The sequence below is a fragment of the Betta splendens genome, chromosome 16 (genome assembly GCF_900634795.4).
Source record: "Betta splendens chromosome 16, fBetSpl5.4, whole genome shotgun sequence".
Classification (NCBI taxonomy): Eukaryota; Metazoa; Chordata; class Actinopteri; order Anabantiformes; family Osphronemidae; genus Betta; species Betta splendens.
In genome coordinates this window covers 10,657,173-10,724,627 of record NC_040896.2, presented here as the reverse complement: position 1 = coordinate 10,724,627, position 67,455 = coordinate 10,657,173, and the positions used below count along the sequence as shown (strand labels likewise).

The 67,455-nt window shown below is 47.9% G+C and overlaps 3 protein-coding genes across 5 annotated transcripts in view; 1 reads left to right on the top strand and 2 right to left on the bottom strand.

Moving 5' to 3' along the window:
- Nucleotides 1-13,483: 13,483 nt before the first annotated feature.
- On the bottom strand, nt 13,484-50,418 carry bcam (basal cell adhesion molecule (Lutheran blood group)). 2 transcript variants are annotated; one of them, XM_029129148.3, is made up of 17 exons: nt 50,154-50,418; nt 24,934-25,061; nt 24,632-24,845; nt 22,860-22,933; nt 22,559-22,655; nt 22,279-22,461; nt 21,881-22,002; nt 21,663-21,804; nt 21,115-21,230; nt 20,003-20,144; nt 19,797-19,918; nt 18,983-19,121; nt 18,735-18,758; nt 18,039-18,071; nt 16,712-16,862; nt 16,195-16,249; nt 13,484-15,205 (listed from the first exon to the last, which is right to left on the bottom strand). In XM_029129148.3, the coding sequence occupies exons 1-17, from the start codon at nt 50,215-50,217 to the stop codon at nt 15,200-15,202; spliced, it is 1,812 nt and encodes a 603-aa protein (XP_028984981.1). In that variant the 5' UTR covers nt 50,218-50,418; the 3' UTR covers nt 13,484-15,199. The 2 variants fall into 2 exon arrangements, with proteins under 2 accessions (XP_028984981.1, XP_028984982.1); XM_029129149.3 differs by lacking the exon at nt 18,039-18,071 and having other exon boundaries at nt 50,154-50,417.
- A 13,013-nt stretch (nt 50,419-63,431) lies between these two features.
- Nucleotides 63,432-67,455, bottom strand: part of rps19 (ribosomal protein S19) — a 4,342-nt gene continuing 318 nt past the window's right edge. Inside the window, exons 2-6 of the mRNA XM_029130250.3 lie at nt 66,875-66,945; nt 66,580-66,680; nt 65,618-65,801; nt 65,093-65,147; nt 63,432-63,486 (exon numbers count right to left, since the gene is read on the bottom strand). Of these exons, the coding sequence (XP_028986083.1) occupies nt 63,457-63,486; nt 65,093-65,147; nt 65,618-65,801; nt 66,580-66,680; nt 66,875-66,945 (441 nt within the window). The 3' untranslated portion in view covers nt 63,432-63,456. The remainder of the gene's footprint in view (nt 63,487-65,092; nt 65,148-65,617; nt 65,802-66,579; nt 66,681-66,874; nt 66,946-67,455) is intronic.
- The window catches only part of LOC114843573 (adenosine receptor A1-like), a 5,583-nt gene continuing 4,808 nt past the window's right edge, over nt 66,681-67,455 (top strand). The window contains exon 1 of one of the 2 annotated variants that reach the window (XM_055503346.1): nt 66,681-66,976. The gene's annotated coding sequence lies outside the window, so the exon portion shown is untranslated. The remainder of the gene's footprint in view (nt 66,977-67,455) is intronic. The other variant, XM_029130248.3, reaches the window with a different exon arrangement.

Below are 67,455 nucleotides of genomic sequence, written 5' to 3'. Positions count from 1 at the left end.
GTAGTATTTCTGGAATCATTACATTTAATCCTGCTCTTTCTACTCACACATACTCACAGTTTTCACACTGGGCCACGAGCCGGCTCCTGCTCCTGCTGCGCTGATGGCACTATTCAAATTAGATTAATCAGAGAAGATTGCATTTTGTATCTCATATCAGAATCTGTCTCAAATGTTTTTTTTCCCTCAAATGACAACTGTGATCAAATTAGGCTTGACGCTAATTTAATTTAGCCCATTAGCACATGGCCGCGCTGCAAAACACCGAATCAAAGGCAAATTCTTTCAGAGAGGGGCGGAAAACACACGGCGGCCTCGACATCCAACACGTGTGAATGAATGGTTTCAGTCTCAGTTTGGACCTTTTAGGTGAAAGTAGTGATGTATAAATAATATATTATTTAAATTAAAATGTCGAATTTGACTTGTTTGTTACAATAAATAGAGCAATGATACCAAATAAGACTGAGAGAGCAGTCAGCAGCAGCATGTTAAATTCAGGCGTCTCCTTCAACATGTTGACCTTCATTCTTTATCTTATTTATTTTAATGACTTGTTTAATTAGGCCACGCTGTGACACAGCATTTACAAAACAATAGGTTAACTTCACCTGTTAATTGAAAGTGACTCTACACAAAACAAAGAGCTGGTTACAAACTGATAGCGCCGTTAACTCTACCTGCAAATATTTAAAATCACCAACATACCATCAACATCCTGGCACCTTGAAGTGGCAGAAAGTATTATTTCTAACCTGGGATTGTTTCAGAAAAGCCCTTCAAATGTGAAATATGAACTTGTTATAATTTCCCCGTTATGATTTCATCTGGTGATGCTGCAGTAGCTTTGTTCTATGTCAGTTAGCACAGACGAATGGGTTTAACATTTCCCACTAAACAAAAAAGTCTGAGCTCAGCAGATCTTTGCTGATCTTCAATCTGTAAAAAAGATGGAAGCTTCAACCACATGCACATGCACACAGGCTTAAATAATAAGAATCTAGTGCGCAACAGCGTCATAAATAACCTTCTTCTGTTTTCTCAGCAATAAAACAGAAGCAGGTAACAAGGTGTGTCCTTTGTCGGACATATTTTTACCGTAGGTGAGTTGAAAAATTGCATGATAACGTAACTACGCACTTTATGGCTGCGGGATGGTAATAAATGGCTCGGTTCCCCCCACTGTTCTCGCAGGTATAAAGAACAAAGACAAACATTTATCATCAGCTTTGGGACCTGCAGAAAATACAACCACACGATGGAGCTTCTGCTCCACCTGCTTTGGGGTTCACGCGTACGATGCTGCGTACGCTGCTGAGGTTGAACCAGCGGGGGTTCCGTGGGTCCGGCTTCATCCCTGTAACAGAACCACCAACACTTCACTGAAGCTTCAGTTGAAAGCATCACCAATAAAGGTTGATTTGATTTGATTCCGGGAAAACCAGCCGGAGGCCCTGAGGGTGAATTCAGGTTTATTAGGATTCAAGCATGCATTATGCAAATCCAGCATTTCCAACTTTAATTCAACAGCTGCAGCCTTTTAAGTGTGACCTTCAGTCCTCGGCTCGTCTCAGGAACGATTGAAAAACCAGAATGTGAGTGTAGTTTTTGTTTCCCCGCTACCTACGGTGGTTCACGCAGCTGTGCCAGCGCCTCGTAATATATTTGATTAAAAAGGTCACGTGAATAAGTGATTCTAATCTCTGTCGTGTCAGCAAACTGTGGTGAATCGCTGCGGATCACTCTGAAAGTGCTGCTACGTTGTCAGATTCTGAAAGACTTAACGCTGTCGGGCACAGTCTCTGCAAATTACACTTCTGTTCCTACTTAATTAAACCACCTTCATTAACTCGCTGTTTATGCCTGATTGGGGCGCTCTGTCTCTGAGTGGTGAGTCTGTATCCGCCCGAGGCCTGTGACTGAATAATTCAGCCTCCCTCCTCCAGCGCCGCCGCCTCGCTCCGAGACCGTGATGTGACGTGGAGGAGGGAACCAGCATTCAACCAGTGCGACCAGTCCATCACTGGCCAGTGGCCCAGTTAGTGGCTGTCCCCAGCCTGAGCTCCGCTCCGTCAGCGGCCTCTAATCGATGTCAGCTCATTTAAGGGCGCTGCTGTGGGTTTAACACCTCATTAACCTGTCATTACCTGAACTGGCTCTCAGATATGAAAAACTGTGAATCCCAAGAGCCTGAATTAAGTATTATACCTGAATGACATCCAAATACTGTTTAAACCGACAAAAAGGTTTGCATTGGTGCAGCCAGGGCCCCTCCTTAGCTTAGCTTAGCATGGGTTCATGAGCGCCTGCCGATATATTTTCACTGTGATACTTGGAAAGACTGATCAGCAGGTGGCCGTGCACCAGCCAACAGCGCTCATCAGCATTCTGCTCAGCGCCGCTCTAACAAGGCATGTGCGTTCTGTTTTAATGACCACTAAAAATGTCTTTCTTTAATCAGAGGACTTTATAATTGCCTGTCTAAATTCCCAGTCAGTGGGCAAGACTAATTAAAAGGAGGAGACCTTGAAAATAGTATTTACTCAAGGTTTAGACCTTGTGTTCCAGTGCAGGAAGTGGCGACGCATGAAAATGGGAAGTGTCCGTAGACGTGCTGACGGAAGAGACGGAGGATGGAATTCATCAGCAGTGTAACATGTGGAGCATTTAGCTTGAACCAAGCCACTTTCTGAACGGACGAGCCTGAAGTGCATCACTGTGCCTGTTGTGGAAGATGGGACACGAAACACGTTCCCTGACTTCCTGTTCTGGATTCCCACCGAGGAAACGCAGACGACTGCTCAGCGAGAACAGAGGCAGCGTGACGTGTGTGATGAGCAGCTGCAGGGTGTGCATGGGTACAAAAATGTCACCCACCATCCACACCAAGCAGTGCAAGCACAACGACTGGGTCAATGATGTGGTGGACGCCATGGAGTCATCTACAACCAACGGACCATCTACAACCATCTACAGCCATCTACAACCATCTACAACCATCTACAACCATCTACAACCATCTACAACCATCTACAGCCATCTACAACCATCTACAACCATCTACAACCATCTACAACCATCTACAACTATCTACAGCCATCTACAACCATCTACAACCATCTACAACCATCTACAGCCATCTACAACCATCTACAACCATCTACAACCATCTACAACCATCTACAACCATCTACAGCAGGAAGGATGACATTAAGCAGCAGAAACACATTTTCCTCCACATGCTGAACTAATCAACCACCACATCTAGTGCAAACAGCCGGACAACCTGAAACCGATATAAAATGTAAAATACCAAGACCCAAAGTCCAAACTATTACATTTGTGTAACAGATGATTGACATATCACAAATGATGCTTATTAAATGGTTATTACAGATTCTGAAATGTCTAACACTAAAACTAAATGAAGTGAAGTACAATGAGCCCAGTAATGAGCTGTAATTGCAGTTTAGCTTAATGCAAATTGAGACAACAGGACAAAGAATGTGCAGCAATAGTGTGAAGCACCACTAGATGGAAGTAAAACACCTACAGTAAGCGAGCGATGAGAGAGAGAGAGAGAGACACACACACACACACACACACAAACACAGAAAGAGAGAGAGAGAGCGAGCGAGAAACACACAGAGAGCGAGACGGAGTATATTTTGAAAGAATTTGTGAGAACTCAAATCTATGATCCAAGCTGAGCTATAACATCAGTGTCTCTGTGTCTCTGTGTTATATCAATGACATGGATTTAGTGTAATACACACCAAGTAGACATGAACACACAACATCAAATATGCACACACACACAAACACACACACACCTACATGTGAAGTGACAGGCAGCTGTGTCCATAATCACCCAGGCAGTTGAACACAGGGGCCACTCTGCCATCTGTTCCCAGCATTTCTGCCCTGCTCTTAACCCCCTCATGCCCCCAGTCAGCAAACTGTGAGTGTGTGTGTGTGTGGGGGGGGGGGCGCTTTGGAGAACAGTGTGATATTAATGAGTGCAGATATTCAGTTTGCTGTTTGTCCGGTTTGGGCAGCCATTGTTTGGGATTCTGGGGGATTTGACTGTAATGGTGGGCTTTTCGTAACAGGTCTAATAGATACTCTGCTTCTGCCCTGAGGCAGGACACCAAATACTAGCAGGCTGGAATCCTGTGAGAAAGTATTTTGGGGGAAATCCCAGACTTTGAATGATGAACATTCTCCACTTCTCTTCACCTGGTGCAGGTCCAGCTCGTCGGAGGAAGGATTTAAAAGTGAGATGGCATCAAAAGGTGACACGTCAGTGGATCCTCCGGACATTCGAGCCAAACGTCCACCAACAACTGCCCCGATCGTCCGCTAAAACTACAAATCAGTCACACGTTGCCACGATCAGGAGGCTTCGCTGCCCCGAGGCCGTAAACGTCTGCTCAGAACCTCATCACGAAACGCAGCGCAGCCATAAAACGCTGCGTCTCTTCCTCCACAACAAAGACGCGGCTGTGTCTGCGTGGGCCGGACGCCTGCACCTGAGCACCCGCTCATAAGTCACAGAGATAAGATGACCTTGGTGGTCAAGCTGCTCTCATCCCTCCCGCTTCAGACCAACACACACATGGACACTAATGGTTCTTCGTTCCTCCTTCCTTCCTTTTTCACTGTGTCCAGCGTACAGTAAATTATTATAATTTCTAAAGTCCTCCTCCTCTTCATCCTCATTCTCTTGATCGTAATGGCTCAGACGTGCATGCTCGACCCACATTAAGCGTAAATATAATCCTAAATTGCCCAAACATCGCCCCGCAAACTGATTAACGAGGGAATTAAAATGAACGATGCTCCACAGGGAGACATCTTTTTCCTGGGGTGTGACAGCGCTTATCAGTGGTCGGTACAATATCAGTAGCGTCAACGTGAGGCATCTCCCTCCCTCCGTCTCCCTGCATCGCTCTGTTTCCCTGGCAAACTGTCGCCATCGCTCATCGCCGGCTCACATTCCCAGCATTCCCCTGTGGCACCTGGCTCACAGGAGAGGAAAAGTGATGAACACGCTCTCGCAAAGCAGCCGGCGCACACACACACACACACACACACACACACACACACACACACACACACACGGGCCTCCACCGCCGGGCACGCCTCACCCTCCTGTGGATGACAGGTATTCACAAATATGCAAATGAGCACGGAGGCTTCCTGACTTGCATTAGCGCGAGTCATGTGTGTTTCTGTTGACTGGGCTAATGGCATATGGAGAGAAACCGAGGCCAAGTCAATCATGCTGGATCTCTCCCTCTACTCCCATCGAGACTTGTAGCTCATCAGGGGAGATAATTAGTCTGAAGAGCTTTAATGATACTAGTCTAATAGCTGAGAGCTCACAGAGGGGCAGCAGCGAGTGCATGCATGTGTGGGATGTGAGGCTGTAGGTAAAGAACAGGAGATTGGAACCGTGTTTGGTTAATAAACGCCCAAAGGCGAGTGATGACTTACAGGATGACGCACAAAGACAATGTTTGCTCGTCTGCTGCTGTGACGCCACCATCGAACCCCAGACCGGGCTCTGACCTCCACCTGCTTCTCCTCGGACCTCCTGAGTGGCGCTGGCTCAAATGCAACGGCAGAGACGAGGCCACTGTTCGTTTGTATTAGAAATTTAAATGAGCGTGTGCACGTCGCTGGGCTCAAGCTTTTTAGCGAATGCAGCGACAAAGTGCTTCGCAGTGTCATGAGTGCACGCACGCAGGGTGGGGACGCACTCACAGGGCCAGCGCCTGCCACCTATTAGTCAAATGTGGAGCCTATTAGCAGCAGCGCTTAAAATGAACAGCACCACCCGGAAAAGTGGTGAATTCAGAAGGAGGAATAAAACCTCCTCATCTATTACATCCATCCTGCAAACAGCTAATCACTTAGTAAATGTACACAGAATGTGAACGCGATCAGACTCGCAGGGATCTGGTTGTGCAACACTACTCTGGAAAAACCTCAGTGCACACTCAGATGTTGTCTTAGCAAAATGTGAGGGAAATGGAGCCGGACCGGGTCGCGCCACAAAGCAAACAACACAAAAAACAGGCATGGATCAGATGTGGAAGGTGGAGATCACACACACTCGCTCTGATGATGCATTAGCATCGATCAAACCATGTCGAGAAAGATCTCACACACACACACACACACACACACACACACACACACACACACACACACACTTTCAATAATGGTTTTCTCAAAAAAGGGGCCACTGCTACAAAGAGGTAATTCCCATAGGGAATCCATTTGCCTTCCCGTGCAATCATCATGCACTTCTCCTAAAAACACCATGGACTGAAACTGTTGCCATGGATACGCACCACTTTATCCCTCCCTCTTACTCTGTCATTTTATTTTTTGTTTTTCTGGAAGACCTGTAATCCCAGAGGACTGGTGCAGACTTCTGCTACATACCAGAACATGTTGTTTCGTGCATGTCTTTAAAATGTGTGTGTGTGTGTGTGTGTGTGTGTGTGTGTGTGTGTGTGTGTGTGTGTGTGTGTGTGTGTGTGTGTGTGTGTGTTTGAGAAGAATGCAGTAATAAAGCCGTACCTCAGGGCACACCTTACTTCAGAGAGACAGAGAAATAACAGGCACTGACGGCAGACAAACAGATACGCGGTGCGTGATGCTGCAACCAGCTGCTCGCTGCAGTGAACCATGTATGTGGAATGTACAGTCTATTAGCTCCTAAAACAACAGTAACCGAAGCAGAGAGGCGTCCCATCGCTAACACCAGGTAAGTCCAACAAACTCCCCCGGGCCGAGCTGAAGCCCACTGATAAATAAATCCATCAGACAGCAAAGAGAAGTGAACTCATATATCACTGCAAACCTAGAAACTCGCTGCCTGCGGGAAAAAAATGTCTTGTAGACGCAGTGAAAAGGCCACGAACAGTGTTGTTTTCTGAAAATATAAAGTCCAGTAGATCATTGTTTACTTCCTCCCACTGGTCCTGTTTGCGTTGTCAGGTCCCTTCACACACGGAGCTCATTACTGACTTCCTAACAGCATTTGATGGATTGAGAATTTTACTTCTTTTGCTCGTTTCTTACAAAGACAAACAGAATTTGCAATAACGCAGAGAGAGCGAACACATGAAACAAGCCTCATCATGTGAGGATGACCGGCTGATGTATTTATATTTCATGGGATCCAACTGGAGGTCAGTCCAAATGCTTTGGCAGTTATGACACAAAAAAAAAACAGTTTCCAGACGCTTAAAAACACAAGGTCTGTCTACTTTCATATCCTGTTGCTTAGAAGCGAAAGGTCAGGATCACGTCTAATAGACTGTAAGTGGCTGAAATACTGTAGTGACACAATCGTCTGTGGAGACAAAACTAGAGGGAACTAATCAGGTTTGCTTTTCAGCATCTTCCTGTATTTTACCCGAGCTCCTCGTCTGTGCGTGAGCTTTAATCTCCAAGTCTGAATGTGTTCTGACCTTTCAGTTGCTTTTCAGTGTGTCTGAGCTGCTTCAGGGCGACGTTCACGTCAACTCTTCCTGTTGGTTTCATACATTATCCGATGCTCTGTAAATCTTTGCGTAGCTACAACCACGCGGCCTCTTTGTTGCTGCCTCCACGTCTCTTTCCCGTTTATTATGAAGCCAATTGTTGTTGCGTCTCACGCCTCGGGAATAAAATGCATCATTTTGTGTGCATCAGCGTCTCTTTGTCAAAATGCTGCGTCCCCCGAGGCCTGAAACAACAAACGCAAGCTTGTTTATGAGTTCGACGTGGAACGAGTTCACACATCGTTCGCCAATAGCGCGAAAGGAGCCAAACTCTCACGAGCCCGCTAGGTTAGAATCACAGACCGTCCGAGGTCTTTTTCTCACACTTGAACAAAGCACCTTGAAATAGAGTCACCGCTGGACAAATGCCCGCCCGTGTGACCTTTGACCCCATCGTTTTTGTACTGTAGCAACAGCATCTAGCCTTTGAAACGTGAAACCTCACCCCTGGCACTGACCCTGTAGCAAAGGTCAGCTGCACAAAGGCATGTCGTGGTGGCAGTTTTCCAAACCACTCTGCACCATGTACCGACCCCCCCCCCACACACACACACACACACACTGGGGGAAGACGACACGGAGAACACATACAATTACTAAGGAATGTCAGAGCCTCTAACCCCACCCGTGTCGCCCCCTAACCCTGTGACATGGGGCTCAGAAAAGCAGCGCACCCTGCTTCACTAAACTCTCATTTCGCCCTTTGTTTTGGTCTGGTTCTGATAAGAAGACGTGTGTATTGCAGTTCTATGAAAGTTAGAAGAGCATCATCATCGGTCAGTGTCTATAGAAACATACTGACACACACACACACACACACACAGACACACAGACACAGACACACACACACACACACACACACACACACACACACACACACACACACACACACACACACACACGGTAGCTGAGCATCTGTGAAGCATGGCACTGTTCTGTGTGAGTATGAGGTGTCAGTGGATCCAGCATCACATGAAGTGGACAGGTCTGACGAGCTGATCAGCTGATCAGCAGGCAGCGGTGAGGAGCAGCAGAGCAGCAGGGCTCCTGTCTTCATCACACAAAGGGCCGACGCAGGTAGACACGCAGTCGCAGCCTGGCTGCTGCGCGCTGTTTTCTATTACTGCGAGGAAGCAGATTGATAAGAGCAGTCCTCTCATCACCGGGTACTCGCCCAGTTCTTTTCCATGAGGGTACAGGAAGCGGGGACGCCGGGCGCAGTGATTGACTGGCATAAAATAGAAGCGGAGGTGAAGTGGCGAGATTGGAAATGGAAAATGGGACATAAACGACCGGAAGAGGAAAAAAAAAACACAGGAGGCCTCGGCAGGTTGGAGCCACGACACACGCCCTCCTTCTGCGAAACAAGCTGAAAGAAAAGCAAAAAAAAAAAAAAAAAAAAGGGGGACAGGACGGGATATAATGGCAAAGCTCCATTAGTAAGTCAGTGGAGCGTGTGATGGTAATTATCAGACGTTCTCGTGGGACGCCCTAAGTCGCTCTCACTGTCACCGCTATTACGGTTACAGCGCACGAGGGAAACAAACACTTGCCCCAGCGTGTCACGTGCACGTGTACTAGAAAAATGTGAAACAAGCTGCTCTCACGGCTAGTGCAGCCGCTGTTTTGTTGGCTCCGTGTGTGTGTGTGTGTGTGTGTGTAGCCCCAGGCCTGTGTGTGTGCGTGTGTGTGGTGTTTGTTTGGAGATGTATTTTCTACCGTGAGACTTGGGCAACAAGGTCAAGTGCAAAGAATGAGCTGCCTTTTCATTACACTCCGCGGCTGCACACGCTGCCGGGTATGTACGGCATTTGAGAGCGGCGCGGCGCTCGTGCACGCGCGCACGCCCGCGCAGGGGCTGCGGTAATGGATGCTTTTCCTCTCCCACGCGCCGACGCGGGGCGGGGGGACGCCGCATCACCGACAACATACGGCTGCGAGGGCGCGAGCGGGCGTTTGATCGTCCAGACAGCTGCCGCGCGGCAACGCTATAGCGGCCGGGAGGCGCCTAGAGCGCGCGCGCGCGCGCGCACGCGTCCTCGGAGGAGCAGCTCGCAACAGCTGCTCGTCGGCTCCTCTGGGCCCCGCTCGCCCTCCTCAACTCCCCTCCTTCCACCACCAACCTTCTCCTCCGATGCTGCGCTGCGCTCACACCACGTGATTCTCTGCTCTTTGCTTTCGGCAGTGCTTTAAATCTATCCGTGCACGACTCGTACCAGACCCTGTATATTAGGATACAGGACGCCGGAACAAGGGCTCGTAGCTACGCATTGATGGACTATCGTTTTAGAATTGATCGCCTCCTTCTCCTGGAGGATCCTTCTCCTCTTTCTCTGGAGGATGAGTTATAGCAACCGGACTCCATCCACACGTCATGATTGCTAACTTGACATCCTGTTTGGGGCTTTTATTTTGTCCCTTCGAGCTGCACTGGTCGATATCATACCATTGATTGCACCTGAGTTCACCTCGTTCTGTGCTTACTTTCAAGTACGGGTTTAATTGGGTCCAACTAGAAATGACTGTCAGACCCACTGAGTGTTTTACCTTTAGTCTCTTGTTCTGACGCTTTACGGTAAAAGTTTTTCCAAACACCTTTCTGCACGTACTCTACTTTAAGTTTAAAATAGTTCTTTTCTGCCAGTTTGACGTGAAATCTGGTTGACATTGATGTTTTACATCAGATTCCACCCCCCACTGCATCGCAGCTGAACGGAGACACGCTGAGTTTGTGTATATCAGTATAGTCTGGGCCGCTCGTACAGTTATCCTCAGTCTGATGCAGAAATCATGGGCCTCTGACTATCCCTCCATCTCTCTCTCTCTCTCTCTCTCCTGATTACATTTCCACTCATGCACATCACTGTTATGTATTTATTGTTTTTTCCCTGCTGGAAGTTCAATCTCCCTCGGCTTTATTTGCCTCTCATTCGCTCAGACACGACACAAAGTAGCCCAAACAATTAAAATGAAAGCGCCGTCCAGCTGTGCTTTAATGGCCAAACATCCCACAGGTGGTCCCGACGCGGCCGCGGAGGCCGCGGGCGACGGGGGATCCGCCGCCACTCGGCTTAATGGCACACTCGCAGATACAATCAATGAATCCTCCACGCTGCGCGATGGATATCGGATACGGCGGAGAGGAACCGATGCGGACGCACGCCGGGCGCGTGAACGCGCGTGCACGCGCAGCGCACCGGTACGGTCTCACTTTCCGCCGCTCATAATCGCACCCAAACAGTAAACACGCTGAGGCCACACAGGATATTAAACCTGGGGCCTGAGTGAGATAAACACATTTATCACACAAACGCGCCTGTGTTCTTTATCTCCATCCAAGGCTCTGCTACGCACCTCCGCTCACCCCCTCACACTATCTCCACTTTATTTCTTTCAGGCCATAATTGTTTAACTCCCAATGCAGATTTATGACATCTTAAACAAGGCATCTTCTCTTGTGTCCGTTATCGCCAGTCCCCACTTTCATTTCCTCCAGCCTTGACAGTCATCCCTGCTCCCGCGTCTCATCCTTCCGGGCTTTAATTCCATTTTCAGTGTTTCAAAGCTTTTTTTTTTTTTTAAATGAATGTCTTTGTATCAATTATCCTCATTCTCTCCGTTCCTCCCTTTCCAACGTCACTCCTCCATTCGTCTCCGCGCCCCATTGCTCTGAACTCTGCATGGGTGCAGCTGATTGTGCCGGATGATGGAGCGCCGGCCGCCGGCGAGGCTGTCGCCGGGGCCTCGTTCGACCTGGATACGTCCCGCGCGCGCGTCAAGAGGAGCGCGCCCGCTTTCAGGTTAAAGCGGAGCCAAGTGCCGCTGAGTAGCCACGAGATCCGGGTCGAGCGGGCTGAGGGGAGACGCGGGCTGTCATCCCTCAATAGGCTGACACTAAATAGCTAAATCAGTTTAAAGCTACTGTAACTAAGCCCAGTGGAGACGGCGGAACTGCTGGAGGGAGGAAGGACGGACACTGGGAGGAATGACAGTAATCCTCCTCTCTGTCAGACGAACCCAAATGCACTGATCCTCTCATTCGTACTGAAATAAAGGAAAAAGATAATCACACAAACAGCAACAAACCTAAACACCAACTTATTCTACACCCTCCATGCTGTAACTGCATGTCATACATACAGTATGAGTCTACAGGGGACTGTAATCACTTTAGTATGTGGTGCATGCAGCAGACAGAGGCTTGTAACTTAGCTTGTGTCTACTGTAACTCCACACTGGGCCACAGAGATAACCGTGTTGGAGAGAAGCCTGAAGGCCGTTTAAACACCGACTGCTGTTCTGAAGGAGTTCCTACGAACCCAAGGACGATAAAATGTGTATCTGGATGATATACTGCAGGATATAAGTTATTTTAAAGGGTTGAATGCTAATAAGAAGTTGCTTTATTGGTCTGAAACACATTGGTTGGAAACCAGGCAGCATTTTATACATTAAGCAATATTTTCTATCCAGATGTTCAGAGGGATTCTGATTAGATCTAATGTTTTTCTTTTTTTATCACCACCGCCTAACGAGAGAAAGTAATGGTTGCTTCTGTTCCCGATGCTAAATGAGGAGCATAAACTGGGGCTAGCTAACTCCTTAGCCTCATTAGACTAAACGAAGTAGCTGGCGAGAGAGGCTATTAGGAGACGAGAGCTGCGCTCCTAAAGGTTGTGCTCTCTAATGGTGTGTTGTTCGCTCCAATGCTGCAGCCTCTCTTCTGAAATTAATTGGTTTTTGTTTAGGGGCCGAAGCCTGTAGCTTCACCGTGAGGATGTGAGCTGCGGCGCCGAGGCGAAATTCGAACACACTGCTCGGCTGTAGAACCATAATGATGATTTTAGTTTGGACTGACTTTTGGAAAAGGTCAGACACACTCTCTTATAATAGGGATTTTAGATTATGCATGTGAGCCGTTTCCTTAGTGAAGAAGCAAACACGCGAAGGCGTCATAAAGATGCTGACATGTGTCCTCAGCTCCATCACACGAGGACAAGCTTATTTATGCCTTTCCATAAAGTGCCCGCATGCAGCCCACGACCTCCTGCTTTGTATTCTGAACACATTGATTTTTCCAGGTATCTTTGATGAGAGACTTTTAATTTCCTAATGGAAAAGCGGCAGCGCAGCATGTGTGTCCGTAACCAGAGGGAGCACGAGGACGACATGGAGCAAAGACAGAGCGGTTATGTCACCTAATGTAAACGCTGAAAAACTGGACCAACTCTTTCATCTCACGTTCCAATAATGTTTGGTTTTGATATATGAATTTTCAAATTGCCAATTATGATTATAGCTGTTATTGATAAAATTCATCCCGCTAACTGTTACTGATCTGTGCACAGCGACGCGCAGCAATTTGCCGATGATTGATGGCTTGATTCAAGCTCATTTCTAAACATGAAAGCGAGTAGCAGGAACGGTGAATCACAAAGTCGGCGCCGAGTCCGTCCTGGAGGCAGTTATCGAGGCAAAACACGAGCCTCCTCGGCTTTTCTGCTGTGTCACATCACATCACGGCATCAATCAATAGGAGCGGGAATTTACATAAAGCGGCTGATATCAAAGTGATTAAACTTTGAGCAAGCTGGGAATCAATTTAGATGTCATCTTTGTGGAAGTGTAAGAAGGAACGTACGGATGAATTACATCAGAGGCAATCTGATTCCTGATAGAACCTCTGGTCTGATGTATGAAGATTTTACAGAGGATGTTCTGTGGTGAGTAAACATTTCAGCTGATATCACATGGTCCAAATCAATGGTGGACAACTTCTTCTTAAAAGGGATGAATTTCAAAACTATTTAGTGATAATGGTGAAAAACAACAGGAGATTTTACTGAAGAAATAGCAAACGAAGAGATTCTTTAAACAGCCCGCGGCACAGCTGAAACAAAAACACAAAGAATAAAGGCGTGTGACTGGTTTTCTGGAGTTTCTTTTTTTTCATTATAAATTCTACACAGCTGGAACAAAATAAAAAGATACATCAACACACCACAGAGATCACAACAGCGTACCACAAAATACACAATAAACAGAGAGCGAAGTAAAGCACTGAGAATATCTCATAGGAGTCCTAAAAAAATCTCTTTTCTGAGCGAGTGGAAAAGCGTTGAAAAAAGAAAACTCAGTAGTTCCAAAATGATGAAGCCACTTTCTCAAACCAACAAAACAAAACACGTTTATACCACAGTACTTTATATAAAACAGTGAAATAAAAAAACTAAACAATGCTCCAGATTCACGTACAGTATCTAACTTCAGTAGACAAAATGAGCTTTATGGTTGCAAACAGTGGTTTGAAGTGGCCTCCTTTTAAAAAACAAGGCCATTAGTTCCAGTGTACAACAAATTTAAATAGCACATCGTCTCCTCCACAGCCTGTGACGCGCTGACAGTGTAGGGGATGAGGACCAAAGGCCAGCACTGTGTACCTAAATACGCAGTCTCACATATTTGGTAAAAATAAAAAGGTACAATCGCCTCGAAGCCTCACAAACCTCCCTTTCCTGCTCGTGTCAGACTACAGTGATTTGTCCAAGCAGGTGAATCTGTGACCACTGCGCTGCAGCCGCCGACGGCCCATGTTGTTATAGGGAAACGCCCCAGGTGGAGATTGGCCACCCTTCTGCTGAATTCTGCCAATTTTAGCTGATGATAATTGTTTTTTTTTTCTTTCTCAGCAGAACGGGCGGGTGCTGCCGTTTGCGAGAACGGTTCCACGCTACGGTCGAGGCTACGAAAAACTCAGTAAGAAATGGCAGCAATTACCGGCCCGGGCCAGCAGCTTAGTAACCACAGTCACATTATGAGCAGAACACCTGCTGCTTGACAGACAGAGCAATCAGCATTTTAATTTACACACAAAATAGGTGAGCGAAGAGAAGAAAGGAATGAACAACCAAAATAAATTTGTACAATCTAACAGCCCACTTGCTTGGTGGCGTTTCACTGGATTTAAAAAGGCAATTTTAGAGAAAGGATTAGCGTTTTTTTTATTTTTATGCCTGTGCTGTTTCTACTGAGCACTAATAGGGATATCAAAAGAGAAATATATCAATGTTTACAGGACACAAAAATGCAATTAAACAGACGGCACTAAAGCAAACACGGCTCCTCTGAGCGGAAACGGCACCGGCGCGTGCCAAGCGGGGCGTGTGTGGGGATTAAACCTGGATGTGAGCGTAAATCATCACTTTACTGTGATAAATGAAACAAAATGGCAGCGTGTGATACTTCCCAGTGGAGAGGACAGAATATAAGTGCAGACTGCAGAGGAAAGTAGACGTTCAGCGGCTGAGGACGCCCGCTGCTCTACCTGACGGTGGAGTCGAACCAGAAGTGTGAGCGAATCGGAGCCGTTTACTTCGTGCCGGGACTTTGCACGTGTGTGATTCTAAGGGAGGAGGTGAAAACCTTTCCAACTCCACCCCAGCAGGCCGTGAGACAAGCGAGCGAAAGGCAGAACGTGGTGTGTCCCGGAATCGAACCCGCCGCCGTGCTTCAGCTTCCATACCCCCACCCCCACCCCCCACCCCAAACCTCCCCCCAGTTCCCCAGACTGTAAAACATAAAAATGAGCCCTGTCGTCTTCATAACTGTCGTCCTCCTTCTGTTGGATGTGTCTGTGCTCAACACTGTCAGGGAGACACAAAGCACAGAACAATATAAATATCACCATTGCTGCTCATAATAAATTAAATTGTCAGAATCCTGACAACCAGAAAAGATACATTTAGTTCTATAAATAAATATATTAAAGTGAAGCTTTAATACAGCAGTTTGTAATGTGAACACTTGTGATGTTTAATTATCGTGGTTTATATAGTTTTACTTCAAGTACATTGGGTTTGTTTGTGTTGCACTTGCAGAAAGGGGCTGACGTAACACTTTACAGGACACGGTTTATTTTAAAGGTGACACAAGAGAGAAACATTACTTGATAACGCACGGCGGGAGACTTTTACCTCGTCTCCTGATCTCCATTTCAAAAGCGGAGTGAAGCACATCAGCAGTTCCCCTGCTTTTCCGAAATGTCAACCACTTCTGCTGCCAGTAGCTCCACAAATCACATGAAACGCGGCTCCCCTTAAACTCCCTTTCACGTTCACTTTGAATGAGCCACTAACAGAAATTCCACGATGAAATGTTTTACACCCGCGATGACATTTGCAGATTACTGCGTTCGGCTGTCACCCTCCATCATCCGAGCTGCACGGGCAGATCCTCTCTCTGAAGTGACACTGGCTCGAGACTCTCAGTCAACGTGCCTGATGTGCCACAGATACTGCTGTTCACGTCAAGATGATCACAACTGTTATGAAGTACATGTGTTGGTGGGTTTATTTCACCCTTGTGGTGTTGCATTAAATCCAGAGAGGACTGTTCAGCTCCGGAGTGGCTTTATTTTCATCCACTGCCGCGTCCTTGACGGCTGAAGGGCCATTGACTAGTCTCTGCATGTCGTTAGCTCGTCGCTTCCTGGCTCGCATTCATTAATGTAAAAACTAACCTAGACTGAAAACCATGTGACTGATGACACCTTTAGCGATCGTTAAGTAAATTTCACAGCTGCACCACTGTAAAAACCTTTGGCTCATGACCTTTGACCCCGCTTCATGCTGACCTGTTCCGTGGCCGGTCCCTTCTGGATGAGACTGGTCTCATTGTTCACCTTTTCACTGAAACAGAGACAGACACAAAAGACGGAGTTGGTCCACTGCGTTGTAGTGCTCAGCAGTTTGCTGAGCAGCTGTTTTACGTCATTGTAAAGTTCTTACAAGCTAATATCACTGACAGCTTCAGCCTGTTTGTTACAGCGCTTTCTCAGAACAAACTTCCATCAAACGTTTCTTATTCATCAGAAAAAAACCACTGTGCACTTTAAATTGATTTGCTAATTCAATCATTGAGTCAGTGGCTTCTTGTTCATATAAAACGATAGATAAATCATGGTGCACAACAAGCTGAGACATACTTTATTCAATTTGTCATTGTTTCGTTGCTGAGCCACTTTAGAAGAGTCGCCGTTCCATTTTATGGTACATAAATACAGCTTTAAATGCTGCACTTCAGTGCTGTGCTGTGTCCCTGGAGAAGATCAGCATGTGTTCATTCTGTTCCCATGTACTTTGCTTGCCCACCTCTCTGGCACATCCTTGCCCTTCTTCTTGCTGCAGGGCAGCCTCTTCGTCTTGCTCAGGAAGTAGATGAGGGCCACCAGCAGCAGGAGCAGCAGGACACACACCACCACGGCTACCACCACCCCGCCTGAGCCTGCCTGCTTGTGTTCAGCTGCAGCACCGCAATGGATGGAGAGAGAGAGGGGGAGAGAGAGAGAGAGAGGGAGAGAGGGAGAGAGAGGGAGGGAGAGCGAGAGTGAGAGAGGGGGAGAGAGAGAGAGAGAGAGGGAGAGAGAGGGAGGGAGAGAGGGAGAGGGAGGGAGGGAGGGAGAGCAAGAGTGAGAGAGGGGGAGAGAAAGAGAGAGAGAGGGAGAGAGAGAGAGAGAGGGGAGGGAGAGGGGGAGAGAGAGAGAGAGAGGGAGGGGGAGAGAGAGGGAGAGAGAGGGAGAGAGAGGGAGAGGGAGGGGGAGAGAGGGAGGAGGGTGGGGGTTGGTGGGAAAAGGTGGAGGGAGATTGATGATTAATGAGGAGAGAGGAAAAAGGTGGAGGGAGATTTGAGGGAGGGAGAAGTGGAGGAGGTGTAGAGATAAGGGAGATGGGTAGAGTTCAGGCGCAGGTAATAGATGGAGGGTGGGGGAGGGAGAGGAGGGGGGGGGAGGAGTTAGTTTAACCTCTGAATGCAATGCCTGAAACATGATGGGACCCCAAACAGGGCCAGTTCACTGACAGACAACAGGAAACAGCTGATCGGAGTCAGAAGACAACATGGATCGTACTCACCCCCCCACCTGCGTCTGTATTACTATACTTGTGAGGAAACGTGTATCAGAAGCAACAACTACAATTATTCACAACCTAAGGCACAAAATCAATGTCAGTTTAGTTATGATGACAATAACTAGGACCATGAACTACTGGAATACTACATAATGATGGTGTTTGTTCTATACAGTAGCAGTTTTATGAGGAGCAACGTGTGGCTGGTGTCTGTGAACTGGACAAGGGTATTTCCTCTTTCTCTCACTGGTGAAACTGTAAATTGTAAATTCAATGAAACTCAAACCCAGTTTATTTTTTTTACCTAGATAAGTGATCAGTGGTTTCTGTCCAAGGAAGATCCCGCTTATATCCAATCACATGTTCATAAAGTCCAATACTGTTGTGTAAATCTAAATCTCAAGTGTGATTCCCTCTGTTCCTCACAACTATGGCAACACAAGGACACGTACAAACACACATCTAGCTCTTATAAAACACAAGCACACGAGGCGTGTGAGCACGCAGGTGTCGGTACACAGTGACTTACAGTCAGACCACACACACACTCAATAGGGTTAGCGATACAGACCTGGCTCAAACACAGGGTTTCCAGTGAGCAGCACTTTGAGAGAAAGACAGGTTCTCAGTCCCGTAAGCAGAGCAAAGCGACAACCACGACACACAACACTAAGACAAGGCTTCACAACGCGACACAGCGTCCCGGCGAGCGGAAACGACGACAAGGAAAAGTGGTGAACGAGTGAATAGTGAGCGGAAAAAGGAGACACAGCGAAGAAACAAAGGGAGAAAAGAAGGAATAGAATAGAATAGAAGTCTTTATTGTCCCCGAGGGGCCACAAAAAGTTGTAGTAGCATCCACAAAATATAGGACAGACATTATACAAAGGTGACAAGAGAAGAAGAAGAGTAACAATATACAATATCCACAGTGTTCGGTAGCAAGAGAGCAAATATACAAGATTACAGAGTGGAGCAGAGAGTGTGTGTGTGTGTGTGTGTGTGTGTGTGTGTGTGTGTGTGTGTGTGTGTGTGTGTGTGTGTGTGTGTGTGTGTGTGTGTGTGTGTGTGTGTGTGTGTGCTTGTGTGTGTGTGTGTGTGTGTGTGTGTGTGTGTGTGTGTGTGTGTGTGTGTGAGTGTGAGAGATGAAAGGGCTAAGGCGAGAGGAAATGGGTGGAGTGGGTTTGGTTAAATTACACATTCTGTACAACAAAGAGTCCTGAGAGAAGGAAGGAGGAGAAGAGGAGGGGAAGGGAGAGGGCTCTACCTCTGTCGGCCGAGTTGTCAGCTTCTGCAAATAGATGAAAAGAAAGAAGGTTTAGATTGCAGTCGAACGCAACCCAGTGGCATCTAATGGTAACTGATCAACTCCTTCGACTATCTCTGTCTCTACTCAGATTCGAGCTACTATTTGTTATTTGTCAGTACGAGATAAACCTGGTTAAATAACACACAGGTTAAAGCTTCACTGAGGTAAATCTGAATTAAGGGGGGTCTCGGCCTCCTCACGCTGACCTTTCTGTGTGACTTTGAAGACCTGGCTGTCTTTGCCGAACTCGTTGGACACCTCACAGGTCACGCCGTCCCTCAGGATCTCGGGCGTGGCTTGAAGGGTCACGGTGCTCGTCGCACTGTTAGTCTCCACCTGAACGGACTGGGGGTGAAACAGGAAGCAATGAGCGCGACGTTAGCCTTCGGTACCTGCTAGAAGTGACACGACTCGAAAATACAGCACTTATACACAAACAGACCAGTTAAAAATTGTAAATATCCCCAATCACTGATTAAGTTACTTGTTTAATCTCTATCTTATATAACATTTAATTTGTGCCTTGAGTGTGTTTAGAGCTGCTTTGCATGGGATTTGTTTTTCTGTTTCGCATCAATATGAAACGTTAGAATTAGATATTACGTTCCACGGGCCCGCGGGCCGTTTCTCGCTCTCCTCTCGCTATTACTTTTGAAGTTTATGGTAGCAGTCTTTCAAGAAGATCTTAAGACGCTATAAAAAATGAATCACGCCAAAAAACTTCTCATCTCGGCCCAAATGAAAACACTAATAGCGACGGCGCCGGTAGCGCGGCGCGAGGGAGGACGCGCGGCGCTCGACCCGGCAGGGGCACGACCTCGTCCAGAATTCAGGGGGAGGAAGGGGTCACGAGACTGCAAAAACACGACGTCTGGAGCTAATAAAGAATAGCAAACCAAAGCCTAATCAGATCTAACGTTGGGGGAGGTGCTTGTGTAAAGTGCCTCATATGAATGAGAGCAGCAGCAGCCTTTGTTTATCAGACCGGTGTTCGCTGGACTCATTGTTTGCACGCTTTACCTCTTTTCCGGAGGGTTTCCAGGTGAACTGAGGCAAAGGGAAGCCGTCGGCCACGCACTTCAGGGTCACAGCTCCATCCTTCCCCACCTCTGCAGCCTCCGGAGGCTCGATCATCGGCTTTCCTGCCCGTGAAATGAGAGGCGTTTGCTGGTTTCACACAACAACGGGGCAGTGACAGCCCGTCTCGCTGACAGTGCGTGCGTTACCTTTGACAGTGAGGTTGACTTTGGCGTGCGCCGTCAGTCCGGGCACGGACGGCACGGCTCCGACGCACCTGTACACGCCGGCTTTGTCGTAGGTCACGGCGTGTATGGACAGCGTGCCGTCCTGAGAGAGCACCTCGGAGCCCTGAGGGAACAGAGGCACAGCCGGTTGGCACTCACTGTGTTTTTGTCCCACTCAGTTTGCTGGGAAAGCACGGCGAGAGCCTTCACACACACTTTTTCAAAGCACGGCGATATCGGATCAAAGTCAGTCCTCCATAATAAACCTGTCTCTCGCAATCCGACTCAACGTCGTCTGCCAGGAATCTTTCTCAAAAAACAAAGCCCGTTCTCAGCGCAGCCGTCGGTGAGCTCGTATCGCGCCCAGGAGACACAACAGCAGATACAAAGGCTACAACAACAGGCCTGACACCAGAGGAACATTCTGCACATAACAAACAGGAGCAGGAAGAAAAGCAAAGCTCCAGTGGTGCCACACTGATTCTACATTATCACAATGCCCCGTGTTGTTTCAGAGAGGGTTCAACAAATGATCCGCTATTGTTTTCTGCTAAAGTAAATTCAGACCATTGCACCTTTTTGCATAGTCACTGAAAACAGAGACCAGGAAGCTTTTTATTTTTTCAGCTCCACGGTGTTTAATCGTTTAATCAGGTGCTGCTATTCCACAAAATCTACACTGAACCTCAGGCAGTTTTAAAAGATTCAGATCACGAGGCGTGAATTTAGGCTGTGATAAATGTTGCTCTCTCACACAGGTGCAAAGCCAAGGCGTTCATTTCTTTTGCTGCAGTTACATGAGACGCTGCATGTGTGTTTACGGATGCTACGAACAGCGATGTATGACCTGCGTTTGCTCCAACTACACAATGCAGCCAGTGTGGCAGGGACACAACTGTGAGACTCAGAGGCTCTAACACAGGGTGACAGGTGCACATATACCCACTGGCCACTTTATTAGGAACCCCTGCCCAGTCTCACAATGCACACGTCCAGGGTTGCTGTATTAGATGGCTGCTGATGATTCAAACTGATATTCATGAGCAAAGAAGCAACAACTGTGCTATAGAAGTGAAGGCAGAGACGTATCAAACCTTTTTCCACTGCACCGTGTGCGGGGCAGAGGCCTTGGTCTTGCACTGCCACTCCACTTTGTCTCCAAGCATGACGACCTGAGGTTCAGCCGGGGTCACGTTCACCGGGTCGATGTCTGAAAGAGAGGGTGACGCGTCAAACATGTGCTGAGGAGGCGTCGCTTTCTGCCCAACCGAGCGCACAATGCAACGGATGTGAGATTAAACTTTAAAGTGGAGATCCACAGCACTTACTGCGAAGCTGGGCCCATTTCAGAGCCCAGGTTAAGTCTGTTCCGGGCTGTTTCTAGGCTATCGCTGCTTAATGCGTGCGATTAGATCAAATTAGGGGAGTGTGGTTGGGATAACATTAAAGTAACAGATGAACTGTGAAAAATTGAATTGGATATCAGCCGGCTAAAAGGATTCCATTAAAGCTTATTTCATTCTAACCCCTTTAATGCTGTGATTCATTGATGGAACCAAAACGGCTTTACTGCGGGGGCTAAACAGCACAAACAGGGGGGAAATTGCTTGGCTTTCTGCGTGTTCGTGTTCGGCTCACTCACACTGGATGGTGAGGTTGATGGATCCGGACAGGTCAGCGTCCAAGTTATCGAAATCCATGGCGGTGCACGTGTACAGGCCTGCGTCCGTGCGCTTGACGGATGGGATCCTCAGAAAGCCGCTCTCACCGGGGACGGGCGCTTTCTGCAGGCGGAGAGGATTGAGGCGTGAGTAAAGGCCCATTAGACAGATTAGACCTGTGTGTGAAACGCGTGCGTACGTTTTTGGTGAACTCGAACACAGGCTGAGGGTTTCCGTCAGTCTCACACTTCATGGTGACGTTATCGCCCTCCTTGACTGGGGTGGTGTTGAGCAGGGAAAAGGTGGCTTTCTCAGAAGGGTCTGTTTGGACAGGGCAGACATGGAACAGGTTGAAGACAAGACTTCTATTCAGACTGTGAAACCCACGGTTGAGAAACCATCAAATTCTGACTTTGAATTTTTGCCTAAAGATACGTCAAAGTATGGATTCATTTTAAAACTATCTGAAAGTAGAATCATTTGTAGATAATCTAATAATTAGTCAGTGTGTTTAATTAAACGGGTTGTTCAAGTAATCAGATTACTTAGAGGAAGACCTGGCTCCTATAATCAAGACCTGAAGGGGACTCAACTCACAGTAAAGGTTGATGGTGATGGTGTTGGACTTCTCCTGCTTCACCTGGTCTCCCGGCATACTGTACTCCACGATGCACTGGAACACGGAGTCCTTGTCCTCCTTGGTGGGCTGCATGTACAGGTCACTCTTGATGGTGTAGAGTCCGGAGGCCTCCTTCACCACAGAGGGGATCATGTAGGTATCTGACAGAGGGAGGATGAGTGAGAACAAAGATCCTCCTCTGTACAGAACACGAGCAAGCATCAAACTGTGCTTGGTTCATGGACACGTGGCACATACTCGCTTTGACGTCCTTCACCTCCGGCAGGGGTTGGTCATTCTTGAACCAGATAATTCTTGGCTGGGGATGTCCATTCATTGACAGACAGCTACCAATCTGATACACGGACAACCACAGGAGGAGAGAGAGATAGGAGACAGTTTAACTCGTACAATAGGAGTCAACTGGCCGACACGTGATATGTGCACACACACACACACACACACACACACACACACACACACACACACACACACACACACACACACACACACACACACACACACACACACACACACACACACACACACACACACACACCTGAGAGCTGGTGGTCTGCCCCACAGAGATGGCCTGACTTGATGGTCTTGTTAGTTGTGGCTTCTCTGGAGGGACTGAGGAGGGAAAAGGGAGGCGAGAAATCATTATTAAATCATCACGATCGGCAGGGGAGGAAACCCTGTAGAGACACAAACACAGAGCGTCCAGCCCTCGCCTCGCTGACCTTGTTAATTAGGTCGAGCAGTAAATATCCCGACCCGCATCATTCTGCCACGACCGCGTTCACATGAGCTGATAGGGGTCAAATCACACACACAAATAAAACGCACGCCCCCATCTCTGGCTCGCACACACAACCACAGGTGTGAGCGCGAGTCTTCCCCCAAGTCGCTCCACTTTACTCCACTGCTCCCTTTGCATGCAAGGTCATCTTATCGTTTCCTGCAGCCGTTGACATCTAACGAAAACAAACAGCAGATACTGTAGGTATTTCACTCTCTGCCTCGCTCCATTCTGTGTTCTCATTGTCGACCCGCACCGCCCACAAAACTGCTGCAGTGAAGAGCCATCCCCTTCCCACACGCTGAGAAACACAGCCTCGCGTGGCACCGTTTATAACGTATAGGGACTTTTAGATGCACAGCGAGAACTTATTAACTCCTGAATAGGAGCATGACTCTCGGGTATGGCCGCTTACGTTCAGCCTAAATTGGATTGTTAGAATAAAACGTTTCGTTATGACAGCGGGGAATTCACAGGGGACAGGAAATGCGATTGTTTTATTCTGTTTGCTCAGACGCACTGTTCTCCACGCTGCCGGCGCCCTGAGAGAGAGAAACGAGAGTATCGCTGCTCTGGCTCAACCTTCAGGAGACCTCATAACTCAGACCTTTTAAGTGAAGGCAGAGCAGACACACAATAACTCATCCCTCAATGAGTCGAGTGGTCAAACGTGGTCCAGGAGTAATTGCTGGTTTGGAGAGAGGCTGTTTCCGCAGAGTGTGTCTTTATAAAGGTCTTTGTTAAATAGTACCTCTACGAGTGTCAAACACTGACTGGCCCATTTAGAACTAACAGCTTATTTTATGAGACTCTTTAAAAATTCAGTGCCTTCAAGTGCATAAAAGTTAAAGGATAATGTGTAATCCCTTCATCAAGTAGCAGTTTAACTAATGAAAGGCTAGTTTTGTTATTCTCCCGACGCAAATTCTCCGTCTTTAGTGTGATTGATCAGTCCAATCCAAAATGCAAATGAATCCTTTTCATTGTGGTGTGACTGCTAAAAGCTAAAAGTATGATTGATGCTGGTCTAGGCGTTGCCATGGGAGACGAACAGCAGACCGGGCTGCAGGGTCAGTCTCCGGCATCTTGGTGATAAACCCGGGCTTTTATTAAGGTGATATATATGAGACATGACAGTTGTGATTGAACTATTCATCAGTTATGTCAAGACTGATTAGACTGTGATTAATTGACCTTTGGAGAACTTATTAAAGGAGAGTGGTGACCCCAAGCACTGGAAAAGACACCACACCCAACACATAGCGACTCCAAGTCTCAGGGTGAGATAATGTGTGTATGTGCAGAACAATCAATAAAATGCATCAAACATATTAGGTACAATTAAACCACTTCTGAATTCAAGTATGCCTGAAAGCACGGTTCAATGAAAGTCATAAACCTTTGGTTGCCTTGACAAAGCAAGTCATAAATCCCCACACATCAACAGCCGATTGGGAGTGAGAGGGGGTCGCTCTCCAAAGGTCATGTTGAGGTCACAAAAGGTCACAACCGTGCACAGGTCGACTCACAGAAGACTTTGAGCATAGTGGAGGCGTCAGAGACTCCCGCGGGGCCAGCGGTGACCTGGCAGTAGAAGACCAGCTCGTCAGAGGGTTGAACAGACAAGATTTTCAAGGTGAAGTCCTCCTCGAAAGTGCTGCGGTGGGTCAGAGGGGTGCCCTCATCGATTCTGCCGTTGCCGTTCCCGGAGTGGAAAGCCACACGTTTCCTGGTCCCCTGCTCCTAATGAACAGACAGAGAAAAAACAGAAATCAAAGCTTGCCAGGTAATAATGTTATTTCAGTGAAATAGTCACTTTGAAACTACTTACGATGTACCACTCAACAACAACGTTGTTTGAGGGTGGGGAGACGGTGTACGAGCAGGGCAGTTTGACAGTTTCTCCCTTCAACACCTCCACTTTAGGAGAGACGGTCACAGTCACCGTCCCACTGCAAACTGGAAAGGAAACAAACACACACAGACAAATGAGAAGAGGTTTTAAAGGTGGATTACGCCATAACGAGAGAGGGAGGAACAGATAATAAAAGCAAAAGGACTGAGATGTGTCCATGTTATTCGATTAAAGGCCCGTGTGTGCGTCTCTGCAGCCTCAGGGCTCCAGATCGTTCGAACAAGGCATTACATGAACTGGGGACAGCTGCGTTGCATCCACCAGAGAATTTATCAGCAGCGGCACGCGCCTTTTCCTGCATCGCCTTGAGCGGTTTGTGCTCATCCGAGGGTCTGTGATTAGTCCAGTCCTGCTATAAGGACAGCTAAGTGTGTGACACACACAGGATGCAGTAAACAGTTGTGCAGCAGAGACGACAACTGACACCACCGCGATGCCAGAGGGACCGACCACACACTGATTGATTTAAACAGAACCTCTGCTCTGACACTCAATCACGCCCTCCTCCAGGAGAGATTTGTGGAGTTCACTGTAGAAACACGTGTAAAGCTGGAATATCAAATTATAATCCTCTGAGAAATAAACAGCACACACAGGACGTCCAGGCAAAAATGGTTAATTAACATTAACACTCAGCAGATCATCCAGTCTCAATTCCTAAATAGCTACATTCTTTGTTCTGTAGCACAAATAAGGTTAATTAGAGAACGTGTTCATGTGAGAGGAGCCAAAACAACCCCAAGACCACAAACCTTTGCTTCCTACATTTATTTCTGTGTTGAACCAAAGCTACAGGCTCATATCCCTGGAATAACAGAAGGCTGGTGTGGAACCAAGAAATGTGTAATTGCACCTTGTTTTCAATATTTGCCAGAGATTGAATTAAACATTAGTTTTTGCAGCTTAATAAGACAATGAAATACTTCCCTCCAGGCTACTAGAGTCAGTGTGCTCCATCCAGCAGGACATTAGGATTCACACATTGTCCCAGTTCTCAGAGAGTGTGCAACTAGGGCACAGGACGGACCCAGACTGGTCCCGGCGGGGACCAGTCTGACAATGGGGGAACAATGCGACAGGTAGATTGCTTCACAGAGGAAAGAGGCAGGTTGGAAGCAGGATTTCCTGCAGAACCGACAGTGTCATACAAGGACGGGGTCTGACAGGTCTGTGTCGAGAAAAGCGTAAGGAAGACGCCGATGTGGAAGTGGGGCGATCTTCACTGTGAGATACTGCACTCAGAAATAAAACACAAGCAGAAAATGTTCTCATAAATAATAAATGCATCAGCGAAGCCACAGTAAACAACGACTGAACAAGTCCAAAAATCCACACGCTGCGAGCGCTGACACGTGACGTATCATTAAAAATTATTTCCTATTCTGCACATGCATATTAGTAATGAAGAAGCCAGCACCGCACTGTGGACGACAACATAAATTAGTAACATCAGCAATTTCTGGACTACAAAATATGCAGCTCAATAATTTATTTGTTGTGAGGAGCTGCCAAGAAAAAGGACTTCTGGGAGTCATAGTTGTTTGACAGGCGAGTTTTCGGTACGGAGAAAAGTGGATGGAGACGATTAGGGAGTGTTTGCCTAAAAAGTCAAAAGCGGGATGAGAAGCTGAGGGATGGTCACGGTGATATCGCGCTACTGTGAGGAGGAAGAGGAGAACAAATACACAGAAGAGGAGGCCGTGTGCACAGAATAAACACAGCGGCCGCTTAGTGTTGTTTTGTGTGTTTGTGACATTCCACTGGGGTCATGTGCTTTGGTTCCCCATGACCCACGCGCCAGCCTGGAGGTCAAAGGTCAAAGGGAGTTGCCATTCAATGCATTTCACTCTTTCACTTCCTCTTGATTCCCTCATTCCACTTCTTCCAGCTCTAATTTTATCCTCTCGTGCTAAACCCTTTATTACGCTCTTCACCCCCCTCTCGTCAGCTCTGAATCTCTCGAGTGGACCGACATTAGTTTTACAAACTGAGTCTCACGTTCCCAAGTTTGTCAGAAGGACGTAGCCCGAAAGAAAATCCTCCTCTGTTTCAACGCCAACACAAACAGCGAGCCAAACGAGCAGAACCACAAGAATGTGCGAGTAAACTAAGTGTTGTGCTTTCAAGCAGCACTCGGGCTTTAAGAGTCCCGTTAAGTGGTGCAAGGGAAAAATACACACTCACTCACATACCACATTAAATCAAGTGACTGGCTGGCGCTTGCACAGAAAACCCCAGACCCACACTGATTACTTCAATGAATTATCTAGTTAATCTTGCTTATAAAATGCTTGAGAGCATCTAGTGGAGAACTCCCACAGGTTCCTGCGGCCATGTTTCCACTCTGCCTGACTGTAGCTCCGTCTGAACAGAGACAGGGTCTAATATCAACAGGCTGATCTGAGCATCGCTCCCTCGTTTTATTGTGTCCCACTCTCGCCCAGACGCGCCTTTTGGTGTCGCTCGCAATATGTTTTGGCCCCCGGTGATCAATCAGGCCGCCGTGTGTTTTACAGTGGAGGCAGCTGGACGGACAGGCAGGCGAGCAATTAGTGAGCATAATCAGTCCAATACGTGTGTGTGTGTGTGTGCATTCAGAGACACAGGCTGCTGGCTGTCGCCCCGTGCGCCAGAGAGGGAAAAAAGAAGTGTGTGGCGGGGGCTGCCACAGGTCATGTGGGCAGGAGGAGGCTATCTACATGGGGGTCTCGTAAGCTGACGCAGGCCAGATAATCGGATTTAGCCAAAGAGAGGGGAAAGTGTGTGAGGTGGTGCATGACTGGGTGGAGAGACAGATGGAAACGAGACAGGCAGACTGTGGCCAGCACACACACCGTTACAGTATATCTATAATGCATGGGATATTTATGAGCAGAAATACTATGGTTACGTATGGTGCATTCAGAAAAACATAAAAAAGCCTCAGAGAGGCAGCAGCCTCACATCCACTGAAAAGTTAATGTGAAGCCACCTTTAAGACTCCACTGTACTCACACTAGAGGCTGGCCCTCATTTTGACAAGAACCAGCTGGATCCGGCTTTCCTCTCTTGTTCTGCCCTCACCTACTGTCACATCAGACCAGGAGCCCCTTTCTCTCTGACTCTGCTTTTTATCCCTCATTCACAAAGAGCATCCTTTAATACCCAGGGCACAACCTCGCCCGCGTATGTGTCTGGCTGAATAAAAAAAAAAAAAGAAGAGGCCAGGAAACAATGGAAAAGCAGCATTAGTGTCACCCAACAGGAGCCTAAATGAAGACATCACAAACCGTGGGGACTGATAGCATCTGCTCGTCCCTGCTTACCCAAACAGTGCTCAACTGTCAGGTGAAGGATGTTGTGTTTAACGCCGCTCTGTGTGCACACCTTGTCCTCCTACACCTGGATGATGGCGCTGGGGGTGGAGGAGCCGCGCTAGGCTACGGAGACCTAACCCTAAAGCTGGAGAGGAAGAGCACAAGGCTGTGCCTGAAGCGTGGGCGATTTCAAATGGGGTGTGTGCGTGTGTGTGTGTGTGTGTGTGTGTGTGTGTGTGTGTGTGTGTGTGTGTGTGTGTGTGTGTGCATGTGTGTGGTCCAAAACATCCACGGCCTCTAACGGGATTAGTGAGTCTGACTGTTGGCAAAGCAAACAGCATCCCGCTGAAAAAGGCACAGCCTCAATGTCACGAGGACGGAGTCACCTACAGCACGAGGTCATTGCCGAAGCAAGAACTTCCACTTCATCACTTTTCCACTCATCAGCATCTTTTCTAGTATGGTGACAATGACTCTTCAGTCTCAGTTTATGAGCATTCGCAGGTCTGTGAAAGATAATTATGCATTTTCAGCAGACCTCATAAAAACACTGGAGACCAGACTTGAGCTTTAGGCGACTTATTATTGACCAAGCTTGTTCCTCAGCACAATGACTTTACAGGACAAAGTTTGACAGACATGAGACATGACACAGCCCGCTATGGTAACAACATTGATAGGTGTCTGCTATTTGGACGGTTCTAGTTTATTCAGTAGTTTCCCTTTAAGCAGTCAAATGTCTGTGCGTATAAAATGTACAGTATGTGTGTGGCACGGGGCGGGCCGGGTCAGACTGCCAGTGTCAGGGTGGGTCCATGTAAGGCCTGCAGTCCATCAACGCCTGACTGATGAGACAAGAACAGGTGCAGGACCGGCAGCTGCCGCAAAGCACTGCATGCGCACACGCGCGCACACGCACACGCACACACACACACGCACACACACACACACACACACACACACACACACACACACACACACACAATGAATGCCACAGAGAGGGCAGGAGAGAGGGAGACAGAACAGAGAAGCACAGGGCAACAGAGTTCTCCATCTGCCAACAGCTCACAGTCACGAACAGAAGAAGTTGTAGAAGTAAAAGTTCCTGCAACCACGGAGACAATAAGCAAAACACAAAGATCCGGAGAACGCAGGCAAAAAATACAACTTTACTCCCACTGTCTGTCTCCATGGAAACGCCTCATATAAACATATCCATGGTGCAGCAGCGCGTGCCACTGTAAGCACTGACCTTTGGAGGAGAGACCAAAGTAGAGTTAATGATGACACTGGACTTTTTGTGGCACAGACTAGGTACCGTGTGTGCCTCCATAGAACAGTAACAGGAGTGACTGGTGCCTGGGACATCGTAAATGACAATAATAGTGATTCAGGACACGCTGGGCTGTTTTTGCACCTGACAACAAAGGTTCCTAGAGATTTCAACATCTAATAAACAGTCAAACAACCCGGGTTTGAGTATAATGAGCCTCATAAGAGTCTCCCCAAAAGTTTGTTGGGGTTTTCTTATCTTTTTCCACATATCACAGAGTCAGTAACTATAATGAGCCAATTACAGCAATGAGAAGAGAGCCCTGTACATCAGGTCTGACCGTTCCGATAGCACTCAACTCGCTGAGGCCTATTGTAGATCAGAGATGAGATTTAAATTTGGTGAAACTGGGAGTTCCCACCGCTATAAACGCCCGGCAGCCTAACGAGGGCTGCGTTTGATATCTGTGTGCACTCAGGAAGAGAAGAGCCTTGATTAATGGGGAGATGGACCTGGATCCCGGATGTCAAGATGACACATTCTGAGCTGTTGCGCTACAATTAAAGGATATGGAGAGGGGTGTCTGGCTTCCAGTCTGGGCTTGTAGTGATATACCACCTGAGTGGAGGCAGGAACTCACACCTGGGCCCCTGCAGCAACACACAACCTGACAAAAACATTTAGGCTGCAGCTGATTGTGGCGGTCGTCTTGGAGGAGAGCGGGTTTTACCACCGTCTTTATAGGTACTAAAACCTCCGGCCTCCGAGTGTCTGCTCGAAAAAGGGAAGGAAACAGATTTTACAAGATATAAATAAGAGTCCGGCAATGTTTTATTGTTCTGTTCCCACTTGTCAATTCTCTCAGGCTGCAGCTTTAGGATTTGTTTATCAATCCTCTTTCTCTTTTATATCCCATGTGTCTCGCAGCCCAGCTAGACAGATGTAGTAAGAACTTTAAATGGCTTTAACTTAATTTAAAATAACTAAGAAAAGACAAAGGACAGAGTCAGAAGTAGGGAGCAAAGATGGAGTTTAGAAGAAGTCTCGAGTTCTCGAGATCCTCAGGGACCTGAGGTTGACATAATGCAGCTGTGTTAAACATAAGGTTGTGTGTGATTAGAGGGATGCACCAGTCCTCTCCGCTGGCACCAGCACAGCAATATTAGCATCTGTGACTCCTAGTCAGTGCAATAAAACGCAGAGCCCCGAGTCATCACGAAGCTCAATGACTCGGCAAACGACGTCCGCCGGCCGAGCTGCTCGTGTGCGCGTGCGTGTCTGTTGTGTTGGCGCCGAGGTCAGAGGGGTAACGTCACAGCGTGGGCACTGGGGGCGGATAAATCACAGGTTTATTGGCGCATGTGTCGCCTCATCTTATGGCAGTTTAGGGCTCAGTGCAAACAACGTGAAGTGGACCCGCCGTGTCGGCCCCTCTCCGGCTTTTGTCCACGCTCGGATTCCCGCCGCCCGGTCCCGTTGTTCTGGCAACGGGTCGAGAAGTCAACTGCATTCAGACGCGGGACTTTGGAGCCGTGTGATCAATGAGTGTGTTTGTGTGGGTGGGTGCGAGTGTGTGTGGGTGGCGGGACAGGAATGGGGTGTGTTTTTCCTCTTTGAACACGAGCCAGCGACTTAGGAGAGGAGAAACTGAGGACAAGGATATATGGTGGGAGCAGAGTGGATTCAAGAGAAACACACAGGAGCACAAATGGAGACGAGGGCACAAGGAGAATATGAATTCATGGAGCTGACATTGCAGTCCTCCATCCAACTGTGCAGAAAGCAGAAGCTGAAAAAACAAGACAATGCCAAGACGTCTTATGAAGAGATTATAAATAGAGCTATGAATACATGGAGCTTGTTCATTTTAGTGCTGTGTAAGTGCTTCTGCAGACGTAGCTCCGATATCCTGCCCCGCGATAAACCAATACGGACCGTCCTCATTAGCTAAGTAGGAGCAAACTCAGGATATCAAAGCCAGAGCGAATTTCTCTCAGCCGATAGTGATCTGGTGCTATTATAGGTGACTCCATTAACACGGGCATGTAGAGACACAATAGCCAAAGTTGCTACCCTTGCTCTTATTAAAGCTCACACGTGAGTCCTAATACAGTGGTCCTGGGGAAGAAAAAAAAAAACAGAAACGCAAGGCTGTGATGACATGCAAGATTGGATAAAAATATCAAGTAGAATTTCATTACTTTTCAAATCAAAGGCCACGGAACAGAGAGGCTCTGCCAATTACGGCAGTGCGCGCCCTCCTGGCTGCCTCTTATTCTGAGGAGGATCTCAATCTGGTCAAAGACGGAGGCAGAGTGTGTGTGCGTGCCGATCGACCGAGAGAAAACCCAATCAGTGCGTGTCACTAAAGGGGCAGAGATGAGAAAAGGTGTTAATATTTAATGTTTGGAGGCCCCCTGAATCTGGGCCTCCGTTCCCTCTTCTCCCTGTTCCTTCCACCCTTCTCGCCTCAGGCGTGCCAATTAACACACTCTGTCCTTTTCTTCCCTCTCTCTTCCCATCGTGCTCATTCTTCTCCTCTTCCTTGAAACACAGCCGCTGGCGAAAAAGAAAATTTAGAAGCAGTAGTAGAAGGTAGGCAGGAATAAACACAGGCAGAAGAAGAAATGACTGGGAGCTTTGCTGGGACAGGGTTGGACTTCTAGGGCACTGAGAGGGATGGAGAGAACAGGTGGACACAGGGGAGAGTGACAAAAATGCAGGTATGAGATGAAAATGATACTAGTGGAGTTAAAATTGGAGCAAAAGAAAAGGAGAAATATGGAGGTAGGGAAGAAGAGGCTCCCCTGTGTGCTTTCAGCTCCCCCCAGCCTCCACCTATTTATCAAGGTAAATGACTTGCTTTAATGGGCCAGAATGATATGCAGCGTTTGGCAGAGGCAATCTGCTTGCGTTTGTTGCCACTAATGTTGTTGGTGTCCATAATGGGCATCCTAATGAGGTGCACTGAATGGTGAGCGAGGCAGAAGGAATTATGAGTCCCTCCGAGGACCCCACGGGAAAAGGGGGCAAGCGCAGGAAGATGATGGCTGAATAAGTGAAGACTGACAGCGGAGGCGGTGGCGAGAACTGAATCCTAAATATTGTGCTGGTTCTTGTTTGGGCGGTACCGCAGGTTTTGGTATCACAGAACTAGAACATGCTGTAAGTCCTCGATACAGTAGGTTATGACGTGTTCAGAACACTGATACATGTCCCTGAAGGAACTATGACCGTCCTCAGAATGTGCTGTCCTTTCCTCCGGCTTCTATCAAAGTCAAATCTCACATGGCTCCATGTTGTTTTGTGTTAGTGACAACAGAGCGGCGCAGAACAAGGTCACTGCTGTTATGGCCATGATATCATTCAGCAGGGGGCCGATAAGGACTTGGAACGTCTCCTCACGAAACCTCGCCGCTCGTCTGGGACTCGACAGGCAGGTCGTCAGCGCCGCTCTCGTTCCCCTTTTACTTTTTTCCTCCCTCTTAATCGTTTTCTACGTTCGAAATGAAAATGTCCCGACTGCGACGTCTATCACCGCCAGGACAGGAGAGGGGGCGAGAAGAACGGCTGACTCAGAGTATAAATAAAGGGAGACACATTAGGACTACAGCTAATCTCGCTAAAAGGGTTCGGACAAAGTGCCGCCGCTGCCGCCTCCCGGGCTCCCCCCACTTATATCCTTGAATCAATTCATTCTGCAAGTCATTTCCCAGCATCCTGTGTGTATACATACTCAGCATAAGGAAGCTCTTATGCCCATTTACTGCCATAAAAAAGTGTGTTTGCATGGGGTGAAATAAGTCCTGAGATAAACTGCAAGGTGGGAAAAGCGGAATGCATGTCGTGGTGTCTGATTAGAAACTCGCATCAGATCAGCTGTACTGTATGCTGCATTAGGCAGTCCTGCCAGCCCGTGTGTATTTTAATACCCAGGAGTCCAGCGATGGATTCCTCAGGTTCTATTCACAGTAACAGACACACAACGCCTGCCCTTCATGTCTCAGCCGCTCTACTACCCAAAGATTTCAAGTCCTTGTGCCGTTTTAATTCCAGCATCATGAGCTGTAGCACCCAGGTGTTTCGTTGGTCCAGAAAAAAGGCCTGTTCCTGCATTGAAGGCTTAGATACACAATGAGTAAAGTGAGGTAAACAAAGACAGGGATGAGAGAATAACATCAAGATGCTACTCAACAGCCCATTTTCTTTGTGTTGTTGAACCCACTGGACTCTTCCCGCGCCCCCTCAATATAACAGCGCCTCCTTTTTGAAACTCATCCACCTGAAACAGTTGGACCGTCTACAAAGACAGACTCACGGAGGTCACCGGGGAGCAGAACAGGGAACAGAACCATGGAAGCTCATTTTTATGTAAATTTTTTACATTTAGCCGGCTTAGACCGTCTACTTCTCCACATTGTCCTTTATCTGATGAATTCATTAAATGTTGATAATCCCCTCGCTTATAGATTTATAATATTCATTTTCCTCCTTTCTGCCTGCATTATCTTGGTGATGTGCCTATTTCCAGTGTTTTTCTCCTGCGCTGCCTTGTTTCTCATTCTGTCTGTCGGTAGGAGTGCTGAGTAGCACTCGGCCCATCTCATTTAGAAGCAGCCCTCCCTTCACTTCTAATGAACCATCATTTTGGCAGAAGAGGGAGAGAAGCCAGAGAGAGGAACACCATTTCCACTACTTCAGCTGACAGCAGTTTCCACTTCAAGCCCTCTCCTAATACCCACATGGGACTGCACAAGAGGGCTGGAATATGGAGAAAATGGTGGAACAAATGGATATCCACTCTCACTATTAGCCCCCATTATCCGCAAGCGTCATTTCATAACTAGCGGCTGACGAGGATTCTGTGCATCTGCCCGTGCCCCTGTTGTGCGTTTAGATGTGGGCCAGGGCCTGAGCTGGGACACACGCTTCGGCGTGGACCGCTCAGGAACCAGAGAGAATTACCCTTCTTTGTGCCCAGGCCGAAATACGAGCGAGGCTGCTGAATAGAAGGGGCCTTACAGGGGGCGAGGGCACTCCTTAGGGGGCCAGGCAGCCGGGCGTGACAAGCCGGTACCGCTGTAATGAGATAACAGGCCACTGGAGTACGCGCCGATTCATTCCTCCTTTCTTTCCTTTCTCTGCGTCCCTTATCCTTCTGCCGTTTTCTTATCCGTCCTTTGCTCTATTTTTTAAAAAGCAGGCCATCGTGCTCAGTAGGCTGGTAAAGCCCGAGTGTCAGACACAGATAGAGGGATATTGAGGAATTGGTAAGCACCCTGTCAGGGAGATAGGGCGAAGCCGAAAGAAAAGGCCACAGCAGAGCAGAAACCGGCTTGGAACAGGGCTGCGTGTGAAAACACATTCAAGTTCATGTTCACGTGGAAGTCAAACATGACCGGTGTGGGGAAAAAATGGCCCACTTAAATAGAGGACGCGTAATCAAGACTTGCTTGTATACAGTATGGGTCACCGCCTGCAGACAGGCCGGGCAGCGCCAGCCTTCACTCCTCAGCCTTCAGAGAATGAACCAGCACCTGCTCTGCAGCCCTCCCTCCTTGGACAAACAGTCTTATGCCGTGTTGACAGTGGCAACACGCTGGGAGGTTGAGAGATACAGGACATCCCAGCTAAAAGGTAAACACATTCCTTGTGTGGTAGGTATACATGACTTTTAACCCAGCAAACTACCCTCAACAAAAGCCTCACCACGTGGGTTTTTTGCTTTCTATAAGCAGGACTGAGTCACTCCCACCACCTTAGTCCACACGTCCCCCTACTGCCAAGGACTAAAATCAGTGTTTTCTTATCATGTTTGTTAAATTTATAGATGACATAGTGGAACAATCTATACTGTGATTTCATCTGAACGACATCAGCCGTCTGGTCGCCCGTGCTATCATCACTTTCTGTCCCAAAACAGTGTATAAGCCGTGGATTTAGAACGGTCTGTCTAGCCCTAAATCTGCAGACGCCTCCCTGGCATACCACACACACACACACACACACACACACACACACACACACACACACACACACACACACACACACACAGACACACACAGAGACACACACACACACACACACACACACACACACACACACACACACACACACACACACACACACACACACCCTTTTGATGCCCCACCTCCCAGCCTCCATCCCTTCTCCGTTGCTTTCTGTCTTTTTGCCTATTATGGCGGATTAACTTATAATGCTTGGATGAACTTCAGTAACAGGGGGGTACAAAGTCACACATCAGCATCACACACCCACACACACAGTTGCTGGCTGGCAGATATGGTCACAAGCCCACTGGCACAGACACATGGAGCCTTCTGGAGAACAGTGAGACAGCCCCCCCCCCACACACACACACGTTTACATGCGAGAACCAGACTCCCATGTTAAAACAGAGTGAAAGGTACTGAATCCAAACCAAAGCTGCCATTAATCTCCCCTGATCCCTTAGAGATAGAATAATTCTGAGTTAATTACTATTCTCCTCGCATTCCTCTTTTTCTCCTGCTTGATTTCTAAATCCACTAAACTCCCCGTTTCCCCCAATAAGGCAAACATTTCAATGTACTGTAGCTCTCTCTTTGTCTCCTCTTCCAAATTATTTGTTTTCCTCCCGCCTTCGCAGACTCTTCTGCACATAGTCTCGTAGTAGAAAGACAAGTAAATATGGTTATGAACCTCTCTTTAACACACACACACACACACACACACACACACACACACACACACACACACACACACACACACACACACACACACACACACACACACACACACACACACACACACACACACACACACACACACACACACACACGCCTTGGCAGCAGCAGCTGACCGAGTGTCTGGCATTGAGGCTGTGTCTTTCTGGTTGGAGTTTGGAACCACAGTGAGTTTAATTAGAGTGGAGAGAGACCACATGGCTGACTGGCTGTTGTGAGTCTGACTGAGAGGCCGCTAACAATTGCACTGTGACAGGTTAGCTGTAAGGAGAAATATACAAATATACCCACCGCTGTGCACACAAGCAATGCATTTACAGGCACAGATTCAAGCTTCCTCAAATACCTTTCTTCTTATACATAACCCATTATAGGTTAAAAGCCTTAGTCACAATGACTCTGATCTGATGTGCGTCACGGTATTTTGTCGCATCCGGAGCTTGCATTTTAACAGGAGCAACACAAAGATTGCATTCCCCTCGTATGCATACGTAGCTTCTATTTCCTGCACCTACACTCCAAGACAGACCAGCAGATAAGCTGGAGACAAGCAGATAGTAAGGGGCTCAGGCTCCATACATGGGTAAGGCACGTAGACAGAAGACAGCCACGGCATGCACGCATGTACGTGCACACCCACGAGCGCATTTCAAAAGTCATTTAGCATATTGACAGAGAAAGCGTGTGTGTGATAACCAGCATGGAGATCAGTATGCAGACGTATTTTAATGCAAACCCTGAGGAGCAGGAGCCTCAAGTGCACACAAACCAACATTTGTGTTAACCAGCTCCTGTCTGTCTTTCAGCATTCCTGGCTAATCTGCAACATAATGGCACACCTGTCTTCTCCCATTCCCCATTACCTCCACAGACATGAAGGGGGAGCCGCGGGAGGTACGGAGGGGGGGTTAACATATTTATGCACAAACAGCTGATCCATTCTCAGTTTTAATTTTCTCTTTCTGTCCATCTACCTTCAACCCTCCCTTCTCTTCATCTGTTTCAATTTGGGGGCTTTCTTTGGCTTCAGGGGGGCTGTGTGTTACCACGGTAACAGACATAGGTTATTGTCATAGCTAGACATGTTATATTGTTGAAAATGGGCAGAACGGAGGACAAGAGCTTTTTTTTTTTCCCAAGGGCAGGGGCAGGTCAGAGATTGGAACAGTACAGGCCAGGGGGTGAATAACTAACGCAGTGGGCAGGCAGGGTAGATAGGTGGGTCACATTATTATTGATTGCCTGACATTATGTGGACAGCGGGGGAGTTCGCGGAGTCAGACGAATAAATTGTGGCTTGACATCAAAGTCGGGGTGCTGACACGGAGCCTGCAGGCGACAGGAGTTGCCCAAGGCTGGATCAGATGCTACACGTAGCGACGCATGGGGCACAGAAACAAACACGAGAGCAGAGCGCCGTTCACCCGCGACAGTCCCTTTAGCTTGTTAGGCGTTAGAGAGTTTGAAAATGACAATGAACCTTTTTTTAAGCCCAAGATCGGCCATTTTCCAGACAGCAGAATTTCGTACTCATTTACACATCAAGGCTCACTAGAGATTTTTAGAAGGTGCATTATTTCAGTTCTCATAAAATTTCAGTCTGCTACCCAGAACATTTTTCACACTCATTAATGCCTCATTAGATTATTATTCATAGCTTGGATGGTGATGTGATTAGAATAGAAATTGGAAGCAACAGACGAAATAATTAGGGAAATGAAGGTGAGGTTTAAATATTCAACATTCAGCCTCACATTGATTGATTCCAGGGACGCTCGTTAAGTGACTCAGCAAAGCAAAACAGAAAATGCAACTGACAGGACGACAAAATCACCTGAGAAGATAAGTACTGGGCTGTCTGATGCATCATATTAAACATCCTGAATCCTGATAGGGCCTCACGCGGTGCACGCCTGTCATCTGTGGGCATCGGGTCTAACACACAGGGCGGCATTTGTCATTGTCTGCTAAGTGAGTGGCCGCCCTGTCTAGATGGCTATCATCTAAGCTGACAAAGGTCTGGCGATAACATCTGGAATGTGTGAAACCTGAGAGACAAAACAACACGTCTCAACCTGCACCTTTGAGAGATTAAAGATAGAGAGTGTGGAGCTGAAGAGGACACTCTGGCCAGAATGGGGGAGCGGTGGTGGTGGCGCTCCAGTGTCCATACGCGGGGTCACATGCTGAGGCGCGGGTTTGCTGGCTTCCTATTGGATCTCGTACCAGATGGGCCTCTGACCCCATGGGTTATGCTTCCCACACACAGTCAAACATCAATCATCCATCCTAATTTAAATAAAAGCACATTTACATTTTTGTGAGGTCCGTCTTTCTCGCTGACATTTCATCAATACTGCGCCGCCCCCTTCATTTTACACCTTGTTCTCCTAACAACTACTTAACACCAACAACAGGCCAAGTTAACGCATGAGTGATGTATTAGGTTCATGAAAGTCATTTATATAAAAAGACCTGGTGTCCTTATGCAACCATTCTTTAATATGAACCAGGTTTCTTGTGCAAGCATGCAAGTCAAGGGTCACAACGGACTACAACAGAATTATAGTCCAACAACAAAGGAGTAGTAGTAGTACCAAGTAGAAGGAGCCTAACAAGAAGAGGCTGGTCATGGGATGAGAAGGGAAAAGCCAGGCAAAGCCGGTTTGGCAAACTGGCATGAAGACACAATGCTAATCACCAGCATAGAAGGATCAAAGGCAAATGAAGCACAAGAGGGGAGTGTGTCAGGATGTCCCTGTATCGCTTTAATCAGGACCGCTGCATACCTCAGAGGCAGCGAGGACGGTGAGTGATTTGTTCCCCTCAATTATTAGAGCGTTTCCTGGAGAAAGAGCTCCTTCCCTAAAAGTTGGGAACCACTAGCATTAACTGTCTGAGCATACCAAACTAGTATTTTATACGTTTTCTCACTTTAAGGTTTAAAAATGCAGTTAAACATTGTTCAGTTAGTGCCTAAGAAGCCTGGTTCCTGTCCAAAGAGATGAATCTTGTTGTAGGTGTTTACAGGAACAGATGGTCCAGGTGGGCGTTTGCAAGTGCCGGCGGTTTAGGGTAATGAAAGAAATAAAACATCATATGGTGGGAAGCTGTGCAGGATGGTTGTGTGCGTTTAGGTTCATTTGTGTGTGACGACGAGGCTTCTCAAAGTACACCGGGACAGCGATGATTAACCATCAGCCCCTCCGCTACCCAGGCAAAACCTCCTCCATCTCCAAGCATTTTGTAATAATGTAGAGCCGTTACTGCACATGAAGACGGGGAGAGGCAGTGAGGGGGAGAGCACGGGTGGGTGGTTTAGGGAGGAGGGAAGGAAGCTGGAGACGACTGCGAGCACGCGAGAGAGAAGGTACGACGTCGCCTACTGGGGTTCTCTGCGTTTAGTCACTTTTGATGGGGAGATGAGAAGAGACCTCACGAAAATGAAATAAAGAAAAATCAAAGGGATGAGATGAAATTTTATCCATCCTGCGCTGGTGGACATGTGATCTCAGAACTATATTCAGCTGCCAGCCTGTGCGTTTCATTACAGTGGGGGAGGTGGAGAACGAAGGAAGCCCGATGGAGATAAAAGCAGACATGACACTACTGAACTTGTTTCAATTAGAAGAACTCAAAAGTGCTGGTGCTCCATGGCTGGACCTCCCAGGAGCATCATTCATCTATTATTCATCACGCTATCTCCCAAATCATGGAATGTTTTGCACCAACTGGCATGTATGGCATGAGTATGAGTAAGCTTTTAAAATTACATGCCCACAATTTTGATCTTTGATCGTTGTGAGTCACCACTGTGAGCTTTTCCACAGACATTGTTCTCGTGCCTAATGTCAAGGTATGAATTACGCACATTCTGTGGTTGGGCTGAGCTGCTTTAGGCAAATATTGATATCTCGGGCTTGAGAGGGGGGTTGCATGGAGGCAGCCAAAAGCGTGTCCGTGCAGGTATATGGCAGGATGGAGTCAACGGAAGGAGGTGGAAAAGAAGGAATTGGGTGTTTGGGGGAGAAGAGCTGTCAAATCCTGGAAGAGCTGAGAAGTACTAAAGAAGTGTGAGCTGAGGAATGTGGAAGCAAAGTAATCCAAGCTGACGTGCAGGAGAACTGGAAGCTGTCTATCACCAGCAGAGCTCCAGAATGCTCCATGACTTCAGCCCTCCATCTCGGTGCAGATATGTAGCTCGGGGGCAGAAAGGCAGCGCTGCAGCTCCATAATGAGCTGCGAACCCGAGGCTGAGGTGGCATGCGAGGCAGGGAGGCGCTCGGAGGTGGCGCTCGGCTTCGGCGTCACCCGTCCAAGGCAGATGGGCTCAAAAGGTTTGGGTGCAATGTGTTCTCCTGATTAAAGAGGCGTCGCGTGCTTTTAGCACAGTGGCATCCACACGCTCCCCACTCGACGTCTCATTAATTCACACAAACGGGCTCAGAGGTTCAGTGCATTTTGCTCCAAAAGGTTCAACAATAATGCAACCAACTTATGTCCATGAAGCGCAGGTCTAGGAAACGCACAGTTACTGGCATTACTTAACATGCCTCCTGCAAAACAAACTCCCCCACATTTGACAACAGCAGCTGTATTTATCCGATAATTCATTCCAGTTTGGATTGTACTCCGCTAACGCCGGCTGCAGCAGCAACAATAAGCACGAGTCAGTGTAACTCGCTCATACGGTCCATGGACAGACCTGTGGACCGCATGTGGTCAAGCTGATATGGAGGCTTGTTTCCACAGTCCACATGCACCCGGCCAATCATTTGGATATTCTCTGGTGTTTGTTCTGGAGGCTTTGGCTGCCCTCTGTGAGTCAACTGACTGATAATCCACTGCAGGGCTCCCTCCGACCAGAGCCGAGTGGGAACAGGGAGAGAACAACAGGAGAGAAAGGAGCCAGAGACAGAAATCTGAGCCTGGCGTTGGGTAGTAAGAGCAGCAGTGAGAGTGGAAACCAAGACAAGAAAGGAACTGGAGGATGATCAAAGTGTCAAAGTTATGAAACAGTGATGAGGCATTGACATCACGCTAGAGGACACAGGGAAAGAGATGCAGACGGTTTGGTAGAGAAGTTAACACTTGAAATGTAATATCAAAACCAGCCCATCCTCAGTCTGTCCTCGTCCCTGCCAACATTTCCTTCGCTATCCTGCCCCTGGGAGACGCAAACAAAAGAAGACGGCGACGGAGAGAAGCACAGTGTTGTGAGCCAAGGAGAAAGTGAGCCATGAAGGACAAGAAGTCCTGTCCTGATCCTTGGATACTCCCAACGCGAGGGAGTAGGGAACAGGTGGGTCTCACCAGGAACACAAGTATGCCATTGTTTGTGTAGGCGAACCAGTGTGCTACCAGTGAAACCAAGGTCCACGCTGCCTCAAACCGCTCCTAGCGTTTAGCATTCCCCACCCAGTGTGGCTGTAGCGTTAGCATTAGCTTAGGCTGCCTGTAGCACACTGTGCCGTGCCGACGCTGGGCCCCGGTGGTCGCTGCTCTGAACCGTTGCACCGAGCGGCCTCCGCCCGGCGCCACGGCCGACGCGCACAGAAACAGATGGGGCGAGGCAGGGCGTGTTGGTGTGGGTGAGGGGCCACAGTTATGCCGTGGTGGAGCTTTTGGCTAGCTGCACCTTGCTCGCTCCCATGCCAGGAAAGCAGGCTCTGACGCTGACAGGCTGGATCACATATCACCAGCTGGCGAGCCGGCAGTCCCCACCGCGGTGACAGAGTATGGCTCAAAGTGAGGAGGGAGAGAGATGAGCTCACGTTAAAAGAATGAGCGGGATAATCTGAGAAGGTCGTGTTACATGTATCCAAAGGAAACTAGAGATTAAAACCCCCCTTTGGTCAAATTATTGAATTGTCGACCTCATGTTGACATAAAAGGACTGAGAACTAAGCATGGAGAGAGTGTAATCAGAGGGGGCAGGGATGAAGCTCTGCCGTGACTGTGGGGGGGGGGGGGGGGGGGGGGGGGGGGGGGGGGGGGGGGGGGGGGGGGCAGTGCACTGGTGGGCTCCCACCACCGTCCCATCACCAGCTGGTACCACCACTGGTGGGGGATTTGACTCACACGGCGAACACACACACACGCCCCTATTTATAACCTCACTTAAGTCTGGATCCCAGTTCACGTACAGGTTGCTGTGACGTTCACATGCTCCGGGTGACGGCCGCCCACACACACAGCTGCCAACTCCTCTTTGTCACATGCACACACGCGTACTGGAGCGTCGGTTTAGCAGAGAGGTCCAGACGCTCTGTTAAATACCCGGACAGGCCTTCTGACACGGATGGAGGTGTTCACACACACACACACACACACACCCTCGTCCACGCGTGTGCCCTCACAAGCCGCGTACCACAGCTCATCAGACCCTCACTATCACTGCGCCTGAACGCACCGCCCTGCCTTACTCCCTTCACTCCGCACCTCCTCTCCCCTTCCTCTGTGTGTGCACCCAGCCCTGCTATAATACCTGCATTCCAACAGCCTGCAGGAATGTCTTAACAATTTTGCCTTGTTCAGGTGAAGAAAGAAAAAAAGACCTCTATGAAAAATACATTGAAATAGTTCTGCAGTGCGGACTCCCGGCGCTACAGCATGTGCGAATGCGGCACTTTATGACTGGAGATGAACACAGACGAGTGGAAAGCACTTGGCTCTGGTGTTGCCTCCAACACTCGAGGCTAATCTATGAAAATCAAGTCATACTCATATCTGCACAGCGTATAAGAGTCAAGTGCAGTATAGCAGTTGTTACACATATACAGTATAAAAAGTTGATAAGCGCAGGATGCACCACAAGCTGAGCTATGTTGATTCATCATAGATGATCCTTTATTTAAATTTTGTCCTACGTGCTCAATCTTTAGTTCAACTAAACAGACATTTTAAAATGTTATCTTGGGTTTTAGTAAATGGGATGATAATTTTAATGGAGCAAACTAATAATTATTGAGAAGCAGAGGATATAATCATGAGTTGCGACCCCGCCCTAACCCAACACATTATCCAAAGCATATTTGTTGTATTAAACATAATCTTTCTATCATGCGTTTCAGTGTGAGGAAATATTCCAATGACTATAATCATAATGAATTCCAGCCATAAGTGGAGGCAGGATAATTAAAAGCAGTGACATACTGAATGCTCCATCATCCTCCCATCCTCCCTCATCCCTCCCTCTTCCTGTTCCCCTTTGTCGGGCCTTATTATTGAACATGTGTCCTCGCTGCCCCAGCCATTAACCAACCCCACCCTTGCACACACTCCCTTCAATAAACAGGCGAACACACACACACAGAGCTAATTGACTCGGTCCACTTTCATCATTCTCCACAGAGACAGGTCTTGAAGCACATGTGGATGATGCAAGTGGGCAGTGGGATCAAAGAGGTCCCTCCATGCCTGTCCTAGACCTCTCAGCCTGTGTTAGCACTCACACAGCAGCCAGGATAAGCCAAGACTCTATCGTACACAACGTTCACAAGCACTAATCAAACGTACAGTATATTAAGCTTGAATAATTCTTAATTACATTTTGTTTAAAATGTTGCAAAGCAAAATGCTTTCAAGGCAAAATGCAAGAGTTCTAATTGCTTTAGCCCTTAATAACAAGAGGCTAAATGGGTTAGGCTGACTATAAGTCCAACTGTGTGCCTACAGTAACTATCCATCACGTTTGTTGTTCTGCACATGCTCAGACATGTAATCGGGAATCATTTAGTCAGATGGAGTCATAACCCAATTGACTACTATTGATTTTAGATTAAATATTCATATGCAGGGCTTGTACTTTTTCCTGCCCGACTGAATCAGAATGATGCTATGAAACTTGATTCTCCTTGTTTTACTGGAAGACGGGGCACAACTACTGACACTGCAACACAACACACGCATCAGTCTTCGAAACTGGCAATAAAAACAAGCCTGAGAAAAATGAGACTGCCACCCTGTGAAATACGACGCAATAGCTCGATTGCAGCAGCAGCCAGAGACGATCAACTTGCGTCCCACTGTTACACGGCCTGCGACTATTTCTAATGGCACGGACGAAGGCGCAGCAAAACACCCAGTGTTTGTCACCCGAGCATCAGAGCCAATCACTGGTGCTGCTATGAAGCACCTTTGCAAGTACTGATGTGATTGTTTGAGTCAGGCCAGAAGAGCGATGACGTTCCTCTGCCGGGAACGGTCACCAGGGACTCGCGCCAGGCTATTGTAATGATTAGACAACGCACGGTCAGGTGGCAGCTTGTGTTTGGTCACGGTTAGTGGAGGAGAAGGATGTTAGCAATGTCAAGATTAAATAAGAAAGACAGCTGTTCATCTTGCAGAGCTAAAGTAGGGCGTGGTACAAAGACTGACAGGCGAAGTCCTGGGAGAAATTTAACTTGGAGAGAAAAAGAAACTCAATAAAGTTATGAACAGGATGTGACTTGAGGAGAACATTAGCAGTCAGAGCATGGAAACTTTACCCCTTTACTCTTCTCTTTCAAAGTCAAGTTCACACAGGCAGAGAGGAGCGGAGGAAACTTTAGTGCTGTGGTCGTGGTTTCAGAGGGGCTCTGGTAAGCGATACTTCATTAAAACAAAGCCCGGCTCCGTCCTGAGGGGAGCCGCCTGACGCGGAAGCCCTGAAAGCCGACACTGGATGTGTTCACGATGACACAGTGGCCCAGCTCTCAGGTAAAACATGAGCACACATGAAGTCATCCCAAACAGCCAACACACAGAACCAGAACCCCCCCCCCCTTCACTTCCTATCCGCCCCGGAGGATTAATGCTCCTCCTCCTGTCCCCCCGGCCCAGTCAAAGCAATAAGGTCTCATTGTCAAACAGTGACCAGCCTCACAGGAGAGGTTAACCACCGCTGCTTATCCATTAACTAGATTAAAGTCAGGTGGGCTGCGCAGGAATGTCTTCTGACAGATGGACGGGAGAGATTGGACGTGAAAAGCGGTTTCGGAGAGTGGTCCTTGCGGTTTTGCAGCACCGGCCTGAGCAAATTTGCCAGCAGACATAGAGGCGTACACATGTTAACACAGGATGTTCTGTAGCCCAGTGAACTTCAAGTCACCCTCATCTCCCGGTTATCATTCTGTGATACAGATAAGGGAGCACAACTGTCATTTGAGACTTCCTGTCATATTTCTGGGAAGCAAGAATTACTGGTTTCCAGTGCATGTGAGGGAAGAAGAGTAATTCTGCAGAAGGAAACTCTAGATTAAAGGTGCATTCATAGGGTTTGAACGAGTCCTTCCATCGCGCCAGGCGAAACCAGCGATGTAGAAGGACGCGAGGTGATAATGGATCCCACGTCTGTGTGTGAGCAAAGAGGGGGGCGGTGGATTTTTTTTGAAGAAGAAGAAGTGAATTCAACAACTGCTGCTGAAGCAACTGTTGAAGTCTGAACAGCAACAGCTTGCGGGTGTCCCAGAGGACGCTCTGCCAGCCAGCAGTCAGATGGAGGGGTTTAGGGTTGGAGGGGTGACGGGTTAGGATTTCTCCTCCGCTGCCAGGAAAATGATCTCCTTGGCCACAGATGCAGGCTTTTCCACAACACTGCTCATTCCTAATTGGTATTCCTCAATCCTGACGTCCCGCGCCTGTCTGATCCCCACCCGCTGCTGCTGCCGTCCCCTGCCTTTATCGCCTTTGTTCACGCTCGCCCGGCTCGCACGCTGTTTGACTGATCAAAACAGCTGGACAGGGCACAAGGCACGTACTGTAGGAGCTCTGCTGTGTGGCAGAACCGGAGCATGTGGGCCATTACGCTTCTGACACAGATTTGTGCAGCGCATGGCTTCGCCGGGCTCAAGCCAATCCTGCTGCTTAGTCTACTCTTATAACAAACACGGGGAACGGGAGGCACTTACATCTTGCTACAGCGCTCTCATGCTAAATGGATTGGGAGCACTTACCCTTGTCTCCTGAATAAGCTTTGTGAATTTTCAATTTCGCTGCAGCCCTGAATCGCTCCAAACAACCCCCTCCATCCACTACTGCTACCACCACACACACACACACACACACACACACACACACACACACACACACACACACACACACACACACACACACACACACACACACACACACACACACACACACACACACACACACACACGAAGTGGCAAGGACACGCATGCAGACACATGGAATCTCTTGTCAAGGCTGAATTACCCATCACCACCATCACCCCTGAGACAGGAACAATAAGAATATGCAGTGCCAACACAATAGCTGGCTGTAATAACCCCACATCCCATTCTTTCCTCTCTGCTTCCTCCATTTCCTCCCCACAACTTTGAAAAAGCATCGGGTTGAACCAAAACAACTTCCAAACAGGTTCTTTGACACCTCTATTCTTAATAGTGACAGATAGAATATACTTCGAATAAAGATTCACAGTGAGCGACTCAGACTCGCTGGTTTGTGTGCTTTGGACAATGGAAAGCGGTGGAAATGCCAAGCGAGGGAGGACGGTGAATCTTGTTTTTAAATCATTAATAGTGGCCATGAATCTGCGGTGGAAGAGGTCCAGGGATGGGCGTAAAAGCAAACAGAACCCACTCCCACTGAAGCCCAGCAGGCGCTTCCTGGTCACATGCAGGGTCATTAACTGAGCCGAGCAACGCAGGCGAAGACCACAGGGTCAATCACAGAGCGCACAAAACACACACAAACACCGCTGATCATCCACCGACCTGCTCCAGCACAACACGAACAGGCAGAACGTCAGGTAAACAGAGGGCAGACGGACACAGAGATGAGGAGGGGAGAAGGTGAGTCTGTCGACAGAGCTAATCTGGAGAAATGCGCCTTTGTTGCATGAAAACCTTTGTGAATGTGCGCGCGCGTCTAATCGCAGCTTTGTCTGAAGCTCCTGTGGGAACACGAGGATGGAAAAACAAGGGGATCAACGTTTCCATCTCCTCCGTGAACTGAATCGTTCTCGCCAACTGACTCCAGAGCAGGATTAAGCACGTGCAGACGCCCGCCTGCCTCAAACTGCCGGGAATGAGTGAGGATGTGAACAGCTGATGAGCCTGAAGTCCGGTGACCAGTGGCTTCAACTGGACTGTGCCCTTTATGCTTCTGGTCCCAGTCCAACCACAACAATGCAGCCCGACTACAACGCCGCTCCTGGATGACGCGATGGAAGACGCGCCGCCTGTGTTTGTTTGTGGCTCCGACGAGCTCCGAGGAGACGAAGCCCCTCTTCTCCGGCAGCCTGAGGTGACGGCAACAGAGCGAGCTCCAACGCGTCCGGAGGAATGCAGCGTCCTCGCTTACTGTCACACACACCTACACCAACGCACGGCCAGAACCAGTAATCACGAGCCCACTCCCCTACGGGCCTGAATGACAGAGGGGCAAACGTAGACTTGCCTTCAGGAAGATGCCTCCATCAATCTGTCATTCACCGCAGCCACAGCTTTACATGCGCGCGTCCACATCTGCAGTTTTTTAGTGTTTCTGCAGAAGAAGACGTAAAACAAGCACTAAATCCAAATGCTGCGGGGCAGCTGTAGCAGAGGTCCCCTGGCTTTTATCTCCTCCTGGCTAAACGGCTCTTTTTCTGGCCTAATACCATAATAATTGCACATAGCTGCAGGGGGTGCACTTTGGATTCCGCGCCGGCAGGAGGGACAGAAATTAAAAGTGAGGAAATGACTGTGGGGGTTAACGCGGCGGCGGACAAAGGGGCCGACGCTGCATATTAGCGGCTAACACCTTGAACTCAGGTGATGCTTGTCACGGCGATTCTTTCCACCTGCTCCTGATCACTTTTGGAGTTTCCACAGTTTGTCTCAAACTCCTCCAAGCATTCGATTCTGTAGCCGCGGTCGGTCTGAGCGAGTGGAGTTATTGCTTCGGTAAACAACCCCACCAACAGAATGCATTTAAAAGTTAGGATAAATTTCCTTCATCGACTTTCTGATTTGAGACGCTGCAACGTGCATTATTAAAACGCCCAGCGTCAGTTCGCTGATTCATTGTTGACTCTTGGGCTGTGATGGAAAAGCTAATGCACGCTCAGGCGTCTAGAACCGGAGCCTTTTACCAACATGTCTGAGTGGGCGGGTCAAAAGGCCAGCACAACCCTGGGCACCGGCATGCCGAGCTGCCGGGAGCCCCTCCGGTTGCCATCACAACATGCGTGCATGTCATAACTGCATGCATGCATGCATACAAACAACACGCATGCGCAGACGCAGACGCATGCAGGCGAGAACGCGCATGTGGGGGTCACGCTGGTTCTATTTCCTGCACCTTTACGCTTGACACTAATAGAACGGGAAGTTGCGCGCGTGTGACCAGTTATTGTGAGAATGTGGGTCTGTGTGACAGAATCCCACTGAGAGCTAACAAGAGCTACTATTTTTAGACAGAAATATGCTCGAGAGACACAGCGAGGGGGAGAAAGCAGGAACGGCTGCAGAAAAGGACTTTTCGGAAAAGTTTTTCTCTGAGGAAACCAACCGACTTCAGCGCGGGGAGGGAGCTCAGCACCTGGAGGCAGAGCCTTGAATCAGTGCAGTACAGCTGTACCCAGATCTGTGATCCGGCGTGCGTCTATCAGTTACAGGGCACTTTTAAGGCAGGCGCTTGTTAAAAGGCTCCGTGAAGGGAGGCAAGGCAGCAAAGCTCCGCGAGGCCAGAGGCGGCTGTAAAGTTCTGGAAAAAAAAAACAACCAGGTGAACTCAGATCCAATAGCAACAAAGTGGGTCAGACCTGCTACGATGCAACCGGGACAGGACAGGTGGGGGTCGCCAGCATCTCGGCCCCGCCCTGCAGCTCGTCCTGCTCAAATCCAGCAGAGCACAACTGCACATGCCCAGAATCAGAAAGAACTCTGCACGAAGTGTGTTTGACCGCGAGACAGCAACAATGAAACGAACGTTAACGTCACTGAGGTAAAAATAAAAGCAGATCATGATCTCATCCGCTCAGTGTCCAGTGGACTGAGAACCGAGGCGTCAAAGCCTCAAGTTCATATTAAACTTGTAGAGTGCGAGTTTCCTCACTTTGATTAATAACCTGCGCACTTGACAAAAAATCATTCAAGGCCACGTCAAAGTGCATCTAACGAACTCCGTCCGTCCGGCGGTACCTATCGACCTGTGGTTGCGGCGCACAGCCAACGGAGGAGCGTGGGTCCCGCGGACCGGACATCAAAGCGCCACCGCAGTGAATCTACAATAAAGCCGACCCACTAATAATAACTCAAATAAGTAAAAGTGATACTTCACAGCACACTGCGTTTCATTGTGGCAGTTCGGGCTTTTGTTCTGGCCGCAGCACAGAGAAGGGCTGCTTTGGGTCGGTACCGGTGCGCGGGGCTGAGCGGCGGGTTGTTGCGGTGCTGCGCGTGCAGTGCCCTCTAGCAAGGCGCGAGTGGCCTTCGGTGACCGTTCACCCCAAAAACCCCCGTCCACAGTGGGGAGCGCTACCTGTCGGCCCACGCGCTTCACCTCCACCCGTTAAGCTCCTGTTGAAACGGGCGCGCGCAGATGTCGCGAAAACACTACTTTTCCACCTGCCGCCGCGTTTGGACTCGCAACGCGCAACCGGTACCAGGTTTCTGATGGAGAGAAAACCCCACGTAGCGCCACCAAGGGCAAGTTAACGGGGCGACGTCGGCGTGTAACGCGAGGGTCGCAGCCTGGAAGTTGTGAGTCCGTGAAAAGGCAAAGTAAAAACCTGTAGCGGCGAACTCGAGAACGCGACGCGGTCCCGTGAGCGCGACTAACGCAGCGGGCACTCATCGAAACGTAGCGGAAGGAGTCAAACACACTTACCCCGCAACGCCCCGAGAAGCAAGGTGCACAAAAGCGACGTGCGTCCGAAAGCCTTCCCGTCCATGGCCGCGCTTCGAACTTTTCTCAAGGAGAAGTATTCACTTTGTTTTGGGAGGTTTGTAAGTGTTGAGACCTGGCAGCCAGGCGTCTTCTACTTCTCTCACTGCTCCTAATCTCTACCCCGCTCTCTCTCTCTCTCTCTCTCTCTCTCGCTCTGCAAAAGGAGTGCCTCTCTCCCTGACGCGCGCGCACGCATACGCACACACATCCACAGAAATGTGATGCTGCTGGCAGTCTTCTTGGTTGATATATTTGCACAAAAGGTGACCCCCCCCTCCCCGCTGCCAATAGCCTACACCCCCTCCTCCCCCTCTCTCTCTCCCTCCCTCTCTCTCCTCCCCACTTGCAGTGAAAAGACCAGCTTGACTAATCGTGGAGTAGGTCTACTGGGGCCCGCAGGATTTCTTTAAAGAAACTTAAAAGTGATTTTATCATGAGGCTCTGACTCACTGCAGCAGCAAAACACACACGCACGCTCTCTGAATAAAACAAAGTTGTATCAGGGCGATGAGCACATTTGAGAGCAGCAGACTCCAGATCCGTATATGAAGCCAAGATTACACTATAATAATATATAGAATACACTATAGTTAATGCACCATTCTGTCCCAGGTAGCATTTATATTATTATAAACCTTTTTAATTACGCTAACAACCTATGTATTAATTTTACTGAACAACATCAGGAGCCGAGCACTAACACACGGGGCAGCAGGGGAAGACTTATTTGCTCCCACTACAGCTGAGAGCCAGTAAATAAATCTGGCAGCTCGCTAATGATTCTTCAGGGGTCCTGATCCGACCCAAAAGCTAGTTAGCCTGAATCCCGGACAAACACCGTTGCTCAGGTTAAAGCCTCTTCCACTGGTCGTCCGTCTCAGAGCCACCTGAGGCCGTTTCATGGGAGTGGGTAAAGATGTCAGTCACCGACAGACATGCCATTCATTCCTAGACACGTAATCCCTCCACGGTCTGTTTGGGTATTTACAGTACTGATATGTAGTTATTACGGGGGATAAGTAGCTTATTTACAATGCTATAATAGCAGTAGACGTGATTAGGGTGGGTATTGTGTGACCTGCGAGGCTGATTTAGACCAGATCCAAGAAGCGGAGAGCTGGAAAGCATTAGCAAACGTCAGTCGCCTGTGAGATGGATGAATGGCACAAACGCACATCTATGCGCTCGCAGCTTCTGCCCGCAGGAGACGGCGCGACGCACCCTGGACTCAACAATAGTCCTCTGCCGAGCAGTTGCGCTCGAAGACGCGCATTCCAGACATTGTCGGCCCCAAAAAACAGCCGGTTGATATTTTGTCAGCCTCGCTCGACGGGAAGCGATACGTGCGACCTGCTCGGCTGCAGCATATGGGACAGTGGCCCCTGTGGACGGGGGCTGATAGCTGAGCCGCTCGGAACACACACACACACACACACACACACACACACACACACACACACACACACACACACACACACACACACACACACACACACACACACACACACACACACACACACACACACACACACACACACACACACACACAGCTGGTGAGTGCATGAAGGAGCCACTGGTGGACGTTTGCACAGGCTCCCGTCTAGTTTACCCTCACACCTTTTCCATTCCTGCCTATGACAGCAGGAAGGAGGAGAGCTCCCCCGCTGACTAACATCAATACAGCCACTCGTCCCTATCGACCCAGTTATAATCATCTCTTCATGCTGCACAGACATCAGATCCACTAACCAAGTCCTGTGTCCTGTGGCGAAGGACTTAGCATGGCGTCACCCTCGCGCTGCCTTACATAAGACCATATCATGCCGCATTGCTGATGTAGCGGCACAGGGTGCGCTTACGTAAGGCCTTTAGTCATATATACAGTAACCGGGGAGGTGATTTACTGTATTGGCTCATTACCTAATGGAGTCGGAGGAGAGGCGGGGAGAGAACGAGGGAGGATGGATGAGGATGCGGACCTGGACAGTGAATGAAACGAGGGGTGAAGGAGAAACAAGGTAAGGAAGTGCAGACAACAGGAAATGAAGAATTAAGAAAACAAAAAAAAGAACAATGACATCCAAACGTGGCACGGAACCATGAGGAGCCTGCTCCAATTTGTAAAGTGGTGGAGCAGCAGATGACGGGGTGTCGTCCTCCATCACACAGCGTGTTGTGTTCCGTGGACGTAATCCCCCCAAAGTGTACAACACCGTCCAAACGCTGTCATTGCAGAGCCACGTCCCCATAATTGGCATTAAATTATATATATTTAAGTGTAAGCTCCATTTTTGTGTAAGCAACGGTAATCACTCTCATCATACCATGGTGCCCATTACGCATTATGATGACAATGATTACACAAACTGCCAAGTAACACGAACAAGACGCTTTCTTTATGAAGCTGCTGGCGTCGAATCCAGCCTTCGTCCCTGAGCTCTGCTGTGACGCTTCACCTTGACCTGAGCTGACGGCTCCGTCCCTTTTTCCCGGCTCATGTGCGTTCACCCCCCCCCCCCCCCCCCCCCCCACCCCCGGTGCTGCGATAGGCCGCCCAGCCTGGCGGCATGTAATCCCGGCATGTAGTCCTGGTCCAGAGTCTTCTTCCAGGACATGCCCAGCATAGCTCCACACGGCTGCACAGCCCTGCTCCACACTCCATTAACATGACACCGGGGGTCCCACAGATCCCACTGCAGGCTCTCCACAAGCGCTGGGAATCGTTAAGATCTCCGCGCAGGACGACATCAATCTCCAGCAACATAGAAGTGATTCAAACACAGAGGCTGCACCTGAGCAGAAAACGCACACATCCTGCAGCGGCGGTCAGCGTTCCCACAGCTCCGTCACCACAAACGCCCAGGGGGACGCAACAAAACCCTGCTCCTGCACCACAAACCACACGTGGGGCTGAACCCTGGTGCTTTAATCCGAATTCCACACTAAGCATCTAAAAGCAAACGCTGCTGTTTCTGACTCCAATCAAACCGTGTCACAGTATCCAAAAAAAAATCCTAGTTTGACAACAGGTGGCGTCACCTTCCGCAGCTGTCAATCACCTCCATCATTAAGACCAGGCCAATATGCAAATCCCTGTTTGCTAGAACAGACCTGTCAGCGGTTTTCACGTATTAATGTTGCCACACGACACCCAGTGAAGGTTCTTGTAGGCAAATTGTCACGCTTTGCAAAACACAAAGCAGACAGCCAATTTCATACACCATTGTTTTATGTGGTTCACCTCACCCCGTGTCAGAAATTAGGCTACCTGACAGGAAGAATACTTGGCACGTCAGCCAAAAGTGAGGGGGATCAGGAGAAACAGGGACACGGCGGCACTACAAAGAGAACAGAGATGTGTAATGAAAGAATAATGAAGAGAACAGATTAGAGGTGGAGGAGGAGGGGAGAACTTTAATTCCAAAGTCAGAGGATGCGTAACATATCGCCCCGGGGATTAATAGCAGAGTACGGGGCGAGAGAAAGGGGAGGGGGAGAGATAGAAAGTGAAGGTAGCTGTAATCTGGTGTGAGTTCTCATGTCTGCGCTCAGCGTTGCAGGGGGAGAATGAATGAAAGATGAAGCTTCATCCTTCACTCCATGACTCTTTGATCAGTCCCTTTATTTCTCCCTCTTAGTCTCTTTCTGTTTGCGCCCTTCATCTCTGCCCACTCTAATCTCGCCATATATCTCTATTTCCCCTCGTTGCTCTCGCCTCCAGCCCTCATTCTGTCTCCTCCTCTTCTCCCGTTGGCAAACAGCTATTGTCGAGTCTCTGCTGCAGTAAATATGAGGTGGACAGGATTTGGGCAGTGATGAACCAGCGTCTGTGCTACTGGTGCTAACAGAACTAGATGTATGTTGGTTTTAAATGGGCTGCTTGCTGTCATGCTCCCCCACCCCCACACTGTGGGAGGGGGGGGTCCGTCACGTCCACTGTGGACAGGGTCTGAGCCACGGGAAGCGGCGCTGAGCAGCCGGAAGGGCCGCGCGGCCGCTACGGAGCAGTCGCTGCGTCATCGGGGCCCGGGCGGACGGGAAGCGGGTCACAGCTCCCAGTCGTCTACCCAGATCAGCGTTCAGAGCCCGCCGGGCCATAGGCACAACACACGGAACAACACACACACAACACACGGCACAGCTCGACAGCGCGCAGAGCTCATAATCCAATCCTAGAGCGACTGAACACAAAATGAGGACTCAACAAAAGCCATTGTGATGCGCTGGCATATGGGCATGCACTCGGATTCCCAGCTGTAAGCTCCCGTATGAAAACACTATAATATAATAGAGAAAACAACGTCCCCTCCAGTCACTCTCTAATTCCATTTCACACAGTCTTTTCTGAGTATCATTTTTAGCACAGCACAAATGACGTATTTGACAATTTGCTCTGGTCAAACCTGCTGACGGTCCTCAGCTCTGCCTTTTCTATGAACATTTTGTATTTGTTGGAAAACCACAAGAGTTTAAAGGCAAAGAGAAAAATATCAATATCTGCAATAAACATCATTAGCAGTTGATACTAGGCATCACTTAAGTCCTAAATACTCTGCAGTTTATTTAATTTCATGCATTACATTAGAATCAGAAATGAAACCTGACCTTATTACCTAATTACCCGTTAGTATTTTCTAATGCATATTGTATATTTACCCTGTTCAATCCTGGTAGAAATTCTCAAATTGAAACACATCACTTTGAAAAAGCCAGTCAGAGCATCTTAATGAGTTTCATCCGCAAAACCATATAATTATGACTTTCCTCTGAAAATCTAAATTAATCCATTTTCCACTGTTGCCCTTTTGATGCAGCCAACTGTTTCATACTGTTGAACTGCAGCTGGCTTCCTACAGACATCTTCCTCTCCTTTAATGCATGTAAATGGGGTTTTCAGAGGAATATTAATTAGGAATCATCCCTTCGCCTTCAAAGTCTCCAGCGTCTGTGCTGCACTTTGTGTTGCTTACTAACACACACACACACACACACACACACACACACACACTCAATGCTCCGTGCCTGCTGGGCTGCGTGGAGCTCATCGTGCCGGCACCAGCTCCACGTTGGCGTCGAACCCTCGGGCTTTGAATGCGAATACATAAACCATTTTATAGAATATTAATCATCATTCGCCACTGAATGAAGTGAGTGCAGGCAATTGCAGTTTCTCCGCGTTCGTCCGCCGCGGGGGCTCCCAGAAAAATTCGAGCGCATTACCACCTCTGTCAAGCCTAAACGGTGCCGGTTACATGGGTGAGCTCCTTATCGGTGCGTTTACACCCTGGCGGTCGACGCGGTGCGACCCACAGCGGCATCGGTGAGACGCCCACCCGGTCCGAACCGTCACATCTCTGACCTGGACGGGCTTTTAGCAACCGACTTAATCAATCTACTGACCAACAAACTGATCCACAGTCACACCAGCCCTATTCTGCCCCTCTCTCTCCATTGGAACAACCTCTCACCCTTAAAGGGGGGGGGGTAATTATGGCATTAGAGCCACAATGACAGGCTGAGGAACCATGACACACGCTCACGCGCCACGGCCAAGTGTTGCTTTCAATGAGACTCCCCAGGAGGGCATTAGGAGGGAGAGTGGGGGGAAAGATGGAGGGGGGTCAAAAATGAGATAGACTGGGAATAAAGACAGCAGTGGGTGGCTGTCAGAGGTGTGGAGAGTCAATTAGCATGAAAGCAGGAGCAGGAACAAGGGGAGATGCAGGTTGTTTAAAGATTTTAAGAGGGGGAGAAAGTGAGTTTATCCGAAAATCAAAAGGGAACGCGAGAAGGGAGGAAGAGACGGATGCCTTTCAGAGAGCAGCGAATCGACTCGGAGAAAAGGAGAAGGCACAGCGGTGCAACGGGAAGGCGTCCGTCAATAACAGCATGTCAGTGCGTCTCTGACTGGTCAAGCAGCTCGTCTCGGCCGCTGGGCTCAGATTCAGGGCTGCTCATCGCACCGCGGCGGCACAGGGGGACGAGGAGCGCCGAAGTCATTATTAGAGATAACGGTCGGAGATAAAGGGACACCTGGAACATGTCGTCCTTTTGGAGAGGACAATGAGCGTGGCATTAAAGTTTAAACAGCCAGATTAAGTAGGCAGCCTATTGTGTCACGCTTCATTTCTCCCTCATGACTGAATTACTTCTGCTGCTCTGCTCGACCATTCGAATCAATATCTGTTATTGTAATCAATTTGCGGCAGATGGGTTTTGCAATAAATGGCATTCGACTGCAACCTGAGCATCGGGCTCTGCAGCACAAGTGCATTAGAGGCCACGTCCCACAACAATAACATCAATTAACGTGGGCGTTTTTAAATCCTGAATGAGCAGAGACATCTACAGTACTACGGTGACTCGCTGTGCCGGCTCCGTCCTCTGAACAGAGCTGTGATGTCATCGCTACAGAGTCACACACCCACGGATGACCTCGAGGCCCTTCGTCATCACGGTCGGGACGCGAGGCCCGGTGACACAGGTCCGAGTCACTGACCATAACAGCACGAGTCATGAGGCACGTGAGCCGGAAGGGAAACTGAAAACAGTGTGACTGGTTCAAATATGGGCTAAAGGCTCCCGGCTTCAAAGAACATTTAATTACTAGAAAGCCAGGGATAATGAGCTAAACTCATACAAGGTCACATTGAAGAGTTCAGGCACGGCAGAAGCTTCTATCAATAAACTCTGCTTTACTAATTTCAGGACATCCATGTTCGCAGACTCCATTGGGCTGAATCTAAGTTAAGTTCAACAAAAAGAACACACTCTTTGTTCTCAGCCGAGACTAAGACATTAGTGTAACTGTCAGTTGAGCGACAGACTGCATTTTCTTCTTCTGCTGTTGTTCTTGCGTGGAAGACGCCGTGTCCCACGAAACCACATTTCATTCTCTGTGCAATAGTGTGAAGGTGAACCACAATGAAGCCGCATGGAGCCATTTCCCCGTCAGCATCTGCTGTTTTGCTTCACCACATAAACGTCATTCTTCTACCTTTGGCGTCTCTCTCTCTCTCTCTCTCTTTTTTCCCTCTCACTTTGTCCATCTCTCGTTTGAACGTTCGTCTTTAAGACGTCGTCGACCCGTGCTCATCTGCATGTGGAGCGGCCCGGTTCCAGCTGTGAAGCGGGGATTGAAATGGAAATGGCAGGAAAGAAAGAGCGGCTTACAGGCACTGCCTCTTGGCCGGCCCACCAGCTGAGCGGAGAGGCAACAAAAACGGGACGCGGCCGCTCGGCGCAGGAGGCGAAGCACGAGACAGTGAGAAGAGACGAGGAGCGAAAGAAAGGTCAGCGAAGCAACTCTGGGCAAAGAAAGACAGAACAAAGTGCTGGGAAGTGACTGCAGGCTTGTATGACTGGATCAGAACTATGTGAAAGACCCTGAGTGTTCTCAGACAAAAGGTGCCCCCCCCCCTCCCCATCTAATGGCCCAGACAAGATTCATGTGAACAAACTCGCGCCGTCCTGTTTGACGGTCAGACCTTGAACTTCTCGTGACCAGCGGCAGAAGACGCCATTAACAGTGTGTGTAACATTTTGCACTGTGCTACACAAAAGCTGGAAGACACGGCGTCTCTGATAAACCACATGATAACGGTTGGTCTTCAGGAAAGTGAGCGGCATTGGAGGAAACGCTGAATGAGGCCGCTGTGTATTATAATCTGATATAAACTTTACTACACACACTCCAAATGTCAGCGGCCGCGCCGCGTCGGCCCATTGCTATTCATGAGATTCCAGTGTCCCGATGCTGCAGCGGAGCGGAGTGACGGCTACTGACCTCAGCTGGAACAACGGGATGGAGACGGGAGCGAAGAGGCATAATAGGAAATAAATTACGAGGAGAGGAAATGGGACAGACGGAAACCAGGACGATGATTTCCCTGCGACGACCTAGAGAAGTGTGACCCTGTGCTTCGCTGCCCGTCCATGTTCACCAGGCCTCCAGCCCAATGCATACTGTTAACCTAGTACTGTACCCAGCCAGGAAATAAGGCCTTCGGTCACCGTGCTGCACCTGGCTTTGGAAGAACTGTACGATTTCTGTGTCCGTCAGTGGTCACATGCGGCTTTTAGCACCAGGCTTCAAATTGCACCCATCAAAGAGGCTCAATCATTAAAAAAGGTTTGGCTGTATTGTTTAAAAAGAGTGAAAAGTCTGTTTTGGTTTTATATGTGCAATAAAAACATACTTGTTACATTTGGGTAAAAAAAAACAAAAAAAAAAAAACATGCAGTGGGATTCTCAGGAGATGCTGTGACAGATAACTGTAAACGCTGAAGAGGAAGCTTTGAAAGCAGCTCAGCACATAATGAGATTTCCACTAACACAACCTCTTCTTTCTGTCGTTTTTTTTGCCACGCTTGAAATTTTCTCACACACACTGTTTCCTTGTCCGCTCCGACAGTGACACACATACGCACAAGGAGGAGAGCAGCCCACTGACAGTGAGAGACAGGCTGGTTCATCCACCGCCTCCATCTCCAGGGAGCGAAAAAGCCCATTGACAAACTGGAGGTTGTTCGAGTCCAAGGCCGCTGAGTTTTTATATAAAAAGGTATATAAGCGTTTATAGAAGTGAGAGGGAGACGAGGCGACACGCAGGCAGCGAGGAAAGACACAGCGGTGGCAGAGCGGGTTAGGAACCAGAGAGAGGGAAAATAAGGCGAGAGGACGAACACGGACAAAACCACAGAAGAAGCTGTGAGACAGCGAGGAGCACGGGAGAAAATAAGGGCATTTACTTCCAGGAGACGGTGGCTGTGGGTCAGCGTATGGTTTACAATAGCAGCCTGAAATGAGTTCGCTCACCCCTGCAACCCTGCAGCGTACGTGTGTACACGGACACACACACACACAATAACTACAGTGCTGAAGGTGTGAGCTCACTGCCTGGAACTATCAAGAACGCAGACCTCAACAAACGACTGCGGTCGGTCAGGAGAATATTATATGAACAGCATCAGGACTGCATCATCCTTTAAAGCGTTCACCATGACATCAATTAAATCCCGAACTGCTCACTTTTTACTTGAGCTCCATGTTTTGCTTGGAGATTTGTGGAGCGCACCGAACCTTTTTAGGAGCAGCAAAGCATGACACAATAGCAATGCAAGAGGCTGAGTGTTTTAAGCCCCGATAAGGCTTTGTGTGGCTGAGGGGAAGGAGTAATAGGCTGGTAATGGGGGCAGGGATGAGGGATAAAGAGAAATAAGAGGAAGGGAAATAGTCGGATGAGGCAGACCATGGGCAACAATGGGAAAAGATCAGGGACGACGTGAGTCGTGGCCTGTTTAAATAGGAGGAGGAGGAAACAGGAAGCAATAAAGGTGAGGTTCTATCTGAGCAATGTCATCCTGAAATCGGGCTACGCTACAGAGAAGAGACGTGATGTCTGTGACTAGATGGACGTTTGTTATCCAATGTGGACATTTCCTAGGATTCTGTTATACAAGAATAATTTGGCACAGCTTGGGGGGTTGCATCAGTTCAACATCAGCCTGTCACTGCCCCAGACCTGACACACGGCCACATGGGGCCACGTCAGCCCAACCCGTTACACACAAGACTTCAACTGACATTTGGTGCATCAACTAAACCTCAACATTATTTCTACAGCGCAGCAGGAGAAATAGACCTGTCAGAGCCGAGGCTGATGAAAAGTCTGCGTTTTCAGATAGAAACTGTGGGAAGCTGGTAGGAGCTCGGCCGCTCTCTGACACCTCTGCTGGGGATCTCTTTGGAGATTTTCCCCTCTCTGCCCCACAGGCGCACGGGGGAGAGGAGCGCGGGAGAGACGGGGGAGCGATGACGCAGTGAGAAGCGGACTCTCGCACTCAGCCGGTCACCGTCAGCGCTCCACAGCCGATCGGTGTCACACCAGCGTCTGGCCGTGCTCCCTCTGTGTGCGCCGAGCTGAAGAAAGAGCAGGACACAGCATCAAAGTGGGACTTGAAAGCCTGAATCTGAATGCGCACACACACACACACACACACACACACACACACACACACACACACACACACACACACACAGTCTCGGCTGCGCGTGCACGGCCTGTACAGTTCCGTCGCTTCGGCTGCTGGCTTTGTAGACGGCATCTGTTCTGTGCCCCCATCATCCTCCCTCTGCTCCGCACCCCACCCTCTGTGACAGGTGGAGGGGATTCAGGCTCGCAAGCGCTGAAAACGCACACACACAAAGCTCGCACAGACCCCAAAGTCGGTGACACATGATTAGTGTTTCGCCTACAGACACACACTCATATACACACCTGCTGTGGGGCAGAGCTACAGTGTCCTGTGGTGCCAGGCGGGCTGCATGTTTATACCACCTGCTATCAGGCCAAACACACAGTCAGGGATTAGAGCTGGCTGCACACGCACACACACACGACAGATGTATATAAAGCTCTAATAACTATGCAGGAGGTCAAAAGGTCAGACTTATTCTTTTTCCGTAAAAAAAAAAAAAAGCATCCCTCAGCTTTGCCACAGCCATCGGGGCAGATAATGGTGAGCGCCGCGGTAGGAGGAATAGCTGAGGAGCTTCTCACTAGCAGACGTGCGTGCCGGGCGCAGCTCGCTACTCAAACTACCGCCACCTTTTGGCCTCGGACTAATTTCTATAAACACGCTCACGCAGAGTCGCTCTGACCTTCACCGCGCTGCATCAACACACCGCATGCATGCTCCACATTGTCTGCAGTGCCGGTTTGGCCAGTAACTTATGACAAGATGTTATCACAGCTTGTTTCATTACGGAAAAGATTCGCAGCAACAAAACTACAAGATTTACTTTCATTACTTTTTATCATCTTTGGCAGCCTGAGCGAAACAAAGGATTTTTAAACATTTACACACCGTCATTGTGGTTTTGATGTGGAAAAGCAGGATTATTCTATGAAATCCCCTCCAAAAAAAAAACACTGAGCCCATGTGCCAGAGACTGGGAATGCTGGGAAACCTTACGGAGGTATGTCTCGTCTCGTGCAGAAAACATGCCACAGGGCATGTGGGTTGACAACGTGTAGCAGGCCTCCTGATAGTGGTTCTATTTTAGAAAGACTTGCGCTGTGGAGACATTGGTAGTTATCTGCTGCTTCCAGCCCTGAGGTGGTGAGAGACAGGTCTGCATCCATTCTCAGCGTGATCAAGCCAAGCTGCCAGAGAATCGAGAGAGCGAGAAGGTGCAACAAACCCCCCCCCCACACACACACACGAATGTGCATTTGTTAAAGTGGTAATTGTTCTGCAACCTTAATTGCTATAGCAAGTCTGCTGATAATTGCACTGCACACAGCAACAAATCGGTGCACAAATTGACAGAGTGGCTGTTTTTTTTAAAAAAAAAAAGTACACACACGGTCACAGAATGCGAATGCAAAAAGCCCACACAAGAGCGCACACACAGTGCTCCACAGTAGCTAATGAACACACTGTACAGTGGATTCCTCACATTTCTTTCCATTACTCAAGGACATGTTTTTCTTTCCAAATTACAGGGTAGAAGTACAGGAGGGATCATGAAGGGGGAGGGAGAGCGGGAAGGGTTCAGGTGTTCAGGAACAGCTGCTCTCCAAATGAAAAGGAAGGGCTGGGGGGTGGGGGGGCAGAGGGACAACAAAGGGAGGGAGATGGCGGATGAGTGAAAGAAGAAAGGGGTGAATGAAACGCAGCGATATTAATATTTCCTGAGAGATGTGCAGAATAATTGATGGCGACTGTTCATGATGATTGACACAGAAAAGGCAGACGGAGCCATGTGCTCAGCTGGGTGAGGCGGCGCATGCCACATGTGTACAGTACCCCCGCCCCCCCCGACAGGCTGGCAAACACAGCAGGATCACTGTCCAGGGACTCAACACAGAACCTTGCAAACACAAGACTAAGCTCACTTGCACACGGTGGACACAAAATATGTGTTTATGAAAACTGCCTTTCGCTTCTTTCACCTGCCTCTCATTTGGTTGTAGTTGTTGCCTTGAGGCTAAAATGAGAAAAAAAGCCATCCAGTGAAGCTCGAACAACACAAATGGAAAATGGAGAGAGTGTTTTACAGTTGATTCAGCCTGAACAGTCGCTCTGGACGAGCCCTGGAGTGCTTTGGAATGGGTGCAGTGATGGAGCTGAAGAAAAAAAAAGTGGAGGAAGGCAGCAGAAAATAACTGAGACCAAATAATTCCATTTAAACTTTAGCCTTTAAAGATTAACTTGAAAATATAACTAATGGCTACAGGCAGATCCTGAAATCCATGGCCGAGCCTTCAGTTAATACCTGTGGGGGAAGCAGACATGATCATGATGGATATTCTGTAGGCTTTGGCACCCTCTGCAGGACGTCCGACACACAGCCATGTTACAGCAGCTTTAACGACTGAACCGCAACAAGATGCACAACCGCATCTTCATAGATGATAGCAACATTAATTTGTAAACCGAGCTTAACTGGAAGCTGCATTGACAAATCACTCTTTAGGTCAAATGAATGCCCCCCCCCGGGGGGGGGGGGGGGGGGTCTGTTGCCCGTCTGCATCTCTAGGTGGCGCTGTGGCCCTGAATAAAGGCACTAATCATGACATCATTTCTTAGCAGCTATTCAACAGCAAAGTGCTGCATATGGAAATGTAATCATCAGGCTTTAACCAAACGAATGTCCTTCGTTATCACAGCACCAGGATCAAGTCGTACCCAATGCATTCCATACATAAAGACAGTAGACAGAAGAGGTTATTGTGGAAGCGGAGGCAATAGACAGTGGAGAGTGTCTGGACACCGATGGGCAGCCGTGCTGGCTCATCGATGAACAGCTCCCAGGCAGCCTTTTTATAATGGCACCCTGTGGGGGAGCTTTCTCTAGTTAACAGATATGAGAATGTGAAAACCATACAAGTGATGACCATTCATGCCCTTTAGACCAAGTGACATTTAAAGCAGGCAGCAAGTCTGCTAAAGAGGATTTTCATGCACATCTCTGCCAAACCTCGCTTCCAGTATTGACACTACAGGAGAAAAGTCTATCAGGTCAAGTATCTCGACCATTACACATTAAATTCATCTTTCTTGCATGTAAATTTGTTTAAATGTTAAACCATGTCAATGATTTATGAGATTCCCTGAAGTCAGAGAGAATAATGTTTTAACAATACTGTACAGACCAGTTGTGCCTCTGACTAAACTTTCATTGTTAACAGTAATAAAGAGGACACGGCATTTGACTTTCTCCAAAAAAAATTTATTAAACAGATTTCTTGTTTGCAGCAGAAACCTAGGAGAGAAAAAAATAACACTGGGTTAGAAGGCTGTGAAATTTGTTGTCTTCAAATCAGCATTCAAATTACTGCTGAGGGAAGAAAATCGTATAACATTTTTAGGCCATTTGGTCAAATATTTATACCAATTTTATCCAACTGCCACCAAACTTTCCTTCTGTGAGTTTCTACTTTCCTCCAGCACTCAGAAGTTTCCTTCACATTATGACCTACTGCAATATTGTGTTTCAATAGGAAATGTGCTACTTAACGGAGTCAGATGCCATCCCAATGCAATTTCATGGGGACTTGAGTGAACAGGGTTTGAATGAAAAAAATAAAAATATTCCAAAATCATCATGCGAGCTCTGACAGCACAAGTGTCACTTAAATCTCTCAAAGCCATCAGAAATTACAACATTCATAAAGAGGTAGCACTACACGAGCACGCTGTGCGCCAGTTCTGCGCAGCAGGCAGGCGGGGCAGAGCCCAGGTCTGCTCATCTGCATACTGCTCATTAGCATGGGTAAACAAGGAGAAAACTGCTGCCATACGGCGGACTTGCCAAGCATGAAATTCCCTCCTCATGTTTACCCCTTTACCCTTGGATTATCACAACGCTGCTTCCTCTCTCTTCAATTTTGACAAGGCCCAACTGCGATTTTTTTCCCTTAGTAAAGATGAACAAACAGTTCCAGTACTGTGCAACACAGACACACAACCCACTTGGTTGGCAGAGGAAAATTGCCTACGGACAAGTGATTTAAAAAGCTTTGTGAGATGAAGCGACAGTGGGTTGTGTACTCCCGCAACAGACAAGGTGTCGCATCAAAGCGAAGGGATGATATTCCTGTGATCATATGCGCTTAGGGGACCGCCCAAAGTGCATCTGAACGTCATATTGAATGGCAGAGTGTATCATACACAGCCAGACGCTGACAACTTTTGCCAGACAACATGCGGTTGCTATGACATTCACATAACAGCTGGGGAGCACGATACTGGCCTATTTAAATTCCAACAGTGGGTAAGATTAGACTTCAGCATTTAAAGCAGTGGGAAAACCATTCCCCTTTGAGCTTGGTTCTTCAAAGTAGGATCAAACGAGTACAGGTGCCAGTGAGGAACCCGTTGGGAGTCCTCAGCCAGCAGCATTGATTATGGCTATTATCAGATTTTTTGTGTGATGCAACTGGCAACACATTTAAAATGGCCAGAACAATAATATTTAACCAACTTATACCCTAGTGTCACTTCACAGGTCCTAAAGTTGAATCACATTAAAAAAGTATTTACAAAGTAAAAACAAGTTGTCAGCAGATACATGAGGCAGTGAAGACTTTAAGAAAAAAGGTGTATATAAAATAAAAAAAAATAAAAAAATACCTTAACTGTGAGATTTAACTTATTAGAATTCATGTTACTGCAGCAGCCTTTTCTATTTCAGATACAACACTAAGTCTGTGGTAACAAGTCCCACTACTAAGTGGATGATAGGAAGGTGTAATATTTATTTAATTCTTTCATCAGCCACATGTTTAACTTAAAATTATGACATCTTAATACATTCTCTTGATTCTTTAAAAGAATTGAATTTAAAGTTACTGGGATGTGTCCCTCACCTGGCCAGCAATTCTGTCCAGATCTCTGGTTCCTTGCGGAGTCAGTCTGCGACCACTGTGTTAAGAAAAGCAAAAATTTTAAAGTTAAACAGGTAAATTAACAAAACAGTAGAAAATAAACTAGCCAATCTTGCAAAAAATAGAATCAATGAACAAAATGCTTAAATCCTCAATAACTACTTCACACCACACTAACCACAGTATTACAGAATGTCCCAAATCAATTCAGCAAAGACATTTACAAGAATCACAGCCTTCAAGACTGATTTTGAAATGGGATTTTCCTGCCTACGTAATCTGGATAAAAACGAGCCAATCAATTAGCCATCTTGTTATGGGGGGGGATTACATTTTTATTGCAAACTTGCAACAAAATTCATGTTTATGCAATTAGAGATTTGAAGGAGAGTCATCAAGGTCACTTGTAGGTAAAGGTCATCTTCAAATACACAGAATCTCATCATTAGAACTTTGTAAAAAAATGGATTGGTGTTTAGATTCTTGTTTATATTTGGTTAAATTCACCCGTTTGGATCTTTCTCAATCATCTTGAGCAGCTCGAGGGCTTGTAGCACCTTACGAGCCACGTTCTTTGATCCTACACTGTAGTGGGACGGGCGCACACCGTTCCTCTTGCGACCTCCATAGATCTTTATCATGGAGCCAACACCAGCACCTCCACGGAAGTACAAGTGGCGCACTGTGGATGCTGAAAGAGACAGGGGTGTCAGTTGTGCCAAGCACCCACATGACAAAATCAAGATGCCCATTTTGAGAACTCAAGGTAAGATTTTGTTTAATATTTCATGAACCTGCACTGTATACTCAAAACGGGAAAGTCTCATTAAGCATCAAGATTAGAATTCTACTTTTAGTTAACTGTAATAAATTGAAAAACATTTGAAATGTAAAATATCATCAAGCAACTTGAGCATTTTATGTTCACAACACAAAACAAAGACAACACCCTTAACATGCTTTAGTTTATAACAAATTTTTGTTTTAGCCATTTGAAAACATTTTGCATCTGGAAGGCTGCCATCATCCTTTTAGTACTGTTGTTTTGATTACATCAATATTGCAGTGGTAATTTACACACTGAGCATTTAAACACATTACCCATTTAAGCATGTTCTCATTTTATTGGTTTGTGCATCAATGAAAAAAATGTAAACCCCAGTTTGTTTTCTTTGGACAGTATATCATTCAGATGTTCAAATGTAGCAAGATTAATAAAATAACCTAAATCAACCCAGACGTCTGATTTTTATTTGCACCAGCAGACATTGTAAAAATTAGGTATGAATCACAGCCTAGATTCTGAACATATTATCCCAACTTAACCAATGCTCATAGATTCAAAGCATTGCTTCAGTTATACATTCACCCTGAAAGCTTATGCCCAAAATTTACAAAACATGAGCAATCTGCCAAAGTGGTTTGATGCAAGACAGCACTAGCAAATATTAAATTATAAATGAACTTACCAGCTCTGATGTAGAACCAATTTTCATCACTGGGGGCCAGCTCCTTGTGCTTGCCTAGCTTGACAAGGTCCACCCAGTCAGGCACCTTAAGCTTTCCTGACCTGAAACAGACAGTGTCAATTAAAACAAAACACCACAACCAATATAGCAGCACAAAGCATTGCTGCAGTTATACATTCACTAATTGCTTATGCATTAGAATTACAGTATTTTAAAATCGAGGTACATTTGCAGTTAAATTCAAGTTTCACTGAAGGTGGCAATACTTTAATTTGGGATGTGGGAAAGAACTTACTTCTTGAGAAAAGCCGCCAGGGCACGGACAAACTCCTGCTGGTTGACGTCTTTCACTGTGACACCTGGCATCTACATCGAAGCAAAAAAAAAAAAAAAACACGTAAGTTATATTTGATATGAGAACCAACCAAATGTACAACACGCTGGAAATCGTGAGCTAAACTTTTAAGTCAGAAGACGCTCGCTGTCTGGTAGAAATAGTGATGCTAAAGGGAACATGTGATAGCTAACGAGGGTGGGGGGTCTAACATGCGGACTATGTGCGCGATTAGCTGAAAAGCAATTCGTAAAAAAGGTTACAATGTACAAAACACACCAGCCCTATGGCCAATTAATTAAGGAAAAAGAAACATTTATGCGAACGTACATGAGCTCCCATAACGTCACGAAGGTTCAACCGGCATTAGCACACGCCGGAGCAGGAGGGAAGCGCTCTCTGGCTAGCTACTGTATAGGCATGTGTCGGGATACATATACTTCTATTCTTTTTAAAAGAGACAACGGAATAATCTGGATAGATCATATAAGCAGTCGGTTTAACGGCAACTTGCATTAATTTTGTGTATTTTTGGCAATAAA

Excerpts from the sequence above, each read along its gene's own strand:
- bcam (XM_029129148.3), bottom strand. The coding sequence starts at position 50,217 with ATGGACGGGAAGGCTTTCGGACGCACGTCGCTTTTGTGCACCTTGCTT. Across the intron at positions 21,805-21,880 it reads TGTTCGAGTTCACCAAAAAC|AAAGCGCCCGTCCCCGGTGA; the intron begins GTACGCACGCGT and ends CTCCGCCTGCAG. Across the intron at positions 20,145-21,114 it reads ACACGGTGCAGTGGAAAAAG|GGCTCCGAGGTGCTCTCTCA; the intron begins GTTTGATACGTC and ends CTGTTCCCTCAG.